Source organism: Prionailurus viverrinus, chromosome C2 (assembly GCF_022837055.1).
Source record: "Prionailurus viverrinus isolate Anna chromosome C2, UM_Priviv_1.0, whole genome shotgun sequence".
NCBI classification, from domain to species: Eukaryota; Metazoa; Chordata; class Mammalia; order Carnivora; family Felidae; genus Prionailurus; species Prionailurus viverrinus.
In genome coordinates this window covers 49,156,690-49,228,778 of record NC_062569.1, presented here as the reverse complement: position 1 = coordinate 49,228,778, position 72,089 = coordinate 49,156,690, and the positions used below count along the sequence as shown (strand labels likewise).

At 36.0% G+C, this 72,089-nt stretch overlaps 1 long non-coding RNA gene across 1 annotated transcript; it reads right to left on the bottom strand.

Annotated features, from left to right (window-relative positions):
- Positions 1-19,683: 19,683 nt before the first annotated feature.
- Positions 19,684-52,628, bottom strand: LOC125175543 (uncharacterized). The gene is made up of 5 exons (XR_007155867.1): positions 52,270-52,628; positions 39,563-39,628; positions 36,192-36,423; positions 25,486-25,571; positions 19,684-20,282 (listed from the first exon to the last, which is right to left on the bottom strand). It is a non-coding gene; the product is annotated as an uncharacterized LOC125175543 (long non-coding RNA).
- Between the last annotated feature and the right edge of the window lie 19,461 nt (positions 52,629-72,089).

Sequence of the window (72,089 nt, the reverse complement as noted above, 5' to 3'; positions counted from 1 at the left end):
CAGTCAAGCACCATACTTATGATTACAGTTTTATTATAAAGGATACAAATGAGGATCAGCCAAAGGGAGCAGCGCATTGGGCAAGGTCTGGGAGGATCCTAAATGTGAAGCTTCCATGTCTTTAGAACACGTCACTCTCTTGACACATCAATGTATGATAACCAACTAGGGAAGTTTCCCCAAGCTTCACATGTCCAGAGTTTTTACTGGGTTTTCATTTGGTAGGAATGGTTGATTGGATCATTGACCACTCCTCTCTTTCTCAGAGGTCAGCAGATGGAGTTGGTATCAGGTGGCTCGCTGGAAGCCTCAACTCTCTAATCATGTGGTTGGTCTTCCCTTCAAGACCAGCTCCCATCCTGATGTTAACTAGGGACCCTTCATGAGTCACCTCATTTGCATAACTCAGGTGTAGTCATGGGTCCACCATGAATAACAAAGACATTTTTATCACTCAGGAAATCCCGAGGGATTTACAGCTCCTTCCTAGGAACCAGAGACAAAGATCAGATAAATTCAAATTCTTCATTGTAGAACAGTTTTCTACCTATTTTCCCAGCTGTGTACAGCAATAATTTTGTAGAGTAGATGAAGGAGAAGGAGAAGGAGAAGGAGAAGGAGAAGGAGAAAAGAAAGAAAGGAAGGAAATAAGGCAGAAAGAAAGGAAGAAAAGACTATAGATTGGAACTGCAATAAACCAATAAATTATTTGATAAAGAACACATGACTTTCCAGTTGTTTATTTTTCCAACCTGAACAATGATGTCTCCTATCATTTAAATTTTCTCTTTGATATCTTCTTCAAATCCTACTTTTCTAATCAAGGCTATACACAAGCATTTTATATTTTTATTATTATTGTAAATTATATTGTCATTTGATTTTCCTATTATTATGAGTGTATGGGGCTATTATTAGCTGAGTATATATTCTGTATCAAGGCATTTTAATAGGTTAATTATTTCTAACAGTTTTTAAGGAATTTGTTTGTTTGTTTCCTATCATTGGGCATAGTCAGAATTTCAGGAACAACATTAAATAAAAATGAGTGATAGTGAACCTCCTGTTTTCTTTGGGATTTTTATGGACATTCCACCAAAATGTTATCATTTCATTGTCATGTGATTTTGTTCTTATCCATTTTACACTTTTATCCTTTGTGTAACATTTCAATTAATGACTTATGCTCCATGGTCTAGTCTCAACTGAAGCACTATTGGCATTTTGGGTAGATTATTTTTCATTATACTGGGCTGTTTCACACACAGCAGAACATTTAGCATAAAAATAACAATAGTGTCCCTCAGGTAATGGTGACAACCTCAAAAGTTCCCACACATCCCCATTCGTCTTGCACTAACTAGCCAGCTGCCCACCACTCTGGGCGTCCAGAACATACTCTGTCCTCTGGCTTCTACCCTCTCTTCTCTGCCTTGCTTTACTCTCCACTATAGGCGGAAGGTCTGTGACCCCCATCCATTGAAGGTACAATTCCAGTGCCCCATGATTTTAGAAACAAAAAGATATTTGAGAAATAGAGTTTTCTTTTCTTTCTTTCTTCCTTTCTTTCTTCCTTTTTTCTATGTTTATTTATTTATTTTGAGAGAGAGAGAGAGAGAATCCCAATGCAGGCTCAATCTCACAGACCATGAGACACATGATCTGAGCTGAAATCAAGAGTTGGACACTTAATCGACTAAGATACCCAGGTGTCCCAGGAATAGAGTTTTCAACAGTTCTAATTTATCTCCTCCCTGAATCAACGTGCTTTCATTGCTTCTGAGTTGAGCACAATTTGAGGGGTCTTAGCCTGGTTCAAGAGGTTGAGTGTCAGCAATAGCAACTCATTATGTGTTTTTATCAACTCAATTTCTTAACTAAGAAACACTGATTTCTTATAAATGATTGGTCTTTTTAATTGAATTTTATTTTATTATGGTTTATTTTATGGTCCTGATGTGATTTCTGCCCTGTGTTTTTATACCTCACTTTACCAATATAGGAAAGAAAAACTTTTTTCCTTTTACCTATCTTAGATTCATTGACCAAGGCCCAGCAAATAAAACTGATAGAAGACAGATTAACAAGAGAAAAACAAACAGAAGATGATGAACATGTACATGACAAGGAGAGGGCACCTCTACAAATTTCTGTTCTGGTTTTAGGCAGATGGGGAAGGACAGAGAGCTTTTCTTATATCTGCTCCTTGTCAACTGCCTTCCGCTCAAAATAATCTTTATGACAGAGTGGCATATTTTGGGGTGACATATTCTGCTACCCTGAAATAGCAAGTTGAAAGAGAAACTCAAGTTTCTATGTCATCATATTCAAAGAAACACACTCTGCTTTTTTGCTTATGTGGCAAGATGCATATATTTATTCATTCATGTAAGAAATATTGGTCAAATACCTACTGTGTTCATTGGCCGTTTTGGAGGAGCTGGATTCGTGACTTTGAAGCTATTCTCATGTGTATTGATTAGACAAGAATCAATCTACCAAGATAGAGTGAGATGGTCTTCATATGTTGATTTTTAAAAATATATTCGTTCAACATTTTGACTAAAGCAATGTTCAGTAGAATACCTCATGCTACATGAATAAAAGCAAGTTATTATAATGAGCTTTGCAGCTGAAAATGACAGCACTGGACATAGAGATACACCGAGTAGACATGAGAATTATTTTGCTTGTATCATTGCCAACTTAATATATTTAAAAGCATATTATTGTTAGAATGTATTTCATGTGCTAGAAAATCATGTCTTTGCTAGGACACACATATCTGTAATGACTGAATGATATTGAGTCTGTGTGATGAAGACCTGAGTCAAATATTTAAATTTTATCTTTAAACAGAGCACGTCAGTTGGCATTCTGGTAAATTTATTTTCTGCATGCAGCGTAAGGACTCTGACTTCAAGGCCTTCATCAGAAAGCTAAAGCCATTTTTTTTCCTCCAGTGATATTTTTCTCCTAAGAATTACATTTTAATATTTTGCTGGGTATTTTTTTCTGTTCTGTTTAGATATTTAGTTCCTAATCACACGTTTCAGATCATATTTTGATTTTATTTGGCATCTTTTCATTTTGATAGTACGGCATCTTTGTTTGCTGTCTTCTTTCCCATCCCAAGTTCTCCTTGTTCTCCTTGTTCTTATTGGTAGATCTAGTGAAATCAGTATTGATACAAGAAATGTCTTGTTCTAGCTCCAAGTGGAGATTTGTGAGGTAATTAAGAGACACTGTAGCTTAGTGCTTACAAGAGCAGCTCTGGAACCAGATTCCCTGGGATGAAATAGTTGTTCTCTGTGACTGTAAGCTGATTTCTGCATTTGGGTTTCTACATCTGAAAAATGGAATTTATGGTACATCTCACAGTCTTCTTAGGAAGATTAAACATGCTAAAATATACGAAGTGTCGAGAGCAGTGGCTGACTCACAGTAAATGCTATGCAAATCTGTATTATATAGCTTTACATTCAGTTTTATATTTTCTTAACGTACTTTGAATTAATTCCTTGTAGCTTGACTTAAATTTTGTATACTCATTCTATGTGCCAGGACAGTTAGTTAAAAAAAAAAAAAAGAAATCATAGTTTTGTTAAGAAAGAGCAGCATCTATGGAGCTACTAGAATACATTTTAAAATTCTGCAATGTTAGGGGGTGCCTGGGTGGCTCAGTCAAACGTCTGACTCTTGATTCTGGCTCAGGTCATGATCTCATGGATCAGTTTGCGAGATTGAGACCCGCGTCAGGCTGTTGGGCTCTGCACTGTTAGTGAAGAGCCTGCTGGGGATTCTCTCTCTCCCTCTCTCTCTGCCCTTTCCCTGCTCACACTCTCTTCTCTCAAAATAAATAAATAGCATTAATAAAATAAAATAAAATTCTGCAATGTCAGGATATACTAGAGAGACTCTCTTTAAATATCACAAACTTTTTTTTCTCATACAAGTTCAGGAAGGAAAACTCTAGTTATAGAAATATTAGGTTCTTTACAAAGAGGTTGTGTTTTTTCCTCAAACTGTTTCTTGGGAGTGACCGTTATGGGATTCTACCTTTTCTCACCTCTGAATCAGGTCAGCACCTAGTTTATGGCTCAATGTCCAATGCATCCTGTTGATAGACTGTAAATTTCTCCAACATTATGTATTCTAGTGATTTCTACAGGGTCATCCTACTGGGGAACATTAGCTGATGGGGGTTTTTCGGTGAGACCCTTAAATATCTCTGCCACACCAATGAATATCTTGAAATACATTTGTACTATGAAAGCATTTTTTTTTGTGCATCTCTGACAGGATATAGGCAAGAATGGGCTTTTGAACTAATAAGCAAAAATCTAAGGAAGAAGGTTTTCAGGACAAAAAAAGTTCTTAAGGAATACTTGGGGAGAGTTCAATTCCATTACTTTATTATGTTTTCTGAAGGGCATACCACTGCCAAGATATGAAATAACCAGGAGGAATATTACTGAGGTGATGACAAACTTTTCCAGTAATAGCTACAAATGATATCATTTTCTTCCAAACCAAACTATGCAATATTTTTAAAGGGAGGCCAGTAACATTATAATATCTAGAGGAAAAATAAAAAGGTAGGGAGGCATCCTCCCTACTGACTGATTACATCCCGGAGACTGTAGAAGATTGAAAGCTATCTAGATAAGTAGTTTAAGGTGAGCTGTTTCAGATGTGGAAAGAATGTTGAGGTGTCTGATAAAGAAAACACATTAAAATAGTGATATGTAATTAGAGCTTTACAAATTAAAGTATCTCTTCATGCTCATTCAGTTAAAAATATGAAACATTTAAAATTATAAAAGAATGCAAAAAGACATTAAATCAAAACAATAATTTGGGATTAGAGTTATAATGTAATGAGACATTTTCAAGGTGAAGAATATGAATACACAGTTGATTTTATAATAAAACTACAAATACTTACAATATAATATTACATTAGAGCTGTTTTTAACCAATGATAATATTGATATTTTTACAGTAATTAATGAGCTATTTGATGCTAATTCTGACTTCCAAAGTACAGTTAAAAGAACCATATCTAATCAGCTTTCAACATTTTAAGTCTGATCATCAGTAACTGACAGGTAAACATTTTCCAAAGGCTTTGCATCCTCATTATTTGGGGGAAAATATAGCTTTGACTATGATCAGGCAGGAAAGTTTGGCCAAATCACGTGAAATAGAATCTGGATAATGAATTTCCTTATCAATGTAATGGCTGACTTCTGCTGCCAAAATGGTGTAAAATCATTCACACCTCATAATATGCTTGTCCCTACTGGGTGGGGTGGAAGCAATGGAATTTTTTTTTTAAGTTTTTATTTAAATTCCAGCTAGTTAACATGAAATGTAGTATTAGTTTCAGATGTAAAATTTAGTGACTCAACAGTTCCTTGCAATATCCCGTGTTCCTTACAAGCGTGCTCCTTAATCCCCATCACCTATTTAACCCATCCCCCACCCACTTCCCCTCTGGTGACCATCAGTGTGTTCTCTATAGTTTAGAGTTTGTTTCTTGGTTTTCCTCTTTTTTCCCCCTTGTGTTTATTTGTTTTGTTTCTTAAATTCCACAAGTGAGTGAAATCATATGGTATTTATCTTTCTCTGGCTGGCTTATTTTGCTTAGCATAATACTTTCTAGTATTATGCATGTTATGAAACAATGGAATTCTTGGCTCCACACTCACTGAGGAGTGTTTTCCCCTGATGAAGGTGTCTCTTGGTCAGGACAACAGTGACAGGGGACAGTTAAGGGAAGCACAGAGGAGCAGCCTGGGTGTCCTCTGGCAGCCCCTCAGTTCTTTGGCCACGGGACCGATGGGCCATCGGACCCATGAAATAATTCCATGCACAGAAGGGTAAAAAAGAGGCAAAATGCTGAACTTCGTGGCCTTTTCACTTTGAGAACAGTAATTGACTTAATATGACTGCAATAGCTTTTGAATTGGTATCATTTTAATGTAACAAACATAAAATACACAGACACACAGACACACACCCCTGTTTGGTTTATGTTCTCCTAATACCTATTCTATTAAATTCCTGATTATATCTTAACACCATTTTTATTTACATCCTTTACCCCTTCAGTTTAATCATTCAAATATATTTTGTCTTTTCTTATTAATTTATACAATTTTTAAAATCTAGTTTTTTTTTTTTTTTTTTTTTAATGTTTACGTATTTTTGAGAAAGGGAGATAGAGCGTGAGTGGGGGAGGAGCAGAGAGAGAGGGAAACACAGAATCTGAAGCAGGCTCAGCGCTCTGAGCTGTCAGCACAGAGCCCAAAGTGGAATTTGAACTCACAGACCTCAAGATCATGACCTGAGCCAAAGATGGAAGTTTAACTGACCGAGCCACCCAGGTGCCCCAATCTATTTTTTTTATTAACGTACGCATTGCCTTTAGTTTTCTTTCATAACTTTTGTTTTCACTCCATCTTCTTTATTTTATTCTGGTTTCTTATTTTATCTTTGTATCTGGTAGTATCTTCTTTCAGTTTACTTAATTTTTAAAAACTACTAGCTAATGTATTATAGCTCTTCCCTTTAACTATTTTTTTATTACTATCCTAGTTTATTAAATTACAGGTAAGAAATAAGGCCCATGCTATAAAGTTAATGTGTACTTCAAGAAAGGAGGTTGATGGCTTTTGTCTATGTCTCTTGGCTTTTTTTTTTTAACATAGCTAACCTCTTGACTATTAAAAAAAAAATTTTTTTTAATGTTTATTTATTTTTGAGAGAGACAGAGACAGAATGCGAGTATGTTAGGGGCAGAGAGAGAGGGAGACACAGAGTCCAGAGCAAGCTCCAGGCTCTGAGCTCAGTACAGAGTCCGATGCGGGGCTTGAACTCACGAGCTGTGATCATGACCTGAGCTGCAGTTGGACGCTCAACTGACTGAACCACCCAGGTGCCCCACCTCTTGCCTATTTTAAATCGACAAAAGTATTTTGGTAAATTAATTCCATTGTACAACTGTGAGTTTCACTTATAAAAAGTATTCACCTCAACCTTAGGCTTCAAATTATCACATGTGTAAACGCAGGCCTTGTTTTTTTATTAACTAGTAGTGAAATTTTCCCACAAATTCTGCCCATTGGCTTCATGCACATTATCATATCCCATACTGAGGGCCTGTTGGAGCAAGTTTTATATATTTGAATTTTCTTTAATGTGTTAATTTTATTTGTTTTTAATTCACTTTTATTAAATTTTTTAAACATTTTATTTATTTCTGAGAGTCAAAAAGAGACAGAGTATAAGCGGGGGAGGGGTAGAGAGAGAGGGAGACACAGAATCCAAAGCAGTCTCCAGGCTCTGAGCTGTCTGCACAGAGCCTGACACAGGGCTCGAACCCACAAACCATGAGATCATGACCTGAGCTGAAGTCAGACGCTTAACCAACTGGGCTACCCAGGTGCCCCAATTTATTTTTAAAATTGAGATATACTTGACATGTAACATATATTAGTTTCAGGTGTACAACAAAATAACTTGATATTTGTATATATTGTAAAATGGTCACAGTAAGTGTAGTTAACATCCGTTTCCATACATAGTTAGAAATTTTTTTCTTGTAATGAGAATCATGTGTTTATTTTAGAACTGAAGGAACAATGTACAGGAATGTACAGGGTATCCTTTCCAGCTTTCAAAACCCAAGTAATCACAAACAAATAGGAAAACGGAGAATTCACTACTGGGCCACACATTTCCTTTTACCTGTAAAGTCATACAATGGCTTTTCCTAATTGAAGTTCTATTTTTCCTTTCATAATCAAGTCTTCATCCTCAACTTTGCTCATGAGGCCACAGGGAACTCATTGACATAAACAGAAGAACTGAAGAAAGCCTGAAGCAAAGGACAAAATAAATGCAAAAACTACACACCAGGAGCTGAAATATGGTTGAGACCCAATGAGAATGGACATGAAATTTTCACCCATTCATATATAATGATTTTTGCAGATGCTAGTTAATGGTTTTCACTTCTGCATTTTTCGCAACCCTGGAATTCATCAGATCTGGAAGCAAATGTTTCAACAGTTCCCAGAGAATTTCTGGCCTACCCATATCCAGGAAGTTATGGGAGTCTCATGAGGAATCCTGTTCTTGTAATAGTTACGGTCCATTTTGCAAATCCTGAAGAGTTGAATTAGGGTCAGCAACAGCTACTATTTATTTGTTGCTCACCAAGTACCAGACACTGTGCTAAATTCTTCGTATATATATCATGCCATTTATGTCTTACAACAGCCCTATTAAATAGACATTATTTTCTCCACTTTCTAGTGAGAACTCTGAAACTCAGTTAACTTAACTCCAGGTCACACAACCAGTAATTGGCAGAGATGGGACTGGAATCCAGGTCTTAAAGGTTATATTCTTTACCAGCTAACACTGCCCCTAATAAATACAGCAAGATTCCAAATACTTATTTAAACTCTGGGAAGAATCTTTAATAGGGAAAAACAGAATTTTTCCTCTAAGGTCAGGAACGAGACAATGATGTCCACTCTTATCACTTCTTTTCAGCATAGTACTGGAAATCCTAGCCATAGGAATCAGACAACAAAAAGGAATAAATTGGCAAGGAAAAAGGAAAACTTCACTGTTAGCAGATGACATGATGCTATAGAAATCTGAAAACACTCACCCAAAAAACTGCTAGAACTGATGAACAAATTCAGTAAAGTTGCAGGATACAGGGTCAATGTACAGAAATTGGTTGAATTTCTATACACCAATAATGGAGCAGCAGAAAGAGAGATCAAGGGATCAATTCTATTTACATTTGCACCAAAAATAATAAGATACCTAGGAATAAACCCAACCAAAGAGGTGAAAGATCTACACTCAGAAAGCTATAAAACACTGATGAAAGAAATTGAAGACAACACAAAGAAATGGAAAGACATTCCATGCTCGTTGATTAGAGGAACAAATATTATTAAAATATCTATACTACCCAAAGCAATCTACACATTTAATGAAATTCCTATCAAAATGCCACAGCACTTTTCACGGAACTAGAACAAACAATCCTAAAATTTGTACAGAATCACAAAAGACTCCAAATAGCCCAAGCTATCTTGAAAAACAAACTCAAAGCTGGAGGCATCACAAGTCTGAATTTCAATCCATATCACAAAGCTATCACTATCAAGGCAGTATGGTACCGGCACAAAAACAGACACATAGATCAGTGGAACAGAATATAAAACCCAGAAATAAATCCACAACAATGTGGACAATTAATTTCAATGGAGCAGGAAAAAATATCCAGTAGGAAAAAAGACAGTCTCTTTAACAAATGATGCTGGGAAAACTGGATAGCAACATGCAAAAGAAAGAAACTAGACCACTTTCTTACACCATACACAAAAATAAAGTCAAAATGGATTAAAGACCTAAATGTGAGACCTGAAACCATAAAACTGATAGGACAGAACATAGGCAATAACTTCTTTGACATGAGCCATAATAACTTTTTTTATGGATATGTCTTCTAAGGCAGGAGAAACAAAAGCAAAAATAAACTATTGGGGCTACATTAAAATAAAAAAAAAACTCTACACAGAGAAGGAAACAATCAACAAAACTAAAAGGCAACATATGGAATTAGAAAAGATATTTGCAAATGACATATCTGATAATGGGTTAGTATCCAAAATATATAAAGAACTTATAAAACTCAAAACCCCAAAACCAAATAATCCAACAAAAATGGGTAAAGACATGAACAGACATTCCTCCACAGAATACACACAGATGGCCCATAGACACATGAAAAGTTGTTCATCATCACTTACCATCAGGGAAAGGAAATCAAAACTACAATGAGATATCACCACATACCTGTCAGAATGGTTAAAATTAACAACACAAGAAGTAACAGGTGTTAGTAATGATGTGGAGAAAAAGGAACACTAGTGCACTGTTGGTAGGAATGCAAACTGGTGCAGCCGCTGTGAAAAACAGTATGGAGATTCTTCAAAAAGTTAAAAATAAAACTACCCTATGATCCAGTAATTGTGATACTAGATATTTATCCAAAGAATACAAAAATTCTAATTCATAGGGATACATGAACCCCTATGTTTATAGCAACATTACTTATGATAGCCAAGATATGGGAGCATCCTAAATGTCCATTGATTGATGAATGGATAAAGAAGAAGAGGTGTATTTACACAATGGAACATTATACAGCCATGAAAAAGCATGAAATCTTGTCATTTGCAATGACATGGATAGAGAGTATAATGATAAGTGAAATAAATAATTCAGAGAAAGACAAATATCACATGATCTCACTCATATGTGGAATTTAAGAGAACAAATGAGCAAAGGAAAACAGAGAGTGAGAGATCAAGAAACAGACTTTTAATTACAGAGAACAAATTGATAATTACCAGAAGGGGGTGGGGTGGGAAAATAGATGAAATAGGTGAAGGGGATTAAGGAGTGCACTTAATTTTTTTTTAATTTATTTTAAGTAAACTCTATGCCACACATCGTCGTGATAAGCACAGGGTAATGTATGGAATGGTTGAATCGCTATATTTTATACCTGAAACCAATATAACACCATATGTTAGCTAAATGGAATTAAAATAAAAACTTAAGAAGCAAAACAAAAATAAAAAAAGCAAAATAACCTCTGAGAATAACAGGCATATAAAATTGTCAAATGTTTGCAAGTGAACTTTGAATCAATTGTGAGATAAGCAGATGGATATGGAATAAGGTCTCCATCATCATTGTGATCTTATCAGCATCATTTAAAATTTAGTGACTTATGGTCCCATATTAATATTTATGGGCCAAAGCAGCATAAAAGCCATAGTCACCAACTGTAAATGATATGATATCAAATGATCAAGTCAAAAATTCCAATCTGTAAAAATTACATCTATTGTAATATATTAAAATTGCATAAATCACAAGAAGTTAAATAACTACATGAATAACTCTTCTTTAGAACCCCAGGCCTGCCTTGGCTTAAGCATTCTCAGGGTTCTATCTCCCTTACCTTGGCCTTTTCCTTACCCTCTTGTTGTCATTTCCTTGCCTTCTATTTTAATGACAATCTGCTCAAGAAACTTTTCTTAAATAAAAACGTTAAATGTTAACATAGTTCTGCTTAAAACATCTGAATTCATAAACAGAACCAAAACATTTTCCTGTGTTAAAGTCTTCAATTCAAGGGCAGGGTAGAAATTTTGTTAGCCTCCTGTTTTCATGTAATGACTTACTAAATTCTAATGCATTTTTTCTTACATCTCTAAAATAGGAAATTATCTCTTTTATTTAGGCCTTTGTTTCTTCAATCTGGGTAGGAGTTTACCTTTCACTCACTCATCCTATAGGTAAAATATCTTTCTACAAACCCAGTCCTTTGATCTCATACTGGTCATATCTAAGCAGGATTGTTTCCCTTGTCTTCCATTGGAGGGTTGACCTCAGCGTCTCTCTGGTAAGCAGCATAGTGTATTTTCATTCAGCCATGGAGGGCTTCTAAATTCCAGGAAGTGTGCTGAGTGCTGGCTGGGGTATAAATATAGGAAAAGACACATGTCCTTTCCTAGGGCATTTACAGTCAATAGATGAGCTTTTCCTACCTAGCTCTTACTTTATGGTTCCCACACTCCATCCAAACCAAATTTGTCTCTGTCGCCTGTGTATTGAGTTGATACATTAGTGACAGCAATGTCTGAATATCTGAATGGAGTTTCTACCACACCCCTCTGTGGTTTTCACTGGAAATTTCCTTCTCAGAACATCCACTGTTTTCAGCAACATCCTAACTCAGCCTCCCTGGCCAGTGTGCCCCGCGATGGCTTTTATTCTACCCTGCCGGCACCCAAGTTAGATCATTCTCTTTAGTGGAAGGAAAGAGAAAATGAACAGTAAGATAACATTCTATAGGAGGAAGTTTGCTACTTTTCTTTTCTGTCCTAGGAGCTAAAGAATTTCTATCTTATTAGTGGGCAGGTAGTAGTGAAGCATCAAGGTCCTGGAGTCAGGTTGCATGGGTTCAAATGCTGAATCTGACCATCCCTACCTGTGACCTTGGGCCACTTATTTAAACTCTGTGGGCCTCTATCATATTCTGTTAAATAGTATTTTAAATAGAGTCTACCTGTCAGGGTTGTTGGGAGCATTAAATGAGATACAGTGTAAAATAGATTTAGAAGAGCTCAGGTAAAATGCTAAATACATTATTATTACTAAAAAGAATTCATTTTCTTTCATGACTTCAATGAAGACTGACGTGAAATTGGCTTAGGATTTAAAATTTGCTATAGTCCCCTGTATCAAGATCCCAAAGTAACTATAACACACAAAAAAAGTTCTAATGATTTGATCTAATATTTCCACTTGGGAAATATATCCTAAGGAAATAATCCAAGATGCAGACAAACTTAGGTATAGAAATATTCACAACATCAATTATTTCAAAGAACATAAAGGCACATCTACATGAACCTTTCACTTATATATTAATATATATCAATGTACTAGTAAATATAATATTAAATACATATGAAATATATATAGTTAATGTATAAAATATATAGTAAAGATGTATATATCTTTATACATTAAATTTATATGTTTATACATTTATACATTAAAATACATTAAATATATTAACATATAAAGTATATATTTAAATATATAATTAATTAGAAAATTTTTCTTAAATAGAATTTTAATGAATGTCTATTGTTTCATTTACTAAGGTACCATTGGTTACTTTTTATTTTTTATTTTTATTTATTTTTTTAAAGTTTAGTTATTTATTTTGAGAAAGGGGGGGGAGGGGCAGAGAGCTAGGGAGAGAGAGAATCCCCAGCAGGTTCCATGCTACCAGCACAGAGCCCGACAAGGAGCTCAAACTCACAAACCATGAGATAATGATCTGGGCTGAAACCAAGAGCAGGCCAATTAACTGACTGAGCCACCCAGCTGCCCTGGTTACTTTTTTATTTAATAGACATTTATTAAAACTCTCTATATAAATGTTTCCTGATGAATGCAAATGCTCATTAATGAAAAAATGGACTAGAAAACTGTATACATAATATAGGCACAACTGAAAAATAATATGGATAGGAGAGAAATAGAGCAAATTTATTTGAGCGGTTAACTTTTGGTGTTAAGACTATGGATGATATCTGTGTTTATCTGTATTTAAAACTTTTTTTTTTCGGCACTGAGCTTATCAATTTATAATCTTAATGAAAAATATTTTTAAAAATTGACATGGACAGCACAGTAGTTTTATAAAATACCCTTTGCAAATTGAAATCTAGTGGAGTTGTAATTATTGTAAGTACTTTAGGGATTCTAAAATGTTTGGCAGCGTGGACTGACTGTTTTCAATAATGATTCTCATTTAGTAAAATGCTTTGTACTCTGTGAACATTTGTTTTGTGATTGTTGACATACCAATAGACTGGTTGACAAAATCTTTAAATGTTTAAGTTTTAGTAATTAAGCAGAGCAAATGGAAAAATTACAACAGTTCTTTATTATACATATGAATTGTTTTCTGATTCCTTCTTTCTTTTTCTTTTTCTTTCTTTCTTTTTTTTTTTTATGAGGCTACTGGGTCTGCTAAAAAATCAGCACACTACGGGTTGTGTATTTTCACAGACCTAGCAGCAGATGTAAGGGGACAAAGAGAGAGAAACCTTGAAGGACCAAGGAAGAAAAATTTGAAGAAAAGGCCATCAGAAGCCATAGCAAAAGTCCTGAGAGTGATCATTGGCAGCTTCTGGGACAGGTGGGGGTTATGCAATTTCTAAGGCTGCAAAATATTTCCTTCAAGAGTGAGAGGGGCTAGATTTCTGTTGCTGGACCTAGAAAAGAGGGTTAAGCTTCCTTGACCTACCCCTACAACAGCTGCTCAATAATAAACTCATCGGACTTGTCCTCACATTTGCTGAGATGAGGCTCTAAGATGGCACCTGAATATTCTGGAACAGACCCAAATAAGTAGAGTCAGAAGACAGTTAAGAAGCTGCAAAGCCATTGCTGGCTACAATTTTACCAGGAGCCCAGAGCCTGACTTCAGTTTCTCCCTTTCCTACTAGGAGTAGAGACTGTCATGTTCAGAGGGCTGTTTTCCTGGGACCACCCCAATTGTGATGTGAAACCATAGCACTCTCAAAGTTCTTTCATCCACGACTCTCATTTCTGTGCTTGAACTTCAAGCCATCACCTAGAAGTTATGAGAACTGTTGTTCAAAGAAAAACAGAACAGGAGCAGAAAACCTCCAATTTTGGCAGAGAAAAATACAACGAAGATTCTCAGCAAAGATGGCAGAATTCTCTAAAGACTTTGGCGTGGTTTGAATCATTTGCCCTATTTGTGAACATCTTTTTCTTTACTGCTTTTTATCATCATCAACATCATCTCCTATATAGTGCCTTACAGTAGGCAAAAAATTTATTCAATTTAATCTTCACAGGAACCCTACAAAAATTATTGTTATCTTTTTATAGATGAAGAAATCAAAACTCAGGGATCAAATGATTTTTCCAGCTGGTAAGCTACTCAAACTCATATTTTCTGAATCTTGTTCATCCATTTGGTCCTAGAATTGACATGAACTATCATGTCACTTGTCCCAAATGACAAAACCTTGGAACTGACTTTATTCTCACTCAAGTGTGTCCCAAATTGTTGAAAGCTTCCTTTGGGCACCGTGGTATTCTAGTTGTTGATGCTTACAATGTGCAGGAGTCTGAGTGGGATAGGAAGGATTCTGCCCGATGGTTGTTGCTTGGGTTTGGGACATTAGTTTAATCTATTTGCACTATCCTAAAGTGGCAGATTGTTGGCAATATTCTACCCTTAAGACTTTCTTGATATATTATCCATAAATACACAGTTTTTCCAATGCTTACCTTTGGCAGTAAAAAAAAAAAAAAAGAAAAAATGTTATTTTAGGCCCAGAAGCAAAGACTAAGAAGGTTATGGGCAAAAAATACATTGTCACAGGTCTTCAAATCTTAAATAGACCTGGTAAACATTTCCAGTTCCCAGAGCTCATGTTGGCTCTCTTCAAAGAACTCCAAGCCCTGTTTATAACTTAAAAAGACCTCCTTTACCCTGATAACACCTTGGTGTCAGACTCTGAAAAAACAGAGCTGTCAAGTGTCAACATTTTGTGGAGAGAGGTCAAATTAGCATTTCCTCCTGAGAATTTTCTCCAGCTTTTCCTGTTTCTGGCTCTGGCACTTAAAGAAAGGCAGGGCTGTTTATTATTCCTTAGGCCTGGATGAGAAAAGACCCTGCTCTGTTGCTCTCAGAGGATGGTAAAATTACTCGATGGCAAAAGTGAAAGGGGACATGGAAGTTCCCAACTTTGGCAGGCTCTCATTTTTTCCTGTCTATGTTGGCTTATTTAGTACAGTATGACAAACCTTAGGTTATAAAAAAGGGCTAGCGAAATTATATCAGTTTGGGTTTCACTGAAATACATTTTTTATAGGATTTCATGTTTTTAATTCAAATATTTATTGAGCACCTTCTCTGCATAAGGCACTATGGGAGGTAAAAAGATGACTTATTCAATCATGTTCTTCCTTTCCTATGCCTATCCCAACACCAGGTGATCATTCTATAAGCTTCAGTGGTAGTCAACATGGACCTTAATCACAGCGGTCATTCAAAAAAATATTTATTGAAGATCACTTCAGTGCCAGGCAATGTGCTAGGTCTTGAGAAATAGCAGCCCCCCCCCCCCCCCACTAAGCTGTATAACCTGAGGGCTGAGATTTAAAAAGAAAACACGTGAACTAAAATGATATTGGATACCTCTATTGAACAAAAGGGAAGGTGGAAACTCAAGGAAATACAGGAAAGAGGCGTCCAGGTGGCAGGAAAAGGTGGGTGGTCTCTTTCATCCTAAAATTAAATACCCCCACAGATTTTAGGTGTTTGCATTTTGACTCACGATTTAAAGTCCTTCAAAAGGGAACCCAGTTGGCTGAGCTTGTGTCATGGGCCTACCACTTGACCAGTCACTTGCATAGATGATCCCAGCACACACATCAACAAAGTGGGACTTCATTGGAAAGGATGAGAATGTGTCACTAAATCAAGAGGAACAAACGCAGACAACCAAAACCCTACAAATACACACTATGCACGGCAATACACAAAAACCTTTTATATCTAGGTTCTGAAACTTAAAAGGGAAATGCATACTTTAGGTTTTCTCCAGAAGGATTAACTCTCTTCTGCTACCTGACTCCTCTCAATTTTCTGCAGTCTTCATTCAGAAGGAATCTGAAAATAATTACTCATAAACCCATTGCTGATATGTAGTACTAAATTAGGCAGACTAAGAATGGGTAAGCCACAGAATTCTTAAATAATTAACTCATTTGCCTTAATGTTCATCTAAGGATTAGTTTGCTTTTTATCTGTGCATCTGTGCTGAATTATGTAGTTTTTCTAAGTAAATCCTCTCTTTTTCCTTGTAATTCAGAAAAGGGAATTCTCTAACCTCAGAGTCCTCATTCTTTTGGTCACTACAATAGCTACATTTCTCAACATCTTTAAGCTTCCGTTTTCCCACTTATCAAATGGGAGCTAGGCCAATCTAAGTAAAATGATCTTTTCTGATCTATATACTTACACAGACATAGAAGTCCTTATTTTCCTTCATAAACCTTAACTTTCAGTCAGATTGGCCCAATGGGGGAAAAATTTTGAAAATAGGTCAAGTTGAACTCTGGTGCTTACTCTGTTTTCTTTTTGTTGTTTTGGGTTTTTTTCTCCTGTTCTTTATGCCCATTTCCACATTTCCCTCTCGCCCTTAGTGAGATCAATCGTGTAGAAAGTGAACAGACACATATTTTAGGATAGTAAGTTTTAGGAATAACAGACATTGCATCCTGAATCCCACTTTTCTACAGATTGCTCAAATCTCACTGTAAATGTAGCCACATATTCCAAGGCCCATAACTGCAGTTTGGCTTTATGAGAAAAATGGACTCTTCGACACAGGCTGTGAATCAATGGTTTCAAGATCTGTACAGCTTGCCTCTTCCATGTTCTGGAAATTCAGTCACTTATTCCTTAGTCATAAAGGGGATTTCAAACCAGTTCACATCACGTAGCACAAACTGCATCTGATTATGTGACACATCATGAATTCTTTTGACTCCCTAGGCAAGTCGAGATTCCATATAGTATTACGTTCATTTTTTTATGACTCATAGAAATTTTTTTTCCTTGTAAATTTAAAGATAAGATTTTTAAAAAATCTCTAAGTAAGTTCTGGTGGTCCCTAGACATTTTCTTTTCCTTGCCCTTCTGTCTTGAGAAAGAATGGCTGACCCCTGCTCTTTTACCCTTAGAATGTCCCTCTAGATCCTTATTGTTACCTTACTCTCCTATTGCTTGTGTGGCTAATTAGGTTTCTCCACTTACTACCAAAAGCCTCACTTAAAAAAAATTTTTTTTAACGTTTATTTTATTTTTGAGAGAGAGAGAACCAGAGTATGAGTGGGGGAGGGGCAGAGAAAGAGGGAGACACAGAATCCGAAGCAGGATCCAGGTTCTGAGCTGTCAGCACAGAGACGGACACAAGGCTCAAACCCACAAACTGTGAGATCATGACCTGAGCCAAAGTTGGATGCTTAACCCACTGACCCACCCAGGCACCCCCAAAGGCTTCACTTTTGGAATGAAAACATTTTTCCAAGGGAATCTGGGTTCTCTGGTGATAAACAATTTCTCCAGATTGGTACTTTATATTACTTATGATGATTGATAACAAATTATGAATGTGACAGTATCTCTAGCTTTACCTAGCTTCAGTGAATCTTAAAATACTGTTTGTTTAAATAGTTTAGCACCCAACATCTGTGTTAAGTTGATTTTGTTAATAGTGTAAGATTCTAACACACTTTGGAGGACTAAAAGCAAAATCTCTTATAAAGATTTCATAACCATGAATATTGATGAGCTAGGCTTGGGAGAAATATTAACAATAACTTCTGAGAAACTACTCTTTAAAAAAACTTTTTATATTGAAATAATTTCAAATTTTAAAAAGTATAATAGATATAGTAAAAGGAACACTAGTGTTACCCTTTTACCCACATTCACCTATTGTTATTTTATCTCATTTACTTGATCTTTTGTCATTTGCTCTGTCATTGAGTACCTACTCTTTTGCCTTGGTCTTACCTGCTTGCAATTTCTAATCCTCACCCTAAGCTTATGCACTATCATCCACATTTTAGATATGAGAACTAGGCTTGAAGAGATAAAGTCGACCTCTTTTATTTCTTGACTCTTCTCCTTATAAGTATGTTTTAATTTTCCTTTGGAGAACTCTTATTCTCCATCCTTATAGTTTAGATGGTGGGCTCTTCCCCAAGCTATTATGGGTGGATTCTTGTTCCAGGCTCTGCAAATGAGGGCAGTGCATACTCTTTTGCTACAGCAACTGGTTCAGAGATCAGCATGTGACCCAATTCAGGTAAATTAGAATCAATCAGCATTAGCCTCAGGGCATTTTTTTCTGGAACAAATAGGGAAGCAATTCTTTTCACCTTGGAGTTGTTAAGCTGAAGAATGTGAGTTTGGAGTTGTTAGGCATATTCTGTTTTTCTACCTCGAAGAGACTTACTGTGAGACTGAGAATAAAGCCAACAGAGGACTGGTGGAGAGAGCTGTAGATTCCTGGAATCAGTATTTACAAGCTACTGACTCAGTCCTGGAAGCCAACAGTTTCCCTTTTTGCTCTATCCAGGTTGATGTGGGATTGTGTCACTTGCCACTGAAAACATTCTGACTGATCAAGAAGCTATGTCCTTCTCCAAGATTATATGACTATTAAGTGTCAGGAGCTAGGAGTTGAACTAAATTCTTAGGTCAAACCCTTCCATCTTTTAAGTAGAGAACATGCCTTTCCATTGCCACAGAGAGCTGGAGAACAAGGAGGAGAGAACTGCACACATACAACTTTTCAAGAAGTATTATCTCAGTAAACCAGTTTGTTTTCCAACATGTCTGGCATATGTGTCCTTGCAGAATACCATGCTTATGTTAAAATTCACTGGAGAAGGAAGTAGAAATCAGAATAGCTTCCTGTGTCCTCATTATAAATTAATGGGGGGAGGAGACATAAAAGTCATAAAAAGTAAAACGGGAAAAAAGGCAAATTAAGAAGTTTGATCATTTTAAAATGAATGAAAAATTGCTGAACAATTTCTGTCTGAAGCAAAAAGTTAAAGGCATCATACCCTTAAAACACTAATCTGGTGTTTCCAACACTATCCAAAGAGTGACTGGCTTCAGATCCTTTAGGAACATAACACTAGAGTTACCTTAGCTCTCTCTTCCTTGCCTCCATTAAAATGTCCCTAAATAAGTCCTGATGATTCTTTTATTTTGTCTTTTATATAGCCATGGCCCTGGCATTTAAAGTCAAACCAGGACTGCTACAATAATGTATTTGCTAGACTTCTGCTTTCAGGCAGGGGGACTTTGTCACCTAAGAATGTACTAAACTCATGTTTTTTAAGTCACAAGTACATCATAGAAATAATTTAGTAGGACATGGCCAGTATTTACTTTTAAGCAGAATGGAATAGAATGAAACAGAACAAGATAGAACAGGAGTGTTGCAAGGATAGGTGTTGCAGCAGAACAATTTTATATAGATATGGGGAGTCCTGATACAGGTACAGGTATTGAAATAGATCTCGGAAATGATGTGAATGTATATGTGTGCATGTGTGTGTTGAGTTGTCCTTTAGAATATATTTCCTTCTGTGGGTTATGAACAAAAAAGTTGGAAAACCAATGTATGGACAAAGCAGTAATCAATCAAATCAATCAAAGAGAATATAGCAAAGTATCTAGTTTGTGCAACCATTGCTATAGGAATCATCATTATAAAATATGTTTGCTTTTGAACAATTCATGCTAGGAAAATTACAGTGAATACAAATATCCATAAATTCTAAGAACCTTCAAATGTGCTTCAAGGCTTGCCACCAGATGATACTTTCTGTGAGATAATCCTTATCTGTCATTACTCTCCGAGCATTGCTCTTCTCCTCTTCTCTGCCAAGTGACATTCATCCAGCATCTTGTTCAAAACACATCTTCTCCACAAAACGGTGGGAAACTTTGTCCTCGGAGAAAGTTAGCTTATACCTCATTTGATCAAAATATTTTGTACTTATTACTAAAACAGGACATGCTCCTTGTAGAAAATTTGGAGAACAAGAGAAAAAAAGGTATAAAGAGAGAAAGGGAAAATCATCCATACTAATCTAGAAGTATCCATTATTATCATTTTGGCTAGCTAGAAATTGTCTCTAGATGGTGGCAGAAAAATTTTTATTTTGACATGTTGAAGAAGAATCACAATAATTCCCCTCAATTTTTCCCATTTAAAGCTGAAATAAAATATAGCCAATGTGGGCACAAATCTTTGATAATTAAATGATTAATAATTATCACTCTTGAGTCTTTTTTAAAAAAAATTTTTGATGTTTATTTTTGAGAGAGAGACAGAGAGAGACAGAGCCAGAGCATGAATGGGGGGAGGGGCAGAGAGAAAGAGGGAGACACAGAATCCAAAGCAGACTCCTGGCTCTGAACAGGCTGTCAGCACACAGCCCAACAGGGGGCTCACAGTCACAAACTGTGAGATCAAGACTTGAGCTGAAGGTGGATGCTTAGCTGACTGAGCCACCTAGGTGCCCTCACTCTTGAGTCTTAACTACAAGAAGAATAGGGATTAAACCAAGATTATCTGTGATTAAAGGCTATTTACAAGAATTGATGTAATTAGGGGTACCTGCTCAGTCAGTTAAACTTCTGACTCTTGAATTCAGCTCAGGTCATGATCTCAAGGTTCTTGAGTTGGAGCCCCACATGGGGCTTGAGATTCTCCCTCTTTCTTTGCCCCTCCCCACTTCTGAAAATAAACTTATAAATAGTTGATGCAACTTATTAGTTTCACTAATTGAACAGATTTTGCTTTAATTCAGAAAAGCTGATTTTTAGAGTGTCACAATAATGTTTTGGCTTGGCAAGAATATGATCTACACAGTGGCTAAACCTGGTGATGGGTTGAAAAATTCATGAAAACAAAACATGTGGGAAATGCTACATGTTTAGAGGAGAACAGGATTGGACTTGTAACTCCAGTTTACGTTTCTGCAGTCTTCCCCCTCAACTACCCTTCCAAATAAATTAATGATAAAGCTAGAAAGAATAACAAGGGTTTTTGCTGAAATGTGGATATATTTTCATTCCTCCTACTTGAATATCATGGGAAGTAAATCTGAGGTTATGAATATTAAATGTCAAGGTCTGGTTTACCATCTCATCCCTGTGTCTTGTCCCCACATTTTGGGCCACATTCAAGCTCCCATTCACATCAAAGGGTGCTTTGCCCCAAGGCAAGGAATTGATGGGTTTTAGGAACAGAATGAGGGTGTGCCCCACTGGGAATAAGTAAAGGAAAAGAAGGTTAGGTTTTGTTGAAGAAAGCAAAAAAGTCTGTCTAGAAGTTGGAATAAAAAATAAAACTTTTTCAGAAATCTTTGTTATTTGATGTAGAAACCAAGGCAATGTTTGAAGTTAACAATTTAGCAGTTTTTATTCAATGCCTTCCAGAAACAGTAGTATCTGTAAGCAGCAGTGTCCTAAGGTCTCTGTGGTCTTCTCTAAAAGTCTTTTCTTATCACAGGTCATGAAAACTTGTGATAGGAATTTAACAAAACACCCAGTGTTTAAGAAATTAAGATTTCGGGGCGCCTGGGTGGCTCAGTCGTTAAGCGTCCGACTTCGGCTCAGGTCATGATCTCGCGGTCCCTGAGTTCAAGCCCCGCGTAGGGCTCTGTGCTGACTGCTCAGAGCCTGGATCCTGTTTCAGATTCTGTGTCTCCCTCTCTCTCTGACCCTCCCCCGTTCATGCTCTGTCTCTCTCTGCCTCAAAAATAAATAAACGTTAAAAAAAAAATTAAGATTTCATCTTAGGCTTTCCTAGTAGGGGAAAGAAAAAAAAATTACTGTGTACTTCAGCAAATATGACCCTTAGGAAATTGGAAAATGACCAAAGAAATGGAAAGAAAATCCTTTTACTATATCCCACTGGAAAAGTTCTGTAAAGCTAGGGCAGAGCCAGCTTTTGACTGATTTTTGTACCAAAACTAACAAAAGCAAAAAAAATCAACCACCTTAGATGAGGACAGAGGTTAGTGTCTTACACTTATGGTCCACCTTGTTTTCTATGGACTTTGCATGAGATACATTGCATTTCCTCTCAGGGAAGTCCATTGCCCTATAAGTCCCTGCCTGACTAGCCTCTTCCCAGGAGGATGGAAGGCAGCATCTGTTGGGCTGAACTGTTTGAAATTGCTAGTAATCAGTAGTAGGCACTTTAGATATGTTATTGCTTTAATCCCTACAGTTCTGCTTTGAGGTAGGCACTACTATCCACAAGAAGCTGATAAGAAAGGAGGTCAGAGGGTAATGTAATTTGCCTACATGAGGGTCACTCGGCTTGTCTGTGTTGGACCTGGGATTCAAATAAAGTCTGACTCTGACAACAGTGATGAGTTCATCAGAGAACAAAAGTTATAAAGACATTTCTGAAACGTTTTCTTGGAGGTTCCAAATTAAAAGCAATTCACTAAGTGTGTTAAGGTGGAAAGTGGGAATCCATTCTTTCTAGACGAAAGGGGGAGAATGGGGAAGGCTAAATACAGAAGATCAAAATTCATTACTCATTGAAGGACAGAGTCAACTGTGTACAACATGCCACATATCTGGGACAAAATAAAGGCATTAATTTGCCTCTTAATGAAGAATGGCAAGAGGTAGTGTATAAATGCAATGGTATTTCGAATAAAAAAGGAAATTTAGAAACTCAAGGGAAACACAGACTCTGGATTTTTAAAAAGTCTTAGTACTCTTTATCATAAACAGTGTTAGAATACTTTAGTAGTGTCTAACAAAGCAGACCCAAATTATGATTCTAGGACTTTATTTTTGGTTAGGAAATGAATGCAATAATGAGTTTTCTAGGCACATTTACTGGCATGCAGGTGTACAGAGGTCTTACTTTTTTGCAACCTCAAATGTTTGCTCTGTTCTCTAAAAGACTTGGAGGAATTCATTCCTCTGGTTTATTATGGATAGTTCCTTCTCTGTGAGATTTAGAAAAAGGAACTGAAGAAATACGTTTTTCTGTCTTTGAGCTGATTATGTATGTAAATAATCAGCATTCTTTTGTCTGTTTGTTTGTTTGTTTTAAGAAACATTCACGGAAAAGCAAACCTTCACTATATTCCTGCATAATGGATTCAAGCCACTTAGTTGAGTAAAATGTGTTCAGTTAGTCACTCCAATAATCTAGAGGTGAGGTTAACCAGGGTCCTTGCATTTCTTGTCAGCTCTGCATGTACAGTGACAAAAAGTCACAGAAAAACTATTACTCTTCTAATTTTTAAAAGTTCAAAATTTTTTCTTTTAAAAATTTTAGTTCCCTTAAATCTACACTAGGGATATAATACATACAGCTGTGCTTTGACCAGCATAATGGTTCAAAAAGTATCTCTGAAAATATGAAAGAGTTATAACCCACTAAATAGCAAATTCTTAAATGTTGATCAAAGTAAGATTAAACCATTCTCAATGCCACAAGTGAAAAAGTGCTAGGCAAATACTGTTAACTCTCAAATATTAGTACATTGCTCTTTTGTTGTTTTGTTTTGCATTATTGATCTTCATTTTTAAAATTCCTTTCCCAGCCATTGTCTGACTTTTTAATCACCAAAAAAAGGTACTGGAGTCTTGGTTCAATGAACAAGGTGGACAGGAAAGAAACTTTGAAACTTAAATCAATCTTAGATAAGTTACAATAATGGACAGGGATGAGCTGGGATAAATGTCACTTGCCTTGGAGCAAAATTTAAGGGGGCATGAAAAAAACTCAATAATTAAAATAATATTTTGAAAATAAACAAAAATTAACACAAAAATCCATGATGAAAAAAATTAAAATTAGAAATAAAGATGGGCTATTATTTATTTGTTTTTCCATCCTATATTTTTGCATAACTGGAACAGTTATTTCTAACCAGCCCATAGTTTTTAGCCAAGGTGGCCCTCATGGTGTCTGCCAGGTGGTTTATGAGGACTGACAATGGTGTGTGAACACTGTTTTGATTGTAGAACTTTTATTAACTCTTTCCACTTGGTTTAAACTATGAGAGGATATTTTGATAAATATAGAGATGCACACATAGTTTTTCTTTTGCCTCACCTCCAACATGGCTCTGCCTAGCACTGATAATGGAGTGAGTTCCAAGCAGCTGACAATTCCGAATGCATCTATTAACATTTAGGTTTGAAGATGAGTGTGTTTAATGTTCTGGGAATTTGTTTCACACACAGTTAGAGGTTATTTAATTAATTCCTAAAGAAATTAAAATGTATCCTACTTTTCCTATCAACATTTTGGAATGCCAAGGTCCGTCTTACCACTGCTCTAAGCAAAGAGATGTATGCCTTATCCCTAGTATAGTGCTTGACATGAATTAGCTACCAAATACATGTTAGTTCTCTGATCTTGCAAAGTCTTACAGGTAGAAAAAGACACTGGGTCTTAATTGTTAAGGAAGAGTAGTAATAAATAGTAATCATTCAAGTTTATTACACTTGATAACCTCAAAAATTCCTCTCCTTCTCCTTCTTCTCCTTCCTCTTCCTGGTCATTTATATTTCTTTTCAAGGCTAGGAAGACCTAGATCCCATCTCTCAAAGCCAAAATTAAGTATAACCAAATATCTTTTCCCAGCTTCTTTCCCCTACAGGCAAAAACTAAAAAAACATGGCATCTAAGTTCCTGTGAGTTTCTACTTTATCTCAATGTGTGAAACTCCTTTAGGTCATGTTCAGTGTCTTGAATATCATACATTTTTTTGATAAATGCATGTTGAATTAAGTGCCATGAATCTGAATTGTAGCAACAGTCTGACTACCAATTTTTGGCTTGTTTTTGCCTGGGTTACAGTGGCTGGTGGCTTTCATGTGCCTGGTTAATATCAGTCTGGAGCAGCACAATGCTTTGTATGGGGATTATCAAAAGTACCTGGAGAGAGCCAAGTCCTCAGGCAATTCAACCCATATCATGCTGTGTTGGTTCCCAGGGAGAATTTTAAAAGATTTCTAGGCAAAATAACCTTGTTGTTTGATTAGAAGGGATCGAGTTAGCCTGAATCCCTCACCTACAGGGGGAAGATCTTTGCCTTACATACAGTACCAAAATTAGAGGGGAAAAAAATGAAAACTTGTATATTACAAAAACACCCAAAAACACAGGGTAAGAGCAACCTGTAATGCAATTTTTTTTTTTTTTTTTTTGAGTGGAAGGTTAGAGAGAAACTTACCATGCAGGTAGTTTGAAAGTCTCCTACAAATTCATTCTAAGTTTCTGGTATATCCCCATTTTCTCCAGTCTGCTAATTTACCCACACTGTGAAAAAAATAACATAAATCAAAAGAATAATAATGATGGTGAGAATTTTAATCTCATTTCAGGCGGGTAGGCCACAGATTAGGGGATGGGGACTCTCAAGGCTCATAAACAACAACCTTAAGTATGCATAGCCTTAGAAACAAGTCAAGGAATAATAGCTAGATCCAGTCATGTAGAATGTTTTCATATAGTGTATTTACCTTCTAGTTTTAAGGGCAGCACAAGGAAATATGTCTAAAGGTACTCATTGAAGATAGTGTACTCATTGAAGAACTAATTGTTGATTATTTCTACACAAACCCTCCAAATACGCATCTAGCCTCTAAGAAAACAAAAGTCAACCATATGATGCTGCTTAAAACCTAATGAGATGTTATGCAGAGAGTAGATATTTAATACATTTGAAGTTAGATTTTGAGATTGGCTATGCTTATATGTAAACCTCTTATAACCAATGTTATGTGATTTTGAGTTTTGCTCAGTAGAGAAATGTATATATATATATTTTTTTTCCTAGATCAAAATAATTTTTTTCTTTTTACTATGTGGTCATTTATAATCCCACTAAATATAAAATGATTTCATCAATTCACTATGTACAATATAAATAATGAATCTTTTACCATTGTTTTCTCAAGATATCCAAAATCTGAAATGAAATATTATCCTGTCTACTCACCAAAAAACAACAACAACAACAACAACAACAAAACCCCCAAAACCAACCAACCAAACAACCAAACAAACAAAAACCCAAAATAAAACAAAAACCAAACTGCATTATAAAATAGTGTTAGTTATATAGGATAAAAATTTGGCCATGTATTATTGATCTTACGGAGGTAATCTTGCAGAGTGTAAACTAGCTTAGAGTGTCCTAAAACATAGAGTTATTAGAGGAAATATTTTTGATACCTTTAGTGCAGAACAATTTGACCTGGATCTTGAAAGCCAGACAGCCTAGTTTAAAAGTGATAGGTAGTGGTGTAGCTGGTATTACTGCTGCTCTAAAGGGAAAGTTTAGTAGCATTTTTCACTTGAAGTCTATTGACTGAAATGGAAGGAGGGTCTGAGAGAGAAACTGTGATAGCTAAGAATTAGTTACATTTTCTTTCAGTCTGGGTGTCTGGCAAAATAGTAGTTCTAACACCTTAATGTACAGCATTTGAAAATAGAAACTTCTAGGACTTCCTGACCCTTTTAGTGTATTCACAATAGAGGTGTCCATGTTGTGATTCCAGTGGACAAGAGGCGGTCAGCATACTCTGGCCAGTGAGCTGCTTAATGAGAGAAGATAAATCTCTGGCTTTCACATGTTATTAAAGAAGTCTTTGAAAATACTGATGTTTAGTTTGGTTTTCAGCTGGACACTCAGAGGTGGTTAACCTCCCAGACCAATTGGAGTCATGTTAAAAATACTCTGGAATGTGTGGTTGGTTAACTGCAGGTGTTTGGCTGTGAAAGTTGAAGAAGCGCAAACATGAAGTTAGAACATTGTGACAATATGACTGGTTCTTAATGACTTGAATGGAAGCTGAGAGAAAACAACATTTATTACCAATTTATTTCCTTTTCAGAAGTGTCTCTATGATGCCAAACATCTGGATGAAAAGCAAGAAGGCTTAGAGAATCCTTTGCAAAGATTTTGTCCTCATCCATCTAGTCATTCACTTGTTCAATAAACATTTATCAGGTGTTTATTGTACACTCACCAAAGAGCTTAGCAGGGGAGGAAGTTATGTACACATACTAATATTATTATAGAACTTAGAAATTGGAGAGTGCTACAAGAGACATGTAAATAAACTATTACACCTGAGCAGATTACTCATCTATAGGAGACTCAGGGACACCTTCTGGATGAGATAGCCTTGAGCTGAACTTTAAATTTTTTTTTTAACGTTTTATTTATTTTTGAGACAGAGAGAGACAGAGCATGAACGGGGGAGGGGCAGAGAGAGGGGGAGACACAGAATGGAAGCAGGCTCCAGGCTCTGAGCCATCAGCCCAGAGCCCGACGCGGGGCTCGAACTCACGGACCGCGAGATCGTGACCTGAGCTGAAGTCAGACGCTCAACCGACTGAGCCACCCAGGCGCCCCTTGAGCTGAACTTTAAACTGGATGTTTTTATTCTAACTTGGAGTTTAGGCTATGTAACAAACACTCTTTCAATTGCAAAGTGTAGAAAACACAAGTAAAACATGACTTCAGGTACTGGGGAGGGTAAAATCCATTAGAGCATGATGGTTCTCATTCAAGCCACATGGCTGCAATACAGAGGGAACATTTTCTATAACGTTGAGAACAGAAGTGGAGTGGTGTGCTCAGTCCAGAATGTGAGAAGAGATTGGCTTAGAAAGAGATTGGCTGGTATTTATTAAACAATAGTCTACGATGTGATGTTGTAAAGGTAAATGCAGCTGTAAAAGTCAGATGAGGACTTCAACAGCATACAGAAGTAGAAGAAGCAGGGAAGATAAAAAGGGCTTAGATTATGATCGTGACAGCGAAGTTAGAGGGGTGGATATATATTCTATTAATTAATAAATTTTTATTTTAGAGATAGAAAGTGTGAGCAAGGGAGAGAGGGCAGAGAGAGAGAGAGAGAGAGAGAGAGAATCTTAAGCAGGTTTCATGCTCACTGCAAAGACCGACGAGGGGGCTTGATCCCACAACCCTGGGAACATGACCTGAGCTGAAATCAAAAGCAAAGGAGCTAAAACAAAATACATATTTTATGGGAATTTTAATTCTATGCTTTTGGATTACCAACAATTCCTCATGTATACACATTGTTTTGTAAAAACTCAAAAGAACTCTGCGCCTTTTGTCTTAAGAACAGTAAGTTCTATTTTGCCAAGTATAAGGAAGTGTAGATGCCAAGAGTTTCAAGCTTTGCTTAATATTAAGTTACAACTCATATTTGAGGAAACTTGCAAAAACCTGGCACAATGTCATCACTGGAAAACAAAAGCAGCTATAAACCAATGGATTCCTTGGTACCTAACAAAATAATCCAAAGAATAACGCACTAAATGCAGATGGAGACCAGATTCTTCAAGACTGGCAGCTGGTCCATCATGGATGTCTGGAAAAAAAAAACCTTACAAATTAGGGGAAATTATTTTTTTTTAATGGAACATTTCATCACAACTATATAATCATAACCACATAGATTATATTTCTTAAATGCCAGGTGCTTTGATAAGGGCTTTGTAAACAATGCAATTTAATCCTCTCAACAGCAGTAGGAGGTAGGTGTATTGTTACAATCATTTCACTGATGAGAACTGAGCAAGAGAGATGTTAGGTAACTTCTTCCAGTTTATATAGCCAGCAAGAAGTGGGTCTGGGATTTGAACTTCAGGATCTGATGTCAGGGCCAGGTTTACATCGGTTATTATGATACATTCCATTAGGATACAAATGTGTATTTTCTAAGGAAAGAGCATGAATAGTAATGACCAGTTAACCCCACTCTGGTGAAAAGGACTTTTGGTATCCCTTTAGTTCAGTGTAGAAAGTTCAGTAGATTGAATTATGGAAATTTTCTTAATTCTAACTTATTGCCTTTATACCTGTACCACTTAATCTTTTCTAGTGTCCTGACTTCTTCAATGAAACAAAAGCTAAGGATATTCTTTCCATTAAAAAAAAAAAACCCAAACACATGCATAGAAACCATTGCTTAAAGCTTCAGAAAATGCATGGGCTCCAAGTAATTTAGGTTAAAGACTCATCTTCCCCTTCCCTTGTAGCATCTTCTTAGAAAGTTAAATTTTGGTTAATTAGCAGGATGGAGGAGTCCCCTGACCCTGCCAAAAACTTCACTTATTTATTAGATGTGTTACTTATTAGATCAACAAAACTGTAGTGCTTAATTAGTCTTGCTCTTTTCTGGATATAAAGAGAATTCGTTGACTTGAGCAGGTATTCATGGTAGAAGGTAGATATTTGAACTGAATTGGGTAATCTCATACGCCACTTGAATTTCAATGTTGCATTAAAAATTTCACTGTATAAATGTCTGAGCCCAAGTAACCAAGAGCTCTCAAACACTCCAAAGGACATTAAATGAATGACTTGAAAAAGATTAAATCTACTTTGTGTCAGTCAGTCCTTGCTTACCATAGTCCTGTCCCTGCAAGTTGTAGATGCATTCTAGCACTCCCTAAGCTGTGATGCCAAACCCCAGAATTGAGGAGCTGTCAACTTGACAAGATATTGGTAATTTTTCTTCCTCCATCAAATTGGGGTAGTGAAGCCTGACTTCAATACATAGAATTGTGACTTTTCTAAATTGCTATTGGCATCTTTATGACATCAGATCTGACCCCAGAAAAACCCAGCCTTGTTTCTGATTTTTCTCACTGCAGTCCAGGACAATTACCAGCTCCTGCATCTAGCGCACTAACTCACCCTTCACTCTTGGTCACCCCTCATATATGGGTGACTTCTAAGTAATAATGTATCATAATCCTTGTGACTTGGTAATTAACAGCCAGGTCTTCCTTAATAAGACTTTGCCTTCACATTTCCCTTATTCCTATCTTTCTATGCCTCAGTTTTAGCTTCTACAAAGTTAGGATCATAATAATAGTTATCCATGGGATTATTAGTGAGGACTAAATGAGTTAATGCGCATGAAAAACATGGAACAGGGTCTGGCACTATCAGAATGTTGGCAGTGGCTGTTGTTAACAGGGTTGATAGTAGTTTTATTGCCCTGGCTTGAGCTCAGCCAAGAATGACAGGCGGCCAGTTCCAGCTACAGTCCATGGTAGCCTACAGTTACTAATAGCCAGTTTGAGAGGAAAAATTCAAATATATTTATTCAATAATTTTTGTGATATCCACTATGTGCCAGGCACAGTGTTATTTGCTGACAACTCCCATGACCTAATAAAATCAGAGATGCTGTGCTAAAATAATAACTGAAAGTGTCACAAAGATATATTCAGAATATAATGTGACGCATGCCTAGAAACTTGGTCAGTGGAGTGTATGGTATTTTCTGGTCTACCATAGTTGAAGCAAAGATCCCTTTCCCAGCAGGGCTCCTGCCCTGGTAACTGACAAAGCTTAGTTTCTGTTCTCTTCTCTGCTCTTCTTATTTCTGTGGGCTTCCCATGGACAACCACAGTTCCTCACCTGTTGAGAGGGGTTTAGTCATTGCTCAGACATGGTAAACAGTTATGCTAGGCTCTTCTGATCTTATCTATCACAGTTTTTGACTCTCATATTGGTTCTGTAAGTTGATTCAGCCTAATGGATTTGTTTGGTGCTTAAGTTGTGTTAGGTATTGAGGGAAAAAGGTGAATGAATATTAAGCTGTTCTTGTCCTTTGAGGAGCATTATTATTCCATGTGGAGGAGACAGACTGCAAAGTAGGGCATCTCAATATGTTAAGGAGAGTCTGAGTTCACAGGGCACCATGGCACCCATTGATGTTAGAGCTTTCCCTCCACCTCCCGCTTCTCATTACGGCACGTACCGCCCATTATGTGAAAACATGGTGTTCCTGACTCACAGTCTGTAGGAGTTGTACTCTGAGTTTTACATTCTGTTTTTTTCCAGTACTGGTAATGGGGCTGTACTGAATCATTTATTTACACTTTCTTGGCCAGTTTATTTTGACATATGACATGTATTTGCTGATGGAGAAAACACATGCAGCTTGTAAGTATGGTGCAATGTTTTTCCTTTGGAAATAGAAACAAGAGAGACCTCATTGAAGTTTTACTAGCTAAATAGTTTTCTGATGTTCCTAAATGGGTCCAAAGTAGTCCTGCAGTATCCCTTCTGTGTGTATATACATGTGTACACATGCATGTTGTGAGGGATGGGAAGGATATAATAACACCTATACAATGCACTGTTTGGATAGTATTTGGGAAGAAGGAAAACAAGTGGCACATTGCTAATTTGTACCCTTTTACATGTTTCTTGCCAGACTGATTTGTCTGGACTAAGCATCTATACTTTCCTTAATCCTTAGTGTTTGCTATAAAATAATTTCTTGCTCCACGCATTTTTAAATTGGTCTGGATCTAGACTCAGTCAATATTCCACATAGTGCAGGAATTGCTCTCACTTTATTGATTGGACACTGCTCGTCTAATTGTAGAGTAACTTACTTCCTCAGACTTACTGTGCCTGTGACTCTGGCTGAGCCAGCAGCCTCACCGGTGAGCTCAGGCCTCCCCGCACGCGGTTCTCCTGACAGGTCCTTCACCTTTCCCCAAACGGTCTCTGCCCTTATATTCTTCTGGATTTCGTCCACACTGTTTATTCCGTGTGGAATAGCCTCTCTCTTCCCTTGACTCTACCTAGAGAACATGTCCTCACCTTTCAAGACCCATCTCAGATTCCGCCTGCCTGAGATGCCTCCTCCACCTTTCTGGCACAGTGTGGGGGCTCCCTGCACTGTGTTTCCACTGCACTCTATACCCACCATGGATGCGTGTAACACCCATGACTCAGTACTGTAATGACTCATTTCTGTTTTGTTCTTTTTTTTTTAATCAACAAAACTTCAATTGAGCTCCATTTGGATAGGAAACTTCAAGTCATTTGACACTTCCTGATTACCCAACACAGTGCCTGCCATATACAAGAATTTCAACTGTGAACCAGATGAGTAAACTTTATAGTAATATTTAAAGAAACATCAAGAAGAGTATTATGTGGCTCTTTTCTCTTACCCATACTCAACTGTGTCAATCATCGATTAGTCCCTCTTTGGGCTTCCTTATTCTTCTTTAATATTGATTGTCATCTTTCTTTCATGTATTTGCTTTTAGTACTGCAAAGCATTAGCACTTGATGTGTTTATAGTTGCCTGGTGGTTTGATGTATTAATATTTTAAGTACTGTTGGATTTAATAGCCTCTCTTTCTCTAAACTAGACCCACCAGTGAGATAATGCTGAATGCCTTCTCACTGCTCCTGTCTCTGAGATGCTCTAGCCGTTCAATCCTGAGTGGAACCATTTTCAAGGCAGAAGTGGCTTTTTGCTATTCTGTCTAGTAATTTAAGGAATGATTTTGAATCATATTTTCCTGCCATAGTGGTTCATTTTTTTTGTGACCAAAATTTATGAATAAAGATGAGGACACTTAGTTTTTCTCAATCATCTTAAACTGTCATGATCCCTGTTTCCCAGTCAGAGCAAGATTTTCTTGCAAGTTGTGATGCTCACTCCACCAACTCATTCTCGTGATGGAAGAACCTTCTACACACTGAAGGGGCTTCATGCTTTCTGTTATTGTTTTTAAAGCTAGATCTTGTCAGATACCTGCCTTTTGTTCACAGAGAAGCGTTGCCATTTTCTTCCAGATATAATGGGAATGAAAAATGCCTCTCCAAACAAAAACATAAAATACTTTTTTTTTACATATGCTGACAAAGAATGTAGTCTCAGAAAAGATTTCCTTTTGTGATAAAGTAAACTCCAATTCATGAATCTTTAAAATTATTCCTTCCTTCCTGCTGTGGACATGAATTTCTAAAGTGTGTGTGTGTGTGTGTGTGTGTGTGTGTAGACATTAATTATTGACAGAGTGAAAAGTCGAACAAACCATGGCAAAAAATTCATCTTCATAGTAATTTATATATCCACGTCTCCTTGCTTTTCCTAATCCTGTTTCCTTATTATTTTAATGGTTTCTACCTTTACTACTAATGCATGAATGTGCCTTTGCCAACTCATCTTTTTAGTTGAAAAGTAAAAGCTATGAAATACAAACACACTTTCAAGTTAATAATAATAAGCTAGTATTTATTGAACACTTGCATGTAACCAGCACTCTAGTAAGGATTACCTCATTTTGGTCATGAATTATAATCAAAATGGAAACACTAAATGAAATCCTTAAAAGCAAAGTAGAAGCAGTACATTTATAAACCATAGAAATACCCTGATAGTTTATTTTGTCCTTACATAAGCGCAGCCCTCAGTCTGTATTTGATCTTCAGTTACCACAGACAAATTCATCTTACTCTCTTTTCTTGCTTTCATTTTAATCAGAGAACATTAAAGAAATAGTATTTCTGGGGTACTGTGCCATTCGGGCATTCTTAGTGTATCAGTGCGTCACATACACTCAGGGGAGTTGTGAATAGTTACAGGAAATGAGACCTACAGAAATGAGGACCCATTTACGTACCTTACTGTTAACTATTTTAACTCTGAAAATAGGCAGTATTTTTTTAGAGGTTTTTAAGTTTCCAGTATAATTAACATACAGTGTTAAAATTAGTTTCAGGTGTACGATATAGTGATTCAACAATTCCATACCTTACTGAGTGCTCATCACAATAAGTGTAGTCTTAATCCCCTTCACCTGTTTCACCCATCCCCCCCCCACCCACCTCCCTTCTCTTACCAACAAAACAAAATCAGTTTGTTCTCTATAGTTGAGCTTATTTTTTTGTTTGTCCCTTTTTTTCTTGTTCATCTGTTTTGTTTCTTAAATTCCACATATGCGTGAGATCATATGGTATTTGTCTTTCTCTGATTGACTTATTGCACTTAGCATAATACACTCAGTTCCATCCATGTTGTTGCAAATGGCAAGATTTCATTCTTTTTTATGGCTGAGTAATATTCCATTGTATGTAAATACCAGTTCTTTATCCATTCATCTATCGATGGGACACTGGGGTTGCTTCCATACTCTGGCTATTGTAAATAATGCTGGAATAAACATAGGGGTGAATATATCTTTTTGTATTAGTGTTTTCAAATTCTTTGGGTAAATACCCAGTAGTGTGATTATTGGATCATAGGGTACTTCTATGTTTAATTTTTTTGAGGAAACTCCACACTTTTTTCCATAATAGCTGCACAATTTGCATTCTCACCAACAGTGCACAAGTGTTCCTTTTACTCCACATCCTCACCAACACTTTTTGTTTCTTATGTTTTTGATGTTAGCCATTCTGACAGGTGTGAGATGATATCTAATTCTAGTTTTGATTTGCGTTTCCCTGATCATGAGTAATGTTGAGAATCTTTTCATGTGTCAAAACAGGCAGTATTAAATTCGTACTTTGCTGTATTCAGTCAGTCTAATGTAGCAAGTTAATTATTTTTAATTTTTTGGTAGTAAATAATAGCAAAAGAAGAAACAAAGAGATGTAAAAATGTCTTCTCTCAAGGACTTTGAGAAACCAAAGTGATCTTATACTTTAGAGAAAAAGTGATTTTACAGAGTTGGAAGTAAAACCCAGGAAGATTCAATATCCTGCCCAAAGTCACAGAACCAGTTAGCAATGAGTAAGGTGAAACCCACATCTACTGTCTCCTGTGCAATTCTCTCTTGACCACAGAGAATATCTTTTTCTAGAATTTCTCCCTTTCCTTTTGATTTCCTTACCCCTTTTATTTTATTTTATTTTATTTTATTTTATTTTATTTTATTTATTTTTGTAACAACATGATACTTTTTATTACTCTTTCCTCTGCTTCAAATTTGTCTTGCTGGTTTCTCTATACCCTCTTGCCTTTGCCTTCTTTTCTTGGTTTATAAAAAGTTTTATTTCCCCTGCAGAATTTCTTTGTTTTTATCATTTTAATGATTTTAAATTACCTCTTACTTTTAATATTTTCACTCAGAGACTCCGAGAAGGGATTAGAAATTTTGAGATGTTGTATGTCAATTGTCTAAATCAAATTAGCCAAAATAACAACAACCAAAAGCCAATAATGAAGAAAAATGCTGTTTAGCCAAGTATGTTCATCTTAGGTTTGTATTTGCTGTTTTTTTTTTTTTTTAATAGTACAGCTGTTGCAGCTGAATCCTGTATGTTGAAATTTGGATGGTTTTCACTTTGGAAGATAGTAATAAATCTGAGAGTAGAATAGTTATTCTAATAAAAATGTTTTTTTTTAAAAAGTACATATTTACACAGGAGAGAAAATAAATGCAGTGTTATTGGTTATTTATTGCTTTTAATTCACAATTTAGCAGCTACTTACCACACAATCTTATATTCATTCTCTGATTATTTTATGTTGGCTCCATTTTCCAAGTGGAGTGCCATAAGACTACTGTGCCCAGTTTATACGCTAATTTTAAGTTTCAAATGTGCTTGTATTGTGTATATGCATTTAAGAAAAGACATATATCTGCTCAAATAAACTCCATTTCCTGCCTTGTCTGAATCACATGTCAGGATCAAGTTCAAATAAGAGGGCAGACACTGACCCATATGCCCCCTTGACTGAAGAAGTAGAAAGTGTACACACAAAAACTGAGAAATGGTAAGATGCCCTTTATCTTTCTCTTATCTCCCCATGGTGATCTCCTTTGACCTTCACCAGTGACCTGCACATGTGAGGCCTGCGATGTAACACAGTAAGGTTAAGATAGGAGAAGTATAAAGGGAGGCTTGGGAGAGACCTGTTATGAGCACAGGCACCTTGGCATTTTAGTAACTACCACCATTGCCATTAAAATGCAATGGTTTGTTCAAGCTGCCTTGAAAAAATTTTAAAAACATACGAAAACATTTAAAGGCATTTAAAGGCCCTTCATCTGTGTATGCATGTGTATTTAGTTATTTTGTTTGGCCCAAAGAGGATTAAAGAGACCAAGGGAATGTTCACTCACCGTTTCCAACTTTGCCGTTTTGCTGCAAAGTGTCATTTCTGATCACTGGTTTAGTTAAACATGTGCACAGAGCACATAATTGTTGTCCAGGTTGATCTGAACAACACTGCTCCAAATTTCTGGCAGGAGTTATGATCAGAACACAACATTCATGAGAAATTAGACTTGGCCCACAACATACTCAGTGCACAAAGGAATCCAGGCAGTGGGTCTAGTAAAAATGAGGAAGTGGCTGTAAAAGAAATGTCACATATTCACCTCTCTTTGTATTCTTTTTGATGGTGATTTTTATAGAAATTTTATTCTGTTTCCTATCCACCTGCCTTTAATAATGTGTTTTCCCCTCTTAATTGTTCATTCAAATCTGCACTACAATTGAGTTACAGAATGAATACAGAAGCATCTAAAGGCCCTAGCTGGGAAAACAATTTAAAAAGATAAAGTAAATAAAGAAGACTACATTGTCTACCACTCCAGTCCAAAATGGTTTCTCCCTTCCTTGTCTTCTGTAATGTTTTAATCTGTCTTGCTATATCAGTCCTGATTGTCTGCTCTAGCATATTTATGCCAGTTCAAAAGACAGAATAGTATATAATCAAATAAATTAGTTGTCTGTAAACTATCAAGTATCACTGCATAGGCAGTGTATTTAAACTTATTTTATATGTTACTTCCGGTTCTCAATTTATGTCATAATTACTCTAAAAATTTTCTCTTACCTAGCCTCATGCTGGACAAAAGGAGGGTCTATATTATTGACTCACTTAATAATCATTAATTATAATTTTTGAAAATTATTCTCAACCACTGAAGAGCACACTGACTCAAGGCTAATATTCTTCAACGATAATCCCATTAAAGCCAGTAGCTTCTGGGAGAAACCTTCAATGGAAAGAGAGTTCAGTTTCCTTTATTCCTAAATACATGTTTCCTTTCCCTTTTGAATAAATCAGGTAGATTTTTCCATTTGAAAATAATGATTATTTCTACATTGGTACAAAGTTCTAGATGTACCAAAAGCCTTTAATAAAAAGAAAACAATTAAAAAATTGACTCTCATGACTATTAGTAATCCATTAACAGTAATCTCCTTGAAGATAGAGACTCTCAGGTATTATTTTTGAATTGTTTTCAGCACATAACAAGTGATGTTATAGAGGCTTCATTAAGGCATGTGGAATAAATGAATAGAGAGGTTTGATACTAGGGGAGTACATCTGTGACCGGCAGACCTTGGCTGTAACTATTGCTACCAAAGGAGAATTAACAGCATGAAAGGTATCTCATGATCAAATGAAAAATAGCATGAAAATGCCTTTTAATTTAGGAGTCATACTCCTGGGCTAATCACTGAGCATGAAGTTGTCTATAAAAGGGACACTTCCTATGAAAATGATTTGTTAACATTCATTTCATGATGGAGGTTTTACCACACGATACCTAGGTTTGCTCTGATAAGGATATCCAGTTGGAATTGCTACCTTATTTATATGTTATCTTAATAAGGGAAATGTGTCTAAATTAATTGGGAAAAATAAAGCACATGCAAAGCAGAGAATGAAGAAACATCAGTGATAGAAGGAAAAATCTGTAACCAGAGATAAAGAATTTCTTGATATTAAACCCAATAGAAAACACTTAAAAGGAAATGCACCATGTGCAAACCTCCGTCAGTTATCTGTCTCCTTTGCTGAATCCAGCTCCTTTTCCTCCTCTGTAATCGTCTCCCAAGGTTTCTACTCCTCCCACAGTGTGCTCTATTTATCCCATTATTCACTGAAGCCACGGCTGGAGTTTGAGTGCAAGGCCATATTTGCAACTCTATGCAGATTTCTGTTTTAACATCCTATTTTCATTTCAAATTTAAGAACAGAACATCTGAACCCACTCACTTTAAAATAACGCTTTTGCCTAACTTCCTTATTTTCTTCTTCATTTAGTCACCTATTAGGGAAACTTGATCTTCTTTTATTTGCTACAACCAAATTCGCTCTGAAGCATGTATTTTTTAAAACATGTATGGAGAATTTGTAAGAAAAGGGCACATTTACAAGGGTTTTACTCCCTCGTAGCAGTAAAGCTAACCAACAGAACTAAAAAAAAAGAGCAATAAAAATGATCTCTATTGACTTTTAGAAAGGTCTTAACCTCATACTACAAATCCAACAGTTATTATCAAGACACAAGTTCAATCTAATGTATACAAAACACTAGTTTCTCAACACAGTCCAGCAAGTGTCATTAAGGTGTTGCAGAAATTAAGTGAAATTCAGGTGTTGCAGAAATAAGCAAACAAACAAATATGAAAGCCGCCAATAATATCCACCAGTTAGAGAGGCATGGGCTACACGCATGAATAAACTGTGGGAAAGAACCGAAATATTTTGTCTTGAGCCAATTCTTCAACTGCAGCTCAGCCACAATTGAGGCAAACCTCGAGGCTAAGCAGCTTCTTACTTGATGGGCTACAATTTGGAAGCAGGTCTACTGTGAAACAAACTGCAGACAACAAATGACCAAATACTCAAGGACCTAAAATCAGAAGCACAGAATGTCATTCTGGTTGACTTTTCATCCTGGATGAACACACTGAAGCAGGAGAACACCTCTTTCCAGCAACACTGTATGTGCTGTTGTGGTACCAGCTGGGTCTTCAGCCAGGCTTACTGGATATGGAGATTGAGCTCCAACAAATTTTGAGACAAACAGCAGAAAAAAATCTCTTCTGCCTAAGTCCCACCTCCCTCCCTTTGGTTCTCAGGAAAATGAATGAACATATGCCAACAACACTCAAACCTCCATGATGTTGTTTGTGAAGAGGAAGGTCTGAGGGGGTTAGAGAGATGTCTCCCACACTAGTTTAGGGAAAATAGCAGAATGGCAGATCTGTACCCCGCCAAAGGTAAGAAAATTATATGAGAGGAAGGATCATGTTGCTTTTGTCCATTAGTCTATGGCCAATACCTCTGGCAGTACCTGCTATAGAAGGGGCTCAATAAGGATTTGATTTAAAAAAATGATCATTGCAGAAGGTAGGAGTATGGATGTTGAAGTCAGAGATGGTTATGAGACTTAGATTGGCAACTTTTTGGCTTTGTGTCTTTGGGAAAGTTATATAAATTCATGTAATAATAACACCTATCTCACTGTGGGAATTAAAAGACATAATATATTTAAAGTGTTTAGCACATGACTCTGCTGGTTATCCCAGCTTGGTCCTCCAGCTTGGCTTGCTAGTAACACTATTTTCTACTCTTACCATTTGAGGCCTACAGAGTGGTAAGGGTTCTCCACCATTGAGGATCTTTGGCTCCTCAACATCCCTTACTGGTTTCTTTAATCCCAACCACAACACTGTAAGGTTTACTTACATGAAAGTTTCTTCAATCTTCTGAATTGGATTTTGCTTCATGATAGTATTTTGAGTGATATAGGGCCTAGAAAAGAATAATAATGAGAAAGGATGAACTTCTGGTGGTGGTGTTGGTAAGTGGTATTAGTAATGGTCTTAGCAGTAGTAATCAGAGTAGTAGAGCAATAAGAATAGTGGCAACTGTCATTGTTACTGTTGAAGGGCAGAAAGTCTCAAAGTATGACAGAAAAACTGCTACAGCAAACAAACACAAACAATCTAAAATCTATCTTGTATTCCCTAAGAAGAGAGACAACTTTAGACAATAACAATTTTGCATTATCAAGAAAATGAAAGAAAATGTGGAATTTTTTGATACAAGCTATTAAAAATATTGATATAGGGGCAACTGCGTGGCTCAGTTGGTTAAGCATCCAACTTTGGCTCAGGTCATGATCTGATGATTCGTGAGTTCAAGCCCCACATCAGGCTCTGTGCTAACAATTAGAGCCTGTAGCCCACTTCAGATTCTGTATCTTCCTCTCTCTCTGCCCCTCCCCTGCTCATGTTCTGTCTTTCTCTCTCTCAAAAATAAATAAACATTAAAAAAAATTTTTTAAGCTTTTGATATAAAATGATTAACTGATGTATTACCTAAAAATAACAGTACTAATAAAGGAAATAATGTAGAAAATTAATGTTGTTACAAAATATTAGAATAAATTTTAAACTAGAACACGTATTAGTAATCTAAGAAATAGGATCAGTAACATACTTGAGAACTTAATTTAAAAAATTCCAAAGAAGCGGTGCCTGGGTGGCTCAGTCAGTTGAGCGTCCAACTTCAGCTCAGGTCACAATCTCACAGTTCGTGGGTTTGAGCCCCCTGTTGGGCTCTGTGCTGACAGCTTGTTCAGAGCCTGGAGCCTGCTTCAGATGCTGTGTCTCCTCTCTCTAACCGCCCCCCCCCCCACTTGTGCTCTGTCTCTTTCTGTGTCTCAAACATAAATAAAAGTTAAAATTTTTTTTTTTAGTTCCAAGGAAAAATTTTTTAAATGAGGACTGTTAAATAGATATTAGAATCCAATATGTGGATAGTTGATTTTCTGAAAAAGAGAACAGAAAGAGTATTCAAAGAAATATTAGAATAAAAATACTTTAATGAAATGGCATCATCCTATAATTCAGAAAGTTTCATTGCCCATGAAAAAGAGAAAGAGATGAGACAGAGACAGAGAGAAAAAGGAGACAGAAAAAGGGGGAAAGGTTATCCTGGTGAATTAGTGATCTTCAGTTATGTAAAAATATTATTCATTATGCAGGCAAATAAGTAAGTTTACTTATCGGGCTTCTCATTAGAAGTTTTGGATAAAAGAAAGCAGTAGAGCAATATTATTAAAAACTATTGAATATAAAATTGTGAACCAAGAATTAAATATTTAATCAAGTTTTTCATATGTCAAAGCTTAGAAAAATAGACTCAATAATTTAAAAAGTCCATTTGAATATTACTCGACAATCAAAAAGAATGAAATGTTGCCATTTGCAACAATGTGGATGGAACTAGAGTGTATAGTGCTAAGCGAAATAAGTCAGTCAGAGAAAGATAAATATCATATGACTTCACTCATATGTGGAATTGAAGAAACAAAACAGATGAACACAGGGGAAGGGAAGTAAAAATAAGATAAAAACAGAGAGGGAAACAAACCATAGAGATTCATAAGTACAGAGAATAAACTGAAGTTTGTTTGAGGGGTGTTCGGTGGGGGGATGGACTAAATAGGTGATGGGCATTAAGGAGAGCACTTGTTGAGGATATCAATGACACAGTCACAGGGGTATAGAAAAACAAACATAGATTATATAGCAAATTACAGAAAACAAAAGAGATAAAAATAAGCTGGAGGATGTGAAACCAAATATGATTATTCAGGGGCACCTGGGTGGCTCAGTTGTTCAAGCATCTGACTCTTGATTTTGGCTCAGGTCATGATCTCACGGCTCGTGGGATAGAGCCCAGAGCCCCATGTTGGTTTCTGCACTGACAGTGTCGAGCCTGCTTGGAATTTTCTCTATCTCCCTCTCTTTCTATCCTTATCCTGCTTGTATGCATATGTGCACATGCTCTCCCGAAATAAATAAATAAAATTTTAAAAAATATGACTGTTCAGTAATAATTACAAATAAAATAGTGTTTTAGGAGGGGGCGCCTGGGTGACTCAGCTGGTGAAGCATCCAACTTCGGCTCTGAGGTCATTCATGGTCTCACAACTTGTGAGTTCGAGCCCTGCACTGGGCTCTGTGCTGACAGTCAGAGCCTGGAGCCTGCTTCAGATTCTATGTCTCCCCCCTCTCCCTGGCCCTTCTCTGACTCATGCTCTGTCTCTATCTCTCTCAAAAATGAATAGACATTTAAAAACGTTTAAAAATAGATTTTTAGGAGAAAATGATTCTTTTTTTTTCAAATTTTTTTTTCAACATTTATTTATTTATTTTTTTGGGACAGAGAGAGACAGAGCATGAATGGGGGAGGGGCAGAGAGAGAGGGAGACACAGAATCGGAAACAGGCTCCAGGCTCTGAGCCATCAGCCCAGAGCCTGACGCGGGGCTCGAACTCGCGGACTGCGAGATCGTGACCTGGCTGAAGTCGGACGCTTAAACGACTGCACCACCCAGGCGCCCCATAGGAGAAAATGATTCTTATTCAAAAAACTTAAAATGATGTGCAATCCACAAAAGAGATACTGAAAATATGTGTTTCAGAAAGTTTGAAAATAAATAATGATCCAAAGAAAAATCAACAGAAAACTAGTAGGAATAATGTTAAATTCAACAACTTACTTATGATGTGCCTTGACATAGTTTTCTTCATGTTTCTTCTTCCTGGGATTCATTGAGCTTTCTGAATCTTGGGTTTGCAGTTTTCATCAAATTTGGAATTTTTTGACTATTATTTCATCAAATATTTTATTATGTCCCCCCTTTTTCCCAGGACTGAAAACATGCATCTTAGGCTGTATAATATAGACTCATACTTCACTGAGGCTCTAACTTTTGTTGTCTTTCTTTCCTCCATTTCATTTTGGTAGTTTCTATCACCTTGTCTGCAAGTTCCCCCACTTTTCTTCTGCAGTTTCTAATCTATAATCACAGTATCATTTTTCATCTCTAGAATTTTGATTTGAACGTTTTTTATATCCCTCATTCTTCTCCTCATATGTTCATATGGGGAATTTAAAAAACATGTTTTAGTGCTCTTATTGAATTGTATTACTTATGTCATTTTAGGGTCTGTTCTATTGACTTTCTCCCTCCTAACTATGGAGCGTATTTTCTTGCCACTTTGCATGCATGTTAAGTTTTGACTGTATGCTGGATATTGCTTCCTTTCCATCTCCTGTGCTGAATCTCTCCCTCTTTTGGTATGGGGGATTTTTTCTGGGACTCACTAAGTTACTTGGAAACAATCGATCCTTTCATAACCTGCCTTTAAAGTTTGTTAGAGCAGGTCCTGGACAGCCTTTAGTCTAGAGCTAATTTGGCTGCTGAGGCAATGCTTTCCTGAGGACTGACAGATGCTCTGTGTAGAGGAGGCCTTTCCACTTGGCTGGTGGGAGCACAAATTATGTTTGGCCCTGTGTGAGCTCTGGGGATTGTTCTGCTCATTCCTTTTCAGTGGGTCTTTCCTAAGTCTTGGGCTGTTTTCTTATACACAGGTGCATACCAACACTGAGCCAAAAACTTGGGGGATCCTTCAGCAAATCTCCCAGACCATCTCTGTATCTTCTTCCTTCTGGTTCTCTGCTGTGAACACTCTATTCATGTTGGCTTTCATGAACTGCATACTGTTTCTTCAACTCAGCAAGGCTGCTGGGCTCTGGGTTTGTCTTCTTTCTGGTACCATCCAGAAACTTGCTATAAGCTGGAGCACTCATAGGTCTAAATTCACTTGTTTTCCTTCTCTTACAAATCACTATCCTGTGTTGTTTGTTGTTCAATGTCTGAAAACTATTGCTTCACATATTAGGTATGGTTTTATAATGGTACAATGTGGGAGATCAGTCCCCATTCCTGTTATTCTACCATGTACAGATGGATATGTCCTCATGCTAAAATCAGACAAATTTGAATTCAAGACAAAAAGCATTAAAATGGACAGTTATTTTTGTTACCATTATAATCCATATGAAAGTATAATTGCCTTATACCTTTTGCACAGAATTAATTCTTTCATCTATTCCACAAATTTTGACTATCTACCATGTGCCAACACTTTTCTGTTACTGGACAATTTAAAAGGGGAGTCAATATTCCTACTCTCAAAAAGCTTCTAATGGAACACAGAAAGATATTAATAAATAAACACCTCCAGATAAAATGATCAATAGTGAATGTTGTAGAGAGAAGTAAAGTTGGGTGATATAATAAGTATCTATCAGATCAGAGCTTCCTGAGACATTGGTTATTTCACCTAAGATCCGAGTAACAAGAAGGAAACCACAATGCACAAAACAGGAAAAGGAACATTCTGGAAAGTCAGAATAGTACACACACTCTATTTATGTGAGTGAGCTTGTCTTATCTGAGGAAGAGAGAGAAGGCTAGTGTGGCTAGAGGGTGCTGGGGAAAGGGAAGGATACGGTCACCGAGAGACAGGCTCAAGCCAAGCCTATATACTTTGTGAGCATATCAAAGTGTGCATTTATTCTATGTGGAGTTTGGATGGAAAGCTGTTGGGAGATTTTAAGCAGAGGAGCAGGGGAGTTCATTCTGACTTCCATGTGAGATTCAAGAATGGAATCAGAAGATTACTGGAGGGTTGATTTCAGTAATCTATGAAGGAGATAGCTGGCTTGGACTAGAGTAGTGTTAGTAGAGAGATTGGGAAGTGGATGGATTTGCAATTTGTATGGAGGTAGATTTAACAAGTCTTACTATTGAATTGGATGAGGAAACCCTTTTAATTTTTGTTTTGAGTAACTGAGTTTGTGGTCTTACCATTTATTTATAGAGAGAAGAATGAAAGACAATCTAATTGGGGGATATAAAATAAAAACAACAACATAAAAAATGAGAAACATAGACACACACCAAAAGAAAAACTTTAAAACACTTCAATTTTCCACTGACCAAGAAGAGAAAAGTAAAAATATAAAAAAAGACCAGGTTCGGAGTAATAGAAATATGTATTTAACCTTATATCATTTTAAAAGAGAATATACTTTTGTTCCAAGGCTCATGAGGCATTTACATAAATTATCTGTGTATTAGGCATGAAAGGAAATGTCAAAAAATTCTAACATATGGAAATAGTAGAGACCAATTTTACTATAGTACAATAAAATTAGAAATAAATTAGGAAATTCAAATAGAATTAAAATGAATACTCAAATACTTGGAAATTTAAAAGTATGATTTAGAAAATAATTCTTGGGTCAAAAAGGAGCACAAAACTACAATGTAAAAAGAAAAAAAAATATTGTTAAAAATCTACATAATACATATAATGAATCCAAAGATGTGCTCAGGAAAACTGATAGCTTTAAACTTTTTCATTACTAAATAAGAAAAATAAATAAATCAGTACTCAACCCCCAAAACAGAAAATGGCCAACCAAATAGGTACATGAAAAACACTGTAGGGAAGTAACCATACCAGAAAGAAAGACCTAAAATGAATGAAATGATAAATCCAAGGGTAGTTTATTAGAAATGCCAAAAATACATGAATTATGAGGCAGAAGAAAAATAAGCAAACTTATACCATATTAGAAAAGGTATTAACAAATGAAAACATACGCTATACACAACATTATAATGAGTGAGAAAATTTGGTCTAAACATACCCATTTCTAGGAAAATATAAAATATGAAACTTAAGCCAAGAAGAAAAATAAAAGGAGAAATTTATAGAATAACTTTCTTTTATGTCTCCAAGCCACAGATAAGTTCTAGGTGATTTATACTGTTCCAGAGCATAAGGAAAGAAAGCAAACTTCATAATGTTTTAAATGAATTCAGAAAAACTCAAAAACATTATTTTTCAATGGAAACAAAAAAAGTACAATTTCAGTCTAGCCCCATTTGTAAATATTCACATGAGTATCCTAGCAATTAGAATCCAGGAAAACATAGAAAGTCTTATAAATTCATGATCATAAAGATTCCTTCCAAGAATGCTATAAATGATGATTAATTTTAACGAGTAAAAGGGGAAATATTATCATCCCTAATGATTTCTCAAGAAGTATTTGGTAAAAGTCACTATTTCTTATTTTTTTAAAAGGATTATGTGGGTTGTACCACACACACACACACACACACACACACACACACACGTACATACACACACTCATGGTATATATTTTATACATAACACTAAAAGTCTGTGTTGAACTTAACTGTGTATCAAACAGACTAATTCTGGGAAATACAGTCAAATAAACTTAGGAATTTCTCCATTAAAATGTCTTTATTACAGGTTTATAAAATGTAAAAAGCACAATAAAAGCCTTAAGACACTGTATAAAAGAAACTTGTTTAACTGTAATGGATAAACCAACAAAAAACCTTTTTTTTTCAGTGCACTATTAACATGTCCTGAAAGACTTTTCATCATGATCAGTTTTGAATTTATGTACTAGAAAAGTTCCATTAAGATCAAGAGCGTCATTGTCATGTTAGCCATTGCCACTAGACAATAGAATGAAACACAATATTTTGATATTGAAAATAAATAGGTGAAATTATAATTTTTGTAGATAATATAATTATGTGGAATTTTCCAGAGAATACTAAAAAAATATGAAGTACATTAAGAGTTTATAAAAGTGGCCAATAACAAAATTAACATACAAAAATATACTTTTCTTTATAAACAGTAATTAATTAGAAAATAAAGGACATAAGCTACAATATTAAAAACAAAATATTAAATTATCTAGATAATAATAAACTTAGAAAGAAATATGTAGAACTTTACTTTGAGGAAAACTCTGAAACTACCAAGCACCATAAGGAAGACTTAAATAAAAAGACAGTTCTTAGTCCTATAGTTAACGCTAAATATTTTTAAAATGTAAATTCTCCTGGAAAGCATTTATAAACACCAATTGGATTTTTTGTAATTTAATAGAAAATGATTTTAAATTTTATAAATTTAAATCAGTATAAATTCTGGAAAATGTTTAAGAAATTCTGATGAAAGAGAGAGTAAGGAGATATATGCTTTCAAATAGAAAAAATATATTATAAAATAGCAGTCATAAAAATAACGGTATGCTGTAGGAACAAACTGACATTAATGGAAAGGACCAGAGAAACCATGAGTAAGCACATCAGTGTGAGAGTTTAGTGTGATAAATATGACATCTGATGTCAGGTGGAGGGGTACAGGATTAGTTATGCAAAAAAGGTGGTGAAATAATTGAGGAGCCCATTGAAGAAATGAAACATCCCCAACAAATTGTAGGTTGATTAAATGTTTGTAGAAAATTAAATTACTAGATAATGCATAAATCAAAATTTTTATAATGTTGATGAAGTTCCTTCTAAATTTTCAAGCATATTGTACACATGCACAAGAGAAGAGAGAGAGAGACAGAGAGATAGAGAAACAGAGAGAGAGAGAGAGAGAAAGAAGAAAAACATAAAAGCAAGGATGAATAGATCTTGACAAAATAAGAAGAGAGAACTTGTGACCTGCAGAAATATAGTAAATGAGTTTCAAAATAACCTCAGGAACCAGGAAAAATACTTGCAACATGTATAACAGATGAAGAGCTAATTTCTCTAATATTAATAAATACATTAAAAATAAATTTAGGGGTGCCTGAGTGGCTCAGTCGGTAAGCATCCGACTTCAGCTCAGGTCATAATCTCACGGATTATGGATTCCAGCCCCACATCAGGCTCTGTGCTGACAGCTCAGAGCCTGGAGTCTGCTTCCTATTCTGTGTCTCCCTCTCTCTCTGCTCCTCCCCTGCTTATGCTCTGTGTCTCTCTTCTCTCAAAAAAAAACAAAAAAACAAAAAAACAAAAAACAAAAACAAAAACAAAAAAAACCCCAATAAAACATTAAAAAAGCTTTTTAAAAACAAATTTAAAAACATACATACTATGATAGGAAAACAGGCAAAGGAGATGAAAGGCATTTCAGAAAGGAAAAGCGTACATGACCAATGAATATTTGGAAGGATATTCCACTTTATCAGTAATCAAAGAAATGAAACTATCAATGAGTATTTTGAAGAGAAGCACATAACAAAACTCATTATTTTGGAAACGTAGGGACATTCTTACTTGAAATACATATTTGAGCAACTTTTCTAACAGTGTTTAAAATGTTTACCAAATGTAAAACATATATTTTTTAGTCTAGCGATCCAACTGCTATATTAATTAAACCAAGAAAATAATCCTGCAAGTATGTCAACACTCATAAATGAGGACGATGATGTGTAGTTTTACTTTGGTGTGCTCTGTCAGTGTTCACATCGGTGTTCTGATATCTTCAACCAAAGAATTCCAATTTCCTTCTTTATGTTTAATATAAAAGTAGAAACAACTGCATGTTTGTTAAGGGAAGCAAAAGAAGTAAGTATAGTACTGTAAATGAAATGGGTGAGGTCGATAAAGGGGATTAAGAGGACATGTGTGATGTGCCCTGAGTAATGTACAGAATTGTTGAATTGCTATACTGTACACCTGAAACTAACATAACATTGTATATTAATTATAATTCAAGTTAAAGAAGAGAGAGAAGTAAATGAAATCTATACTATCATTGAGATCAGTGAGACAAATCTTTTACTGACATTGTTTAATAAAAAAAAAAGATTAGAAAAACAGTATGTACAGTGCATTTACTTAAAACTCTTGACTGTATGAAAAGAAAACTGTCCAGAAACAGGTTCAGCTAATCATTTAGAGGGTTTTTTTTTACCTGAACTGTGGAATTTGGAGTGATTTTTTTCATTTCATCTTTGTATTATTTGATTTTTTTAAACAAATACTATCTATTACTTTTACAATTATTAACACTACAAAATATGTAAATTTAGAGAAAAAGGGATATGTCTAAGTAACATAATTTTAAAGTGTAACAGAAAGAAAGTAATTATGGAAAAAGCCTTCATATCGAGACCAAAGTCTACAATAGTTTTAGAATGGAGAGAAGCTAGATTGTAGGATTTTAAAAAAAGAAAATGAAGAGCTATAAGAGATAAATTTGGAACTTAGACTGGTTTTTCTTTTCCCCGTATTCCATTACGTCTTTTGTACTCCTCCAGCTTTCTCATCTCTTTTCTGCATTTTCTGCATTTCAATATTAAAAAAAATTTTTAATGTTTATTTTTCAGAGAGAGAGACAGACACAGAGTGTGAGCGGGGGCGGGGTGGTGAGAGGGGGAGACACAGAATCTGAAGCAGGCTGCAGGCTCTGAGCTGTCAGCACAGACCCTGATGCGGGGCTCCAACCCATGAGATCATGACCTCAGCCGAAGTCCAAGGCTTTACTGACTGAGCCACCTAGGCGCCCCTCTGCATTTCAATATTAATCTCCTCTCCTTCTTTACCTTAGAGATGACACCTGGTGGTATGCTATCTAGCTCCCCATTTCTTTGCTCACATTGCACTAAATGATCCATATCACCCCCTCACAAAGAGGTGTGCAAGCATCGGAAATGTTTTATGTAGGTTAAAAATGCACAAACAGGGTCTTGGATAGAAATACCATGCATTGGAGCAAGAAATATACTGATTTAAACGCTGCTTTGTTAGGGGTTTTTTCTTCAAAACCGATCCCTACCTTTTTAACACTTTATGTTATCCTTCTTCTTTGCTTCTGTCCAATTTCTTCTCTATTGCTTGCTATTTTCTCTATGGCCTGCAGAATTTCATCCATCTTTCACACTTACCCTCCGCCCCTGCTTTCATTCTTTCTTTCGATAGCTGTTTCCTTCCATTTTGAACCTATGTAACATGTTAAAACTGGAGGCCTAGAGTTGTTCTTCTGAGTGTAAAAGGTAATAGGTAGAATACAGTAATTAATTTTTGTTTATAGTAAAGACAGCACATCAAAAAAGAATAACAATGGGTGAACTAAAGAAACAAGACCACACAGAGTCCATACCACCTGATAAACTGCACACACTGGGAAGTTAACCTCGTAATGAAGGAGTTGTGTTTATACTTTCATGTTTCTCTAACAATACTGCTGTAAGAATGACCGTTTTGCAGGGAGGAGAATGTGTCTGTATTATATAGCAGTACAGTTAAGCTTTAAATGCTGGGGTGGGGTTAGGAGGGCTGACCTCCCCCTCCCCCTGCACAGTGGAAAATCCATGAGTAAATTTTGACTTTCCCAAAACATAACGCTAATAGTCTACTGTTGACTAGAAGCCTTACTGATATCATAAACAGTTCATTAACACATATTTTGTATGCTACATGTATTATATACTATATTCTCACAACAAAGTAAGTTAGAAAAGAAAATGTTATTATGAAAATCATAAGAGGGAGAAAGTGCATTTACATAACCATGCTGTACTTACTGCGGAAAAAAAAACCCAAGAAACAAAAACTGTGTGTAAGTGGACCTGAGCAGTTCAAACCGGTGGTGTTCAGGGATCAACTGTAATTAGTTCTTATTCATAGTAAGTCCTAGTACACTGCCTCCTCCCTCCCTTATTTCCTCCAAGCCCTGTGATTCTCTCCCTCCAGGTGATGCTTTGGATCATTTCACTTCTTTCCATCTCCCATCCCCACTCACAGCAGACGCCTCCCAACAGGCCTCCCCATCTTCTATCTGGACCCTCTAAAACCCATTTTACACATAGCAGCCAGGGTTATCTTTAAAAATACTTATATGATCATAGTAATCCTTACCTTAACACCCTTAAATGACTTCCAATGCTACTTAGAAGAGAATTTAAAGTTGTTAAAATTTAAAAATTTAAATTAACATGTTGTATGATGTCCTGCATGACCTCGCCTGGGCCAGCTTCCATGACTTCCTCCCAACACTGAGCCCCTCATTCCCTGACCTCCAGACTCACTGGTCTTCTTTTAAGGTCTAGATGGGCCAACTACTTCCTACCTCAGGGCCCACATGCAAGCTGATCTCCCTCGGTGATTCTTTCCTTCCCACTCTTCACCTGGCCAACACTTTTCCCTCAAGCCTCACTTGCGGCAGATTTTGTGGTTCTCTTGCTCATTACCTCTTCCAATCTCTTCTGGTATGGCATCCTGACTGCATTATTCATACTGCTTTGCTGTCTGAGTTCTGAATGCGATTTATGTTTACCAAACAGAAGCTCTCATGCAAGGCTTGAATCCAGAACTGAGTTAACTGGAGAGAAAAGCAGGGTTTGAGGCGACCATTTTTATGAAGCAGAGCTTAGCCTAGGGGATGTGGTTCTGGGGTCAGCAGTAAGAATTATCAGCTCTCTGATTCTGGCAGAAGTAGTAGCTCCTTTCATGGTCCATCTGTGGTGTGGCTTTGGGGACCATTTATGGCAGCTCATTCTAGGGACTATAGCTGAACCACTCATTCTGAAAGCCATTTAATACTCTGCAATGAATACTTTTGCATTTAAGGCTACCTAACACAGATTCTGTTATCTATGGCTGAACCTTGACTGTCTCTCCCCAATCTTCAATCAGACTCCTCAGTTGTACTCTTTAATTATATTTGACATTTCTTTCAGAGCACTTGTTCTAATTTGTAATTACATATTTACTCATGTGTTGGCCTGTCTCAATTGTTAGATTATCAGCTTCATGAGAACACAGTAAGTGCTTAACACACAACTGTTGAAGAAATTAATAAAGCAAAACTATATTAAGATTCTTCTTTACTTACTGCTTGATTACCTGCTTTCCTTAGGTTCTAGAACTGTAGATATATTGGTTGTTTGGATATAACTACTGTTAGTGATTGTCATTATTCATTCTGCATTCACCCAAAGTCATCTTGTATTGTTTTACCCTGGCAATACAGACTCCATTAGAAGTTCCTTCTTGAATCTGATCTCGCTACAATGACTAGGGTTAAACTAAGTTTCCCTAACATCCACTCTTGGATATGAAAGAATGTATATTTTGCAGAGAAAGTGTGTAAATAGTGGAGCACAATAAATCTGATATGAGATTTGGACAATTAGGCTAATGTGTTCCTGCTATACAAAGTCTTATTCGGGTTTTTTTTTTTTTTTAGTTTATTCTGAGAGAAAGAGAAACAGAGAGAGAGAGTAGGGAGGGGCAGAGAGAGAGAGAGAGAGAGAGAGAGAGAGAGAGACAGAATCCCAAGCGGGCTCCACACTGCAGCATGGACCCTGATGTGGGGGTCTAACTCACAAATGTGTGAGATCATAACCTAGGCTGAAATCAAGAGTTGGACGCTTAACCAACTGAGCCACCCAGGTGTCCCTTTGGGTTTTTGATATCCAACTAGAAGAAGAAAAAAAAGGTTAGTGACAGGAAAGAGCAGAACATTATTGAAACTTGGTTTCCTCAGTTGTATCCTATGTCTTTCACATTAGACAAATTTGTACCGGTGTTTCATGTTAAAGGATGAAACATAGTTAGACCTAGAAAATCATCCATTATGCTATATTTCATATGAAGGAGGTCAGTGGGTAGATAGCACAAGATGAAACAAAAGGAAATAAGACAGCTAAATCATGCAAAGAATGAGCTAGCAGACTCAGAAAGCTTACCTTTTATGACTGGCATGTACAAGTGTTCATGTGCAGATCTAGGTCATCTTTTGGTGACCTTTGAAGAGAGCAAGCCTGCTCCTCTTCCTGGATTCCTTATATCAGTGAATGAAATTACCAACCTAGGAACCCAGACATTAACCATGATTCTTCCTTCTTTCTTATGGATTCAACAGCTTCATCCAATTTGATCAATAACCACATTCTTTAAATTTCCCTTTTCTTAACCTTTTTTTTGGCTCTAATTTGACAGTATTATTAAAACAGCCTCCTAATTGGTTTTCCATCACTTCAATTTAGAATGATATGCCTAAAATCCAAATATTATCATATTACTCCCTGCTTAAAATCCTTTAGTGGCCTCCCTTTTTAGTCAGGCAAGATACTTTATGACCCCTTCTCATGCCTTACCACTCCCCCACCCATGCCCTCTTCCTACTATCTTTACTGAAATACTTTAAATTCCCAGAAGGCATTGGATCCTCTCCCTACTCCCCATCCCCCCAGGTTTTTGCACTCACTGCTCCATATCCCTGTTTCCCATACTCTTTGTTTGGCTCCCTTCAACTCAGTTTACAGGATTCTGTTTAGATATCACTTCTCTAAGAAACCTTTCCCAAACCCCAGTGCTTGGGTTACATTTAAACTTCATGGTTCTCTAAAAAATTCTATCCCTATCATAATTTATCATCCTTCTGAATTTGCCTCTTTACTTGTCTTCTTGTCCATTAGGATTAGGTTTTGTTTAATATTAAAAAATAATAACAGTGACTTAAACAAGTTGGAGGCTTATTTTTATTTATACAAAGGAAATCAATAAATGGGCAGTCCTGTGCTGGTGTGTCAACTTCAAAGTCATCATGTTTCTAGGACCCTTCTATTTTTCTAAACTTCCACAGCACATGGTTTCCATCCCTAGGTTGCCACATGTCCAGGAGAACTCCAGCATTTATGTCTCCCTATCAGACAGTAGGAAGGAAGAGAAAGCAATGGATAAAAGATGGATTTACTCTGTTTAGTTTCCTTCTATAGCGCTTTCCTGGAAGTCTCACCCAATACTTTACCTTACTTTTTATTGTCTACCCCTAGCTACAGGGGTGACTGGGAAGTGTTACTTTTTCATTGGGCACATCGATGCTTGCCTTTACATGGTAAGGAAGAAGGGAAGGAGGGATTTTGAGTAGACAGCCAGCAATCACTGCTACACTGGGCTATTTCTTCTTCAAGGGCAGGACTATTTGTTTTGTTTTGTTTTGTTTTTTGCATTGTCCTCAGACCTGAGCAGTACACCACACACTGAGTAGATGTTCAATAAGTATTCACTGAGCCAAATGCATAAATGGTTTAAAAATAAATAGTATAATATTGGCATGCTAACAGACTAGATTGTGCTTTCTCATATATGAAACAGAGAGTCTCCAAAGTTTTTCTTTTTCAAGTTGTGTAATTATTTTTTTATTTTCTAAATAAAATCTTATCTAGAATCCGATATGGAGCAATAAAAGTGGAATGCTTGGGTTGGAGCCAAGCAGCCTGCATCTTGATTTGCTCTCCCCTTCTAGATTCCCCAGGAAGAGCCGTGTAATATCTTTTTAGTACTCCAGGCCTTCACAAATCACAATTTGAAGACAACTGGACTCATGATCCCACCAGCACAGGAATCTCTGAATTAAGGTACTATCGTATCATCAGGAAATAATCAACCCAGCTTGTTATCAACAAAAATTAAGCCAACTCTTTTGTCCCTGACAATGATGTCATCCATTCTTGGAATACTGAAATGCTATACCAAAATGCTGAAGTAAGAAAAGATGCAATTATAATGGCAAATGCAAAACATAACTTGGTGGTCTATATGGAATACTGAAAAGAAAACATACAGTCCTCTTCAGTTTCAATTTTGCCTGTTCTCAAGGTGTAACTCATATCCTAGTTCATCCATAAAGTCTTCACAGATATTCCCCGACTACCCACTTCTAAAGTAGATGTAGGGACTGGATGGAACTTGCCCATTAGATGCAGATCATGGAGTCAAGGGGAGATATAGTATAGAACACTGAGGAATAAAGCTGGGATGAAAAAGTCAAGCAGATAGTGGGGCACAATTAATCTCCAGATGGTCAAAGAGGTAAAAATAAGTATGAGGCAAAAAGTTAAATACTAGCATAGAGTCAATGGATTTAAAAGAAAAGGTAGAAGAAAGTACACAAAGTAGTTAGCATATAAGGCTTTTTATCGGTTAGCTCTGACCACCATTGTAATAGCTACGATTCACTTTAACTTTAATATATGCTAGCATTTAAAAAAATTTTTTTAATGTTTATTTATTTTTGAGACAGAGACAGAGTGTAAACAGGGAAAGGGCAGAGAGAGAGGGAGACACAAAATCTGAAACAGGCTCTAGGCTCTGAGCTGTCAGCACAGAGCCTGACGCGGGGCTCGAACCCACGAACTGTGAGATCATGACCTGAGCTGAAGTCGGACTCTTAACCGACTGAGCCACCCAGGCGCCCCAATGCTAGCATTTTGATGGGAATTTTTACACATGTTCTTCTTAGTCTTCATACCAACCTTGAAAAACTGCTATTATTATCCCCATTTTTATCAACAAAGAAGCTGTGGCTTTAAAAAGATCAATTCTTCGTATCTTTGATGGGAAAGAAGGAACTATGAACTTGTGGTTCAGTATGTCTTAATCCAGTGCTGCTCTATGTTCTTTCCAACACCAAGATGTTGCTGTGATTGCTGAATTATAGTGCTCTCAGAAAGGATCTTCCTCTTTCATCAGTTTGGCTAATGGCTCTTCAGAGAGGTGTTTAAGACTGCTTCTGTAAATACAGCCTTTGGGGTGAGGACTGAAAAACTTGGTATTTAATGGTAATTATTTCTATTTACTCTTACCTTATGAACTCAGAAGTCTGCACAAACATTGACTCATAAATTGTGAGGTAATGGGTGCTAAACAACATTGACATTTATTATTTTCATAGTACAGTCTATCTCCTTCTTTGATCATCTCCAAAATATACCATCACATTCCTATTGGAAGAGTCTCCTTTCATCGTTCAGAAAGGGTCCTGTTTCAGTGGGCAAGGACCTTCTACTGGGACCCCCTCCTGGGGGTTAAATTATGAATTTAAATAGTAGTTAATCAAGGAAACAAGATGCTACAGTTGTCCTGCCCCCACTGACCTATATAGTTACATCTTTCTCATCTTACATTTTCCTGTTTCCTCACTGCCTGGATCTCCACCCCCATCCATCACTGGAAACCAGGTTGAACCCAGCAGTGACTAAATCTCTGAACCATCTCACTCCAACTAATTCATTGGTTGCTGATTGACTGAAAGGCCAACTTTTCCCTTTTAGACTATTTCTGTAAAGTTCACCAGTGAATCATGTGTCATCAAATGGCCACTGAGTCTCCTTAACAGAGAGACAAATGTTACCAAAGTAGAAGCAGTTGTACCTTTTCCTGGAGAAGTTGTTAGAAAGTGTATAAAGCTTTCCACAGCTGTACAGGACTGCACCTGGAGTGGTTCAAGGCTCTATTATATCAATTTTCTGAAATATTCTTCTGGTTTGGCCTCCTTCTCAGAGGAGGAATGTCTTGGGCTCCTTCCCACCAGCATCTCTTTCCTTCCTTCTGGCTGAGAACCATCCCCAGCCTTCTGGGCACTGATGCCTTCAAGAACAAGGTGGCATGTGAAATAAGAAACAACTCAAGATTTTATAATTAAATAATTAGATTAATTAATCATGTAATTTAAAGTGAATACTTTCATCTGAATTATTCAAATATTTTAAATTTGATGGATTTTTTTGGTAACTTCAATTATATGAATCATTGGCTCGAGTTATTCTGGGTGAATAGAGATTGCCTACATTTTTAGATACAATAGGTCCAACATGTAAGAATTTGATTTTGAAATCCTATGCTACATGAATTTCAAGCCCCTCTCAGGAATATACGGAGCAAGGAGAAAAAAAGGACTTATTGTGATTTTGAATAGTTCAGCCAGTCTTCACTGGATTGTTAGTATTTTTCATTTTTTTGACATATGATTAGCTAATTTTCTTCCATGCCTGTAATGATTTATGTTTTTATATGCGATCATTTCTTTGGTTATCCCTACACTCTTAGCATAGTGTTGGGCACATCCATGGCACTAGTAAAAATGTACTTTGAAACTGATTTTTTTAAATAAAATATTCTAGGAGCACCTGGGTGGCTCAGTTGGTTAAGCATCTGACTTTGGCTCATGTTATGATCTCGCAGTTAATGGGTACAAGCCCCGCATTGGGCTCTGTGCTGACAGCTCAGAGCCTAGAGCCTGCTTTGGATTCTGTGTCTCCCTTTCTCTCTGCCCTCCCACCACGCATGCTCTGTCTCTCTCTGAAAAATAAATAAAAAACATAAAAAATATTTAAGGTTTAAAAATAAAATATTCTAGTGTGTGGATTATGATAAATACCAACTTCTCCTACTGGCCACTAGTGATAATAGTAGGATATATTCTCATGGAACACTTAGAGTAGGATTTTGTTTTGTGATGGACTTTCTTAAAGATAAGCAAATAATGGGCTATTTTAAAAGCTTCAAACACTTATGTTAAAATACATCTGTTTCTTAATTGCCCTGAAAATCTTTCCCAGTCTGGGTGTTGTAAGTGGGGCTTCCCTAAAAATAAGCAAGAGTTCAAAATTGGCCACAAATAAGCCCAAAGAGAATAAATTTAAAATGTGGCTCCCTGCCATCTTGCAATGTTCTTACAGTAAATGGGAAGTGCTATGCCCCCTCCCTTAACTATTCTTTGGCTGATGGCTTTTCTTGGGAATATATTTTCCTAGAGAAATCCTACGAATGGTTGTTTCCTTGAAAGGGCGTGTGCTTTTGCTGGTGAATGTTGATATAGGAAGAAGATGAAAGAAATGTGAAGGGCTAGAAAGGCCCCACAGTTGGTGTAGGGGAAGGGGCAGGGAGAGATTCATGTTTGTTGAGTCCCTATTTTAGCTAAGTGCTAACATCTAACATAATTTTTACTCTGTTAATGATATTATTGCCCATTTTATTGATGAATCACTGAAAATTAATGAAATTGCCTAAATTCACTTTTCTTTCAGAAAAAAAGGGAAGAATTTGAAGTTAATAGATTGAAAACAGAATAGTAGGTCTGTTAAGAAGGAACACCTATGCTGCTTCTCTTCATCAGCCTAGAAGCAGGTCACACAGGGTTGGATCTCACTCGGGCAGACATGAGCCCTACACACCAGCTTTATCTCCTCCTGATGGGAGATGTCTGATGTCTAATTAACAGAGGACTATGCTTTTAGTACCATAATCAGAGAGGAAGGTTCACATGTAAATACCCTGAAGAAAGGCAGCACATAGCTTTCAATTAACACTCAAGTGTTAATAACAATTATGCTACTATACTTACCAAGCATATGGTGAGCACTTGACATATAATTTCTATTTGATTCATAATCACCTTAAAAGTGTTATTTACATGGTAAATATGAAGCAATTATAACTTAGAGTAAATTATTATCACAAGGAATGGAAAGGCCAGTATTGGACACCAAATCTTTTTTTTCCTTTACTCCCTATAATTTATTTATTTTTTTATAATTTATATCCAAGTTAGTTAGCACATGGTGCAACAATGATTTCAGGAGTAGATTCCTTAAGCCCCTTACCCATCAAATCTCTACTCTTAAATGCAGTAGTAATCACATTTCAGCGTCTCATGTGAAATTAAAAGTGATTATTATCTGGACATTTACTGGTTTTTTTGACCACCTGACCCCAAAGGGGTATTGTTTTTTTTGGTAACCTTACCCTCATTTTCCTACTCTCAGTCCAAGTGCTTTTTAGTGGTTGACTCCATTTTCAGAAACAGAAGTTGCCCCAGATGAGCCTAAAACTGGTCAGCTCGCACCATCTTCTTGGCCATAGTTATTGGTTCAAGATGGGCATGTATGGAAATGAGAACTGATAAAACACAGAACTAACATTTGGGCTTCTGAGAAAGAGAGACTTTATCTATTTCTTGCAGATTTGATAGTATGAGTGTGAAGTCGGGTGCTGCAGTTATTTTGTGATGATCAGGATCAGTCTAAAGCTGCCAATGCCTACCACCTAGAACATGGGAATGGAGAATGGCACAACTAATCCTTATGAGTCAGAATAGAGAGATGAAACCTGATGGTCATTTGTCCCTGATTCAGACTCTACCAGAAGATATCATTATTGAAATACTCTACAATTTTATGAGACAATGCTTTCCTTTTTTTGTTTATGGCAATTTGAGTTTCCTATTGTTTGGGAGTGAACAAATCCTGATATTTTAATTTTACTCAAAAGTACTAACCATAAAAGCAATTATTACACTAGTTAACTAGACTACACTAAAATTAAGCCCTTATCCATGTGAAAAGTCGTCATAATTTGGAAGACAAGATCCCACACAGTAAAAAATATATAACACATAAAATTGATGGATTAGTATCCAAACTATGTAAAGAATCTTAGAAATCAGACCATAATGACAGAAAAAGTAACACATTTATTTTTATAATAAAACTGGCATATATGCACAAAAAATATTTTAAAGGATTTAAATGAAACGTGATTTCCTGTTAATACCACACCTCCATTCTCCTTGCCCAAAGATACACATTTTTGATCTTTTCTCTTTGCATTATTCTCTTGGTTAAACCAAAATATATACTAACATGTATTCTTTATATCAGTAAAACTGTATCATGGTATGGGTATGCATATGAGGAAGGACCCCTCAGCCTGGCTGTTCCACACACAGTACATACCCCCTAGCCAATCTCTCCCTAAAAATGTTGACTTAGAGGGGCACCTGGGTGGCTCAGTTGGTTAAACTTCTGACTCCTGGTTTTGGCTCAGGTCACAATTTCATGGTTGGTGAGCTTGAGCCCTGCATTGGGCTCTGCGCTGACACTGAAGCCTGCTTGGGATTCTCTCTTTCCCTCTCTCTCTGACCCTCTGGCAGGGCTCTCTCTCTTTCTCTCTTGCTTTCTCTCTCTCTCTCTCTCTCAAAATAAATTAATAAAATTAAAAAATTTTATTTAAACATGTTGACTTAGAGATGATGGGCTTTCCCCTCAGCTGCAGGAATACTGTGTGCTCTGAGAGTAGCCTGTTTTCTCAATTCAGTCTTCAGCCTTTCAATGTGATCTCCGGAACCTTGTCAAAATAATCAGTGCAATAATTTCACCCCTTTCAATTGTCAGTGTTGCTATCAATTCAATGTCAGTGGTACACCTTTATTTTTATTTCCATGGGATCTAAGGAAGAGAGGTAAACATATTTCCCCAGTCTTTAATTTGGAAGCTATGGTAAGCAGATTTCTCAGATGGCCCCCAAATTCTCATCCCCTGGTATACGTGCTCCTCCTGGTTATCAGGCAACACTAATCTAGGTGTTGTTGGAAGTGATTTTGCAGATGTAAAGTCCCAAATCAGCTCATGTCAGATTGTCTGGATGGGTCTCATCTAATCACATTAGCTCCTAAAATTTGAGTCAAGAGGTCAGAAATGGAGGAGGCCAGAGATCTGAAGCACAGGAAGGAGTCTATGCACCATCACTGGCTTGAAAATGGAGGGGGCCATGTAGCAAGGAGTGCAGGTGATCTCCAGGAGAGGAGAGTGGTCCCCAGCTGACAGTCCACAGGGATACAGTGCCCCCAGTCCTACAATCACAAAGAATGAAATTCTGCAAACAACCTGAATGAACTTAGAAGCGGATTCTTCCTCAGAGCTTCCGGGGGGCAAATCAGGCCAACTGATCTTGATATCAATTTTTAAGCCATGAGCAGAAAGCCTAGCCACATCATGCCTGGACTTCAGAACTGTGAAACTAATAAATGGATGTTGTTCTAAGCCACTGAGTTTGTGGCAACTTTTACACAGCATAGAAAATGAATAAAAAGTCTAACTTCAAATACCAATCTCAGAAGTTCTGTCCTTTTAAAAAGTTCCACAGGTATTAACCTCTCAGGTTAAGTGCTGGAATTGTACTCTACTGTCTGAAAGCAAGTCTCCTGTGGTAGATTGGTTAGTGAAGAAGCACCATGGTACTGGATCAGGGTCATGATCTTTTCTCACAAGAAGAAATTTCTCAGGAGTTTTAGAAGCCTTGAAGGTTGAGAAAACCTGAGAGTCCTGCCTGGATGGTGAACTTTTTGTCAGGTTGAATTCTAGACATTCATTCATTCAATAAGCATTTGTGAGCATTGACAGCACTCCAGGTACAATAGTCTATTGGATAAAACTTGTGCAAACAACACGCAGTAAATACTGTAATAACCTTGCTAGTCAAAGTGCGAGGCACTTGGGAGTATCCTAAAAGTACTGAATCTCAGACCTCACAAGAGACCTACTGAATCAGAATCTGCATTTTAACAACACCCAGAAGATTTGTTGTTTTTCTTTTAATGTTTATTTATTTTTGAGAGAGAGAAACAGAGTAGGGAAGGGGCAGAGAGAGAGAGGGAGACACAGAATCCGAAACAGGTTCCATGCTCCGAGCTGTCAGCACAGAGCCCGATGCAGGGCTTGAACTCACGAACCGTGAGATCATGACCTGAGCCAAAGTTGGAGGCTTAACCAACTGAGCCATCCAGGCACCCCAAGTCAGCTTCAGTCTTATAACAATAATATTAAACATAGTCTAAGGAAGAGATATTTTCTGTCTCTTAGAAATTAAGGTGATATAACTGATTACTAATAGCATAATAATCATTACCTTTGGCCAGTAGGTTAACTCTGAACTTTATCCAGAATTAAAAAAAAAATGTTTTTCTTGACATTTCTATTGTTCCATCCAGCTTGCATCACATTTCATCTATTACATTCTTCATATAGCTCAGCTTATCTTCAGACTAAGAAATTATTTTTATTTATCCTAAAGAAAAGAATAGAGAGGATTTTGTGGAGATGGAACAGAGAGAGAGGACATATGTGAGCAATAATGGGATAGAGCATCAGAAAGTCAAATCAAGTAAGACTGAGGGCATTATTGCAATAGATAGATGGGTTGGTCTGAGTGATTTATACTTCACTTCCACACCAAAATTACTTGGAAGTCATTAAGATGGTGGGATAAACACTTGTTGAATCTGAACTATCAAATTAAATGAACTTTCATTAATTGCTTCTACCTGTAGTACCTGACTCTGCCTTTCCAGAAACGCTTCTCAAATCAAACATAATTGTAGATACATGAAGATATAATTCATTTAGTATACCGCTAATCTGAAAGATTACTGTTCTATATCCAGGATGATCATAAATCTCTGGGGGAGAGATGTTTATATTTCTTTTGTATTCCAAATAACTATTTACCATATGAAAGGCATGCTTCCAATAAATGCTTATTGACTAATGAGGAAATAATTAAATAGTATGGAAAAGATATATAGCTGATAATTTTAGCCTCTTAATAGGTGCTTTGGCCCTAGGTCTTTACATCCTGACTTGCCCTTGAGTCACACACATCGGCCAATCTATGAAATTAAGCCTTGAGTTTCCAATGGATTATGGTAATTATTTGAAGCTCTTTTTTCCCAGCTATTTCCACATTGATGAAGCACATTCTCAGAGGTTTCAGAATTGTGCTGCTGGAGGTTCAGATAATTTTGATCAGAACACCCTCCTTCAGGTGGTCCCCAGAAACTGAACTTCTAGTCCTGGCTTTCCAGTTGACACCTAACTGAACCTATGAATTTCATGTGTGGGAAGGGGATTGTTTGACTTTGGCAAACTCTTTTCAAGCATTTTAGCTTTAATGTGCCTATCAATGTTGATTTTAAAGAAGCATTATTATTAAGGATCAATAGCTTTGGAGGAATAAGTAATGGGTCAATCTTTCCCTTTCTACATGCCTCTAGATACATGAATATTTTTAGAAGCTAGAAAAAATTTGCCTTTGCTAGCCTTGTAATATATTGATTTCATTGCCTGTAGTCAGATAGGTCTGACTTAGCCTTCCATTATTTTTTTCTCAGTAGCTGACATATCAAAATCCATACTATTTTATTTTGTTTTGTGGAAAGGTAATATAGTAGAAACATGACAACTGAAGGCTTCTTCTGAATAGATGGGAATGATTTCTACCAAGCATACAGACATTTGGTGGTTTCCTGCCATTTGTAACTCCATAGTCTCTGTACCTCACTGAATTTGGTTTGAGTCAATGATTGTATTAAGAGTGTAGTAATACAAGTTAAACACTCTCTAAGAGGAATATTGTATTTCATGATACTATTTGCACCTGGGAATTAACTGTTGCTCAGACCAGTAAAGCAGATAATCACATAACAGCTTCTTTAGAGTATAATATTGATCTTTCCCTATCTCTGCTACCATTTTAATATGAGACACATTTAACTTTGAGTTTCACATTGAGTCATAAAAGTTACCGGAAAAAGGTACCTAGCATAATTAAAAAGTCATCTTGTACTTTATTGCAATATAAGCACAGGGTTCCAGTACATTACAAATACAGCTTAAATTTTATACTAATATTGGCTGAGTTTTGTATCTTCTGTTTTATGTATGTTGGGCTCCCCTCAGTCTGAAAGAAATGGTTTTCTTGTAGGATAATAATGAACACCATGACATAATGACTTCATGACTTCCTGTCAGAAACCTTGCTGCTGGAGCTTGATGTAATGAAAATCGGATTTTTATGCAACTTAATTAACTGTTATCTCCCATTCTCTCCATGTAGTAAAATTAAATGAAATTTCTTCCTTAAATGATGGAAATACAATCTCTTTAATGGAACAGTTTAATAAATAAATGTTAATAAATGTAAAACAGCATACTAATTTCTTATTTTTTAAAAAAGTATTTTATTAAATAAAAGATGCATTTAATTTGGAAAGAAAGATGTATTTAATTTAGAAAGAAAAAAGTTAATTTCCGGGGGAAAAAGTCTGCCTTTAGATATATGATTTGGTAGCTCATGAAAAATATTGGGGTTTTTTTCCCCTGAAACCTGATCTCTCAAACTACATTATCCTTACCTCAGAGTCCAATTGTTTTGTATACTGAATAAATAAAAGAGATGTAAGTTTTCTTTAAAAGAATCTTTGACACACCTTAATTCAAGAAAAGAAGCAACTTAAAGAGAATTTTTTTTTTAGGTAATTTTAATGATTAACAATTGTTTGGGCAAAGAATTCATTTCTCAAATGCTACTACCTCGGTTGGTTTAATAAAACAAGGAAATTCGTAAGACATCATTTTTACAGTTTTGTTTATGTTTATTTATTTATTTTGAGAGAGAGAGAACACGTGTGTGCAAGAGTGAGCAAGTGCAAGCAGGGAGGGGCAGAGAGAGAGGAGAGAGAAAATGCTAAGCAAGTTCTATATTGATACCTCAAGAACCTGAGCAGAAATCAAGAGTTGGTTGCTTACCCAATTGAGCTATCCAGGCACCTGCAGCATGCCTCAATAGGTTAAGTGTCTGCCCTTTGATTTTGGCTCAGAACACAGTCCCAGGATCCTGGGATCAGGCCCGTCTTTGGGCTCCACCCGGTACATGGAGCCTACATGGAGCTTGCTTGAGATTCTCTCTCTCTCTCCATCCCTCTCCCCCACTCATGTTCTTTCTCTCTCAAATAAAAAAATTTTTAAAATAAATACTATGTTTGAACATCACATGTTTTAGAGCTGCTGATGAGTGCAATAGGTAGGGAAATAAAATAACCAATGTAAATATTTGAAAAGATTAAATGGCATTATCTTGTTTTGCAAATTACATGATATAAATCTGAGGGATTCTAGTAAAACTAACTTATAGAATGATAAAGAAGACTAAATACACTGCTGTATACCAATTGATTGTATACAAGATTGATAGTTTTTCTGTATACTAGTAATAAATACATAGAAATTAAAACTTAAAATACCTTTTGTGTCTAGTTTCTTGCACTTCCATAATGTTTCCAAAGTTCATCAGTGTTGTAGCATGTATCAAGTTCATTCTTTATAAGTAAAATTCTATTGTATGAATAGTCCTATACTTTGTTCATCTATTATATTTTGATGGACACTTAGGTTCTTCCTAGAATTCATTTCTTTTTATAGCTTAATATTTCACTGAATGGATATACCACATTTTGTTTATCTATTTTTCAGTTGATGGACATTTGTATTGTTTTTACTTTTTGGATATTATGAATAATGCTACTATGTACATCTACAGACAATTTTTTTGTGAACATGTTTTCAGTTATTTTGGGTATATACAGAGGACTGTAATTTCTGGGTCATGTGGTAAATTCTATTTAACTTTTTGAGGAAATGCTGGACTTCTCTACAGTGGCTACACCATTTTACATCTCCAGCAGTAATGTATGATGGTTCCAATTTCTCCATACCCTCATTAATACTTGTTCTCTTTCTTTCTTCTTTCTTTCTTTCTTTCTTTCTTTCTTTCTTTCTTTCTTTCTTTCTTTTGTCAACCTAATGTATATTAAATAGTATCTCATTGTGGTTTTGATTTGTATTTTCCCAATGATTAATGATGTTGAACATATCTTTCCATATGCATGTATCTTCTTTGGGAAAATGTCTGTTCAAATTATTTCCCTGTATTCAAGTTGGGTTATTTGTCTTTTTATTATTGAGCTCTAAGTGATCTTTATATATTCTAGATATTAGACTCTAATCAGATATATTATCTCCCATTGTAGGGGTTATCTTTTTACTTTCTTGATACTATCTTTTCATGTACAAAAGCTTTTAATTTGATGAAGTCTAATGAACGATTTAATTTTTAAGAAACTAAATAAGGGGGCACCTGGCTCAGTCGGTTAAGTGGCCAACTCTTGATTTTGGCTCAGGTTCATGAAGTTTGTGAGATGGAGCCCCTCAATGGGCTTTACACTGAGCTGTGGGGTCTGCTTAAGATTCTCTCTCTCTCTTTCTCTCTCTCTCTCTCTCTCTCTCTCTCTCTCTCTCTCTCTCCCTCTCTCCCCCCCCCTGCCATCCCCCCCATGTTTGTGCTCTCTCTCAAAAAAAAAAAAAAAGAAATTTAATAATGAAGAGCATTTCATTTTTACACACATATTAAACATTATAGGTCTCTTCATTTCTGTGAGTACACAATTGCTATCTGTTAAACATTTTCCTCCAGCTCTGAGATCTTCCTAACATTTTGTGTGTGTGTGTGTGTGTGTGTGTGTGTGTGTGTGCGCGCGCGCGCACACGCACATGCGTAGTTCTGCTAGTGACAAGGTCCTTCAGATTTTATTTATCTGATAATGTAATGGAGGGAGGTGTGATAATTAGCTTTGCTATTTAAAATCTCTGTACTGTAATGTTTTACTTTTTACAACAAGCTTCTTTTAGTACTATCAAACAATAAGAGTTTAAAAAGAAAAACATTCAATTTCAACAAGGGTTGAATTTATTCATTAAGACAATCTTCTTATATTAACAGGTTACTCATTACAAAGAAAAGAGATAACAAAATTTTGTTTGATCTCTTCATTTTTTCCAGCTTACTGAGTTTTTTGTCCCTCTATGCACTAATGTTAGCTATTCCTCAAAAACTCACTTATTGAATATATTCTAAATAATACATCTACTAAGGCATTTCTGAGAGGGGCAAATAAAGTCAAGATGGGAAAAAGATTCACAGAAAATTAGGTCAACCAGTTCTATTATTATGATTACATGAGTGGAAAGGTTTCAAAATGGAACTTATTTTCTAACTTAATATTCTTTAATGTCAAATTTTCTTACATATATTCAATGATAGTGGTAAGAGCATGGAATGATGTTGATAATATAAAGTAACTTTTCATTCACAAACGCATAACTTTAAAGAGTAAGAGACGTTCTACAGAGAAAAAGGTTGAAAGCAATATAAAAGTATTCTAGTCTTCCAGACACTTGAGAATTATTCATAATGCTACTTTTCATGATGCTATCATGATGCTAATTATTCATGATGCTATCATAGACATTTCCTGTATGCAGTCTGGAGGAAGAAGTAGAAAAGTAATTCAGTTTTATTATTTAGGCTATTTATAGTCTTAGGTGAGCAACTGGTATTTCACAAAGTGAGTTATGTTTTGACAGATTGAGGTTCTTCATGTAGGTGATGAAAAAAGATAATTAATTTCTAAAAGTGAATTTAATCCACATAGGCAACTTATCCGTACGTTGCAATTTGGAGGAGGAATGGTACTGTGAAGTGAAAGATTTGTTATTTCTATCCTCTGTAACTAGATGATTTATTTTGTAAGTGCGTGTGTATTACCTGTAGTGTAGCAACACTTGACATAAAATTAGAATACATAATGTTGAGTCTTGGATTTTTTCTTAACTAGTGGGATAAGCATGAGTAAGTCATTTAAACATTTCTAAACTGAGGAGAACCTGGGTGCCTCAGTCGTTTAAGTGTCCAACTTCGGCTCAAGTCATGATCTCACAGTTCATGGGTTTGAGCCCTGTGACAGGCTCTGTGCTGTGTGCTGACAGCTGAACTATCATATAAGATTAATGAGAGATCAAAATAAGATAATGTTTATAAAGGCAGTTCATAAAATTCTTTACAAATAAATGTATCATTATCCCTCACTCATCATTGTACCATTCTCTATCCATGGGCTTATTCTTTAATGATTATCCTTATGATATTTTTCTGAATATAAAAGTCACATTTTCTGTAAGCAAAAATACAAATAATTAAATACCTCCACCAAATAATAAATGTTTGGTTACCTTTCCATCTATTTATTACTGGTAATTATAGATAGCTTTTAAAAATGTGTATTATTAAATATATGATCTTCATAGCATTTCATTTTGTTTTATTTGGCATTACACTATGAATATTTTCCCATGTCCTTAACTATACTTTAAGCAATCTAATGACTGTATAGTATGTCATCATATAGTATACAACCTACTTAATTGGTTCTCTCGGGTCAAACATTTATAGTTTAAGACTTTTGTGACATACTCCCAAACTATTCTTACTTACTATTTCATAATCAACATTTCACAATAAAAGAGGTTATTTCTTAATGGAAACCCCACCCCAAACTGGGTATTATATAATTTTTCTTACTACATTGTTATCTTAAATTGATTTTAATAATTTATGTGCACTATTGCAATAGCTTCATAAATTATCTTCTCTTTCTACCCTTACTATCAATAAATTCTCATAACAGTAACCTTTAAATTTTAAATTATGAAATATTTTTACCAGATTTTAATTTAGATATAACTTACATATAAAATTTGCAATTTAAAGTATATGATTCAATGGTTTTTAGCCTATTCACAAGATTGTGTAACCATTACCACAGTCTAATTGAAGAATTTTTTTTGTCAAAAGTACTTCATACCCATTAGCAGTCACTTCCCATTCCTTTTTCTTCCATTCTCTGTCAATGACTAATCTAATTTTCATCTCTATGATTTTGCCTGTTCTGGATATTTCATATAAATGGAATCCTAGAGAATGTGGCTGTGCAGGAAAAAGCACATCAGGCTTAGGTTACTCAAACTGTGCACATGACCAAGAAAGGTCTATTTTCAGAATTGCCCCTTGGCCAGCTCTGGGACCTGAGTTCTGAGCCCTTGCAGTGTTCAACCTGGTAACTCTTTGTATGCCAGCAGACTTGGACCATGCTGTATCATTTGCCTGTATACTTTATGTTAACTATATGATTAGTGTGAAACCTATTTTTTTGCTCTGCAGATCTGGAGTCTGAGTAGCTGAATGTGAGTACATGAGTAGCTGAATCTGAGTAGCCTATGTGACTGACCCTGAGTAAAAATCCTGGATATCAAGACTCATATCAGCCTCCCTAATGGACAACACTTTGCATCTGTTGTCACACACATCTGTTGCTGTGAGAATTAAGTGCATCCTATGTGACTTCACCAGAGGCGTTCACTTGGAAACTTACACATGGTTTCTCCTCAACTTCCTCATATGCACTTTTTCCTTTTGCTTTTCATTGGCATCCTTTTCTGTAGTAAATCAAAACCATGAATAATATAACAACATCTGGTTCTTTTGAGTTTTTCTAGTGAGCCATCAAGTCTGAGGATGGTCTTGGGAACCACTGACAGAGGGAATTTAGTGTTTGGCTTCTTTAATTGAGTATAATGTTTTCAAGGTTTATCCATACCATATGTATGAGTACTTTGTATCTTTTTTATTTCTGAATAATATTTCATTGTATGGATATACCATATTTTGTTTATGAATTTATCTGTTAATGGACACTTGGGTTATTTCTACTTTGGGGATATTATGAACAGTACTGCTATGAAAATGCATGAACAAGTTTTTTTCTGTGAACTTATGTTTTCAATTTTCTTTTGTATATAACTAAGAGTGGAATTGCTGGGTCATATGGTAACTCTATATTTAACTTTTTGAGGACCTGCCAAATTGTTTTTCACAGCAATGCATCATTTTACACTCCTACCAGCAATGTATGAGAGCTCCAATTTCTCCACATCCTCACCAACCCTCGTTTTCTTTCTTTTTTTATTATGACCACCCTAGGGGGTGTGAAAAGGTATCTTGTGGTTTTGATTTGCATTTCCCTAGTAAATATTGATGCTGAGCATCTTTTCACATGATTATTGGTTGCTGTATATCTTCTTTGGAGAAACACCTACTCAGATCCTTTGCTCATCTTTAAATTGGGTTGTCTCTTTATTGTTGAGTTGTAAGAGTTCTTTATATATTCTGGATACCAGACCTTTATTATATATATGACTTACAAATATTTTCTCCCATTGTGTGGGTTCTCTTTTCATTTACTTGATGGTATCCTTTGAAGCACAAACAGTTTTAATTTTGATGAATTTATTTTTTTTGTTTCTTGGGCTTTTGATGTCATATACACACTATATTAAACATTCAGAAAAAAATAATATGGCATGTAATTATGTACTCACAACAGTTAACATTTTTCTGCAGTATTTGTGTTTTTTTAGAAAGTAACATGTGACTTAACATCTATATTTTCCTGTTTTTGTTTTCACTCAGAGTATATAAAAATCCTGAAGCTGATATGTACCATTTCCTCCTAAATTATTTTCAATAATTTTATGATATGGGTAAAAATCTTCAGTTAATTATAGCATTATTTTATTGTATAAAACATTTACATAAATGGCATCATGAGCCTAGCTTTTTATAATGTTTTTCTCTATATTAATGTTTTAAAAATTTATTCACATTCCCATGTAGATCTTATTTTCACCTCTGTATTGTGTTCAATTATGTAAATAAATTAGTTTATTTTTTTTTTCATTTTCTACAAATGTAAGATTAGGTTGCTTTCAATTTTTTTCTTCTATAAATAATGCTTTCATGTGCATTTTTGTAGGTGTCTCTAAGCGCACAAGGGGAAACTTTTGGGGCGGGGGAGAGGGCAAGCGGGGGACAGGCTCTGCACTGACAGGCTGAAGCAAGGAGCCTGATGCAGGGCTTGAGCTCATGAACTGCGAGATTATGACCTGAGCTGAAGTCGGGTGTTCAACTGACTAAGCCACCCAGGTGCCCCACAAGGGGGAACATTTTTAATGCTATCTACCTAAAAGTAAAATTATTAGATTAAAAATATACTTATGATAATTTTACTATAAATTGCCAAACTGCTCTGTATAATAATTCATATCCAACTAGCAAAGTATGAGTCAAGATATTTCTACTTGTTCATTGACATTCTGTTAGACTTGTAAATGTTTACTAATGAGATAGTTATAACTTCATATCTCATCAAATTATAACTTTAATTAATCTGGGGGCACCTGGGAGGCTCAGTCAGTTAAACCTCTGACTCTTGATTTCAGTTTAGGTCATGATCTCATTGTTGTGAGGTCAAGCCCTACACAGACTCTGCTGACAGTATGGAGCCTGCTTGGGATTCTCTCTCTCCCCCTCTCTCTCTCCACTTCCCCTGCTCATGTTCTCTCTCTTTCTCAAAATAAATAAATAAACCTTTAAAAATAATTGGAATTCCTAAATGTCCATCAACTGATGAATGGTAAGAAATTGTGGTTTATATACACAATGGAGTACTACGTGGCAATGAGAAAGAATGAAATATGGCCCTTTGTAGCAACGTGGATGGAACTGGGAAGTGTGATGCTAAGTGAAATAAGCCATACAGAGAAAGACAGATACCATATGTTTTCACTCTTATGTGGATCCTGAGAAACTTAACAGAAACCCATGGGGGAGGGGAAGGAAAAAAAAAAAAGAGGTTAGAGTGGGAGAGAGCCAAAGCATAAGAAACTCTTAAAAACTGAAAACAAACTGAGGGTTGATGGGGGATGAGAGGGAGGGGAGGGTGGGTGATGGGTATTGAGGAGGGCACCTTTTGGGATGAGCACTGGGTGTTGTATGGAAACCAATTTGACAATAAATTTCATATATTGAAAAAAAATAATTGGAATTAATCTGTTTATTAGTAAGATTGGTCCTCATATTTACTGGCTATTGAATTTCCTTTCTTATAAAATTTTTGTTCATGTTATTTGACCATTCTACTACTGCTTTTGCTCCTGAGAGCTTCTTATAGATTTGTTACAGTTTTTAATATATTCTGGATATTAATGCATCACCGGTTGCATGCATTGCTCGTACCTGCATTTTTATTTTTATGCTATTCTTTCCAAAGAGAAGCTTTAAATTTTAGTTTATTATTAGTCTTTTTCTTTATGATTTGTTTTCTGTGTATTTTGAAACACATATTATGAAACCCTTCCATACCCCACCTTCATGAAAATACTATCTTATATTTCCCTAAAATTTTGAAAGATTTTATTTTATGTTTGAGTTATTAATCCATCTTGATTTGAATTTCACATACAGTATGCACCAGGTAATTAATTTTATTTTTCCATAGAGACAGTCAAGCATTACAGCAGTATTAATAAAGTAGTTTACCATTATACATCTTAGCTGATAGGTTATTTCATTTGTATAAGAAATTCTCAAGTATAAATTATGTTTCTCCATTAAGTTATTGAATACCTTACACTAAATCTATCTTTTGATTATATATTTTATTGTTCTTGTGAATGGCATCTTATTACTATTTTAATTTTAATGGGATTTGCTATTTATATTTTTTGTGCTTAATTTGCATTCAGAAAGCTATCAATGCTATTAAAAATTTCTTCCTGAAGTACATTCTATAATAATACAGTGAGGATCTGTGAGTGGCAAATTATGTTAATCTTTGACTGAAAATGCCCTAATTTCATCCTTATTCTTGCATTGTATTTTATCCATGTATAGGAATCTTGGTTGATAAGATTTTCACCTTCAGCACTGTTGGGATATCATTCTATAATTTTTTGGGTTTTATTTTGGTTATTGAGAGGCTGTTGCCAATCAAATTTTTTTTCTTTGTTGGTTATGTGACCTTTCTTTCTGGTAGCATTTATGTTTTTCTTTTACTCTTTATCTTCTTGATATATGTAATTTCATTAAAATATGGTCAAAGTTAAATTTCTTTTTAATTATTATACCCAGGAATTTTTAGCTCCTTTATTTTTAGGATTCATACCTTTTATTAATAGTGGAAAATTCTGTCATTATTTTGAAAATTATGATCTTTGCCTATTCTGTCATTCTCTCCTGAAATTTCTATTTTGATATGGTAGGTCTTTTCATCCTTTCTTCAATGTTTTGAATCCCTTTTTCATATTTTTCATATTTTCATCTCTTCAACTTCTTATGTTGTATTCTGAGTAATTTCCTCAGATATTTCTTCTAATAT